The sequence below is a fragment of the Mauremys reevesii genome, unplaced genomic scaffold (genome assembly GCF_016161935.1).
Source record: "Mauremys reevesii isolate NIE-2019 unplaced genomic scaffold, ASM1616193v1 Contig7, whole genome shotgun sequence".
NCBI classification, from domain to species: domain Eukaryota; kingdom Metazoa; phylum Chordata; order Testudines; family Geoemydidae; genus Mauremys; species Mauremys reevesii.
The window spans coordinates 538,519-610,607 of NW_024100884.1; positions in this window are offsets into that span (position 1 = coordinate 538,519).

Consider the following 72,089-nt stretch of genomic DNA (forward strand, 5'->3'; position numbering starts at 1 on the left):
GATGCAGATGGCTGTCAACCCTCTAGGGCTCTCTCTGAACCTGCTCAGTGTAATCCGTTTGGTGCAGCAGCCACAGGAATCTGAGAGCTGATCTTGTTAAGAGAAACAAACTGTGATGATAATAGTTCTGTGATGTTTGCTCCCAGAAAGGGGCAGTGGGTCGCAGGCACTCTCTGTGGGTAACTGAGTGAGTGAGTGAGATGTTGGTGCACAATGCTCAGCCCTGGTCCTTTCACCATCAGTATGAAAACACTGATAAAAGTCATCCTCTTTCAGAAAAAGCTGTTTTATTCAGGGGGATGTATTCGGGGCACCCCTGGTCAAATGTTCTCCAATTCTGACCACTAAGCCTATCCTACTTCTCCACAGGGCACTCCAAATGTAACTGCAATCTGAGGAACCATGAAGATTTTAGAGCACTTAAAATAGTCAAGTTTTAATCAGAAAGCTGGTCTCAAACATAACTCTAGTAGCTCTGGTTGTCCACTGTAAGATGATGGTGAGGTAACAGCACTAGCATCACCACCACTACACAGCTCCTTCTCCGTTCATTTTGCATGCAGCCAAGCAGGTGCCTAACTCTGTGGAGGTGGGGGCACCTCGCACATATCTCTCTCATTGGCAAGCTTAGGTGGCTTCCCAACTAGTGTGCTGTATTTTATGGTTGGCAGTTCTGTGTGTTTAAGAAGCAGAGAGCACTGATCATCCTGGGAAGAAACTGAGAGACAGTTTTCCTCAGGCACATGATTTACTAGAAAAGCAGACTTGGATGTCTCAGAAAGGAAACTGCCTGCTATTGTTCATTTCTACTGTATTCAGGACACAGGACTTCGTGGACATTCTTTGTAAATAAAATAGATTGCGCCAAAGAAATACTTGACTCCTAAAATCTATTTCTCCTCCCAGTGGAAACAAAGAAAGCCCCAAATACTAGCTAACAGCTCAGGTCAAAGGAACAACAGTATAATGCAAGTCAGAATCAAGACAAACGACAGTAGATGTGTTGGTGGGAAATGTTTGCAGGGAGCAGTATTGACAAAGAGCTTTTGCAGGACAGTAGACTGTTGCAAATTGTGGACTTCAGCATATCCAGCTTTCTGTGCTGAACACTCCCCTTCTCTCTTCTCTCCAACCTGACACTCCTCTCCCTAGAGCCAGAGAAATCCTAGCCCAGGATCCACAAGTCATATTTTCCTCCAGCAAAACCAGCCCATACAGTAATCATGAGCTCAGTATTGGACCAAGGAGAAAAAATGACTGGAAGAGACTGGGCAGCTTGGGCCATGGGGTGGGGGTGGCTAAGATTATTACTTTCCCTTCTGTATATGGAGTTTTACAAAGTTTTAAACTAAAATCTTCTTTCTAGATCTTATCTGGAGTGTTGAATGGGCTGGGCTGTAACCTTTAGATTGTAAAGTAGTAAAGATTAGACAAGTCACCATAAAATCACCCTTCAGTTCAAGGGTTGCTCCTGATTAATGAGTTGCTGACATTTCCTTGCCTTATCGCTAGCACAAACCAGCTGCCACTGACCTTAACCCAGGGAGCCCCTGTAGCCCGGCTGGTCACAGGCAGGTGGCTAGATGTTCAGCAAGACAAAAACTTTCACTAAAATAATTCAGTGAGGTTTAGTTCCCACCTACTGTTATTTCAGTTCAAGTGTGTGTGTGGCTGTGAGCGTCCTCATTGTGAATAAAGAATGTCCTAGTTCGATTGAGGGTAAGTCTATACAGCACCTGGGCGGTGTGATTCCCAGCTCAGGTAGACATATGTGTACTCATTCCTCTTGAGCTAGCACACTAACAGCAATGCACCCGTGGCAGCAAGGGTAGAGGCTTGGACTAGCCAGCCAAGTACAATCCCTCCAGATGCCCTGGATGTGTACTGTATAGACACACCCTTAGTTTAAGTTTTTGTCTTTTTATTTGCTTGTTTCCATCCTCCCTTTTGCTTTCATTCCCTTTCTGTTTCTTCTCATCCTGCTGCTCCAGTTCTTTGCCTATGTAGTTCCTGCTTACTTCTTTTCTTATCTTTTTCCTCCTCTTCCCACCTCTCCTTTCTCTTCATCTCATTCTTCTCCTGTACAGCTGACAGGAGGTGGGACAGGGAGCTCCTATTGTCCTATTGTGTGACATGACCGCTGCCACTCCATAAGGGGAGGCATCGCAGGCCAATTGTAGGGGTAAGGATGGATCAAAGTGCGTTGGAACTTCAGAATTTAGCAATGCATCCTTAGCTTTGTTAAATGCAACATCACAGGCTTCAGTCCACTTCCAGGCCTTGTTCTGCCCAAGGAGCTCATTAAGTGATTTTAGCAGTGTGGCTAACTGTGAAATGAACTTTCCATAATAGTTCGGTAGCCCTAGAAACGAGCACAGCTGGCTTACATTTCAGCAGATCAAAGCAAGTGCGCAGCTGTTGTCCCATCATTAGAATGGCCGGGGATGCCTGGGTTGTAGCATGAAGTGTGTTTCTGTAGGAAAGTAAGAAGGTATCCAGATGCTTTTGAATGGAGTATTGTCCCCTTGCTGATTTCAAAGCGTGTTTCATTGTCTGCACAAATCTTTCAGCTAATCCGTTGGTGGATGGATGATATGGTGCTGACCTGATGAGGTGTATCCCATTTGCCTTCATAAAATTTTGAAACTCCTGAGAGATGAACTGCAGTCCGTTGTCGCTCACAAGTTGTTCTGGCAGACCAAAACGACTAAAGAGTCCTCTTAGTTTTTGGATAGTACTCTCTGCAGTAGTGGACTGCATTATAGAGACTTCTGGCCATTTAGAATGGGCATCTACTGCCACTAAGAACATGCTTCCTTCAAGTGGGCCAGTGAAGTCAATGTGAATACGTTGCCACGGGGTTTCAGGCCAGTCCCATGGGTGTAGGGTGCCCATTGGGGTGCATTCCTCACACCCTGACATGACATACAAGCTTTTGCCTTTTCTTCAATAGTACTGTCCAATCCAGGCCACCAAATTGCTTCGTGCAATTTCCTTCATGCACACTATTCCACAGTGACCGGAATGTAGCTGTTCTAACATCTGTGATCTCAGTGGTGATGGAATAATGACACGTCTCCCCCACAACAAACAACCAGATTGGACCAATAACTCCGTCCTCCTGGACATGTAGCTAACAAGGTCGGGTGAGACCGGAGAGATTTGTCGAGATTTTCCATGCATCACCAGGTCCATAACTTGGGACAATACTGGGTCAACGCGAGTTGTCTTCTTTATCTGAGTAGCAGTGATGGGTGTATTCTCTACCTGTTCAAAGTAGAAGATTTCCTTTTGGGCGCTATCTTGATGTTTGACTAGCAAAGGCAACCTTGAGAGGCCATCTGCATTGCCGTGCAGAGTGGATTTCCGATATTGGATTTCATATGTGTGTGCTGAAAGTAACAATGCCCAACGTTGCATACGACTAGCAGCTAATGGGGGGAATACCTGTGTAGGGTCCAAAAATTGACATCAGAGGTCGATGGTCTGTGAGAAGAGTAAACTTTCGCCCAAACAGGTACTGATGAAACTTCCGAATTCCAAAAACAATTCCTAATGCCTCATGTTCGATTTGGGCGTAGTTAGTTTCTGCTTTGCTTAGAGTGCGTGAAGCAAAAACAATAGGTCTCTCTTCTCCCGAAGGCATAATGTGTGACACGACTGCTCCCACTCCATAAGGGGAAGCATCGCAGGCCAATTGTAGGGGTAAGGATGGATCAAAGTGCGGTAGAACTTCAGAATTTAGCAATGCATCCTTAGCGTTGTTAAATGCAACATCACAGCTTCAGTCCACTTCCAGTCCTTGTTCTGCCCAAGGAGCTCATGAAGTAGTTTTAGCAGTGTGGCTAACTGTGAGATGAACTTTCCATAATAGTTCAGTAGTCCTAGAAACGAGCGCAGCTGGATTAAATTTCGAGGTGGGGGAGCCTCCACAATAGCTTTAACTTTTTCAGGGGCCTTATGAAGACCTGCAGAATCAATGATGTGTCCCAAATATTCAACAGAGGGCTTGAAGAATTCACACTTGTCTTTGCGAACTCGTAGGCCATACTCTTCCCGTCTTTGTAGGGTAGCCTCTAAATTCTTTAAGTGATCCTCTTCATTTCTTCCAGTGACCAGGATATCATCCAGATAGCACTGAACTCCTGACAAGCCACACAAGATCTGGTCCATAGCCCTCTGGAACAGGGTGGGAGCAGATGTTATTCCGAAGGGTAGGCGATAAAGCCCCTTATGAATCACAATAGTCAACAGCTCTTGGGACTTTTCATCGATGTGCACAATGCCCAACGTTGCATACGACTAGCAGCTAATGGGGGGAATACCTGTGTAGGGTCCAAAAATTGACATCAGAGGTCGATGGTCTGTGAGAAGAGTAAACTTTCGCCCAAACAGGTACTGATGAAACTTCCGAATTCCAAAAACAATTCCTAATGCCTCATGTTCGATTTGGGCGTAGTTAGTTTCTGCTTTGCTTAGAGTGCGTGAAGCAAAAACAATAGGTCTCTCTTCTCCCGAAGGCATAATGTGTGACACGACTGCTCCCACTCCATAAGGGGAAGCATCGCAGGCCAATTGTAGGGGTAAGGATGGATCAAAGTGCGGTAGAACTTCAGAATTTAGCAATGCATCCTTAGCGTTGTTAAATGCAACATCACAGCTTCAGTCCACTTCCAGTCCTTGTTCTGCCCAAGGAGCTCATGAAGTAGTTTTAGCAGTGTGGCTAACTGTGAGATGAACTTTCCATAATAGTTCAGTAGTCCTAGAAACGAGCGCAGCTGGATTAAATTTCGAGGTGGGGGAGCCTCCACAATAGCTTTAACTTTTTCAGGGGCCTTATGAAGACCTGCAGAATCAATGATGTGTCCCAAATATTCAACAGAGGGCTTGAAGAATTCACACTTGTCTTTGTGAACTCGTAGGCCATACTCTTCCCGTCTTTGTAGGGTAGCCTCTAAATTCTTTAAGTGATCCTCTTCATTTCTTCCAGTGACCAGGATATCATCCAGATAGCACTGAACTCCTGACAAGCCACACAAGATCTGGTCCATAGCCCTCTGGAACAGGGTGGGAGCAGATGTTATTCCGAAGGGTAGGCGATAAAGCCCCTTATGAATCACAATAGTCAACAGCTCTTGGGACTTTTCATCGATGTGCATCTGTAAATATGCTTGACTCAGATTAATCTTACTGAAGCGGGTATTGCTCTGCACACAACACTGGGTTGACAGTGACTTTAAAATCACCACAAATCCAGAGAGAGCCATCTTTCTTCACGATTGGAACGATAGGAGTGGCCCATGAGCTATGGGTAACTGGTATTAGGACTCCATTGGTGACCAGGCGCTCCAGGGCTGCTTCAACTTTTGGCCTGATGGCATATGGTACAGTTCGGGCTTTCAGATATTTTGGTGGTTTAATGTTCAATGTCACAGTGATTCCCTTCATACTTCCCAAATCATCTCCAAAAACAGCAGCATGTTTCCTTAATATAAGGGTTAGACTGGTTTCTTCTTTAGTCATCCGGTTCACTTCTGCCCAGTTTAGCTGAATCTTCCCAAGCCAAGACCTACCCATTAAGGCTGGGTAGTTACCTCTCACCACAAACAGTGGCAATTTAGCAGCCTGTCCATTGAGCTCCACCTTAACATCAATAGAGCCCAACATGGGCACAGCTTCTCCCGTATACGTCTTCCGAACAGTTTGTGTTGCCTTAAGCAGAAGATGCTGTAGCTTTTCTTTATACACAGTCTCAGAGACCAGCGAGACGGCTGCACTGGTGTCCAGTTCCATGCGTATAGGTTTGCCATCCAACAATGGGGTAACCCAGTATTCATGTGAGCCCACTGCCAAAGACAAAACATGCAGTGGCACTTCCTCTTGCGATGAGGTGTCAGCTTGATCATCCTGGGTCTGCTCTAGGATATGCAGGGTTCCTCTTTTTGTCGGCCAGACCACAGGCCTCTTTTTCTTTTGTTTACAGGTACACCAATGTGTCCCTTTTTGCCACAGTGTCGACACACCAGGTCCTTACACCAGCATTCTGATGCCTGGTGACCAGGGCCAGCTCTAGACCCCAGCGCGCCAAGTGCGCGCATGGGGCGGCATTTTGCTGGAAGGGCAGGAGGCGGCTCCGGCGGACCTTCCGCAGTCATACCTGTGGGAGGTCCACCGGAGCCGCGGGACAGCGGACCTCCCGCAGGCATGACTGCATAGGGTCCGTTGGACCTGCGGCTTGGGTGGACCTCCCGCAGGCCTGCCTGCAGATGCTCCACTGGAGCCGCGGGACCAGCGGCCCCTCCGCAGGTACTTCTGCAAGAGGTCCTGCGGAGCCGCGGGACCGGCACCTGGCAGCGTGCCCCCTGCGGCATGCCGCCCTGCTTGGGGCAGCCAAATTCTTCGAGCCACCCTGCTGGTGACCCAGCTTACCACAGAGGTAACATTCTTGACTCTGCACCGTTTTGTGGGTCGGTTCTTGTGACACTTTTTGCACCCTGCATTGCGCCTCCCTTGTAGACAGTTCCATGGAGACTGCAATATCAACAGCCTTCTGTAATGTAAGCTGAGCCTCTGTCAGTAGGCGCTTCCGTATAGCTTCACTGTAGAGCCACACACTAACCTGTCACGCAGGGCATCATTTAACATCTCTTTAAATTCACAGTGTTCTGCTAGCTTTTTTAAAATTGCTACAAATTGTACAATTGTTTCATCTTCCTTTTGGTCTCTTTTGTGGAACCTATATCTTTCAGCAATTACCAGTGGTTTTGGGGAAAAATGGGACCCCAGGATTTCCACAATGTCACTGTAAGATTTAGTCTCAGACTTAACAGGGTGTAGTAAGCTGTGTTGCAGGAAGTTGGTTTTAGCCCCTACAACACTTAAGAATATTGGCACCTTCTTTGCTTCTGTAATGTCATTTGCAATAACAAAAAGCTCAAAACACTTAGTATACACATGCCACTGCTCTGTATTCTCATCAAAAGGCTCCAGTGGCCTGGTCAGAGTAGCCATGATTTTTAGTTTCGCTTTCACAGTCAGTGCAAACAAGCAGTTTTGTTTTGTTTGTTTGTTCTTTACCTTGACTTCTACTTCCTTCTGTTACTGGAGCAGCACCAGGATCCCATCCATCGTCACCACTTGTTGTATCCTTGGGGGCAGCCGGTTTAGGAAGAAATCACTTGAGGTCAGAAAGCAGACAGCTAACAAAACTGCCATTTTATTTACAGACACAGAGCTCACCCAACAGGCCAAAGCTGGCTGGGCTATCCCCTAATAATCTAACTCAGTTGCCATAGGAACAAAAACCGTGACAACGAAATACACAACATAAAGCTCCGAGGTGGGGAACTGCCCTAGGCATTTCAATGGGGATGTTCATTGCCAGAACTACTGTTCTGGGGTCCACCTCTCCCTAGCCAGTGTGTGTAAGGAAGGAAAGAAATCAGTGGGCTCAGCTCACTGTCCCCCCAAAAATATACATGATACACAAATCTGTGCTGGCAGTTACAAATGCAGAGGTCCCTGCCCCAAAAAGCTTGTAATCTATTAAACTGAGTAGACACAAAGAGAAGGTGGGAGATGTCTCATCTGCGTTCCCTGTCTGAAACATTCTCTGTGGGTTCACATGGTACATTAAATAGACCAGAGTCATTTACTCTCCATCCTGGCAGAGCTGAGCACAGCACAGGATCAGAGAGGGAGGACAGAGATAGTAGAACCTGCTCTTCCAGGGGCCTGCTGGATCACTGGCATCAGGGGCGCTCTAATTCCCACTATGCTTCCATGAAAGAGCTAACAGTCTATCCAGATAAACACACATCAAGGGGAGGTAGAAAGCCAGCTGGGCACAGCACGACTCATAGGCTCATAGACTTTAAGGTCAGAAGGGACCATTATGATCATCTAGTCTGACCTCCTGCACAATGCAGGCCACAGAATCTCACCCACCCACTGCTGGAACAAACCCCTAACCTATGTCTGAGTTATTGAAGTCCTCAAATCATGGTTTAAAGACCTCAAGGTGCAGAGAATCCTCCAGGAAGTGACCCATGCACCACGCTGTAGAGGAAGGCGAAAACCCCCCAGGGCCTCTGCCAATCTTCCCTGAATGAAAATTCCTTCCCGACCCCAAATATGGCGATCAGTTAAACCCTGAGCATGTGGGCAAGACTCACCAGCCAGCACCCAGGAAAGAATTCTCTGTAGTAACTCAGATCCCACCCCATCTAACATCCCATCACAGACTATTGGGCATATTTACCTGCTAATAATCAAAGATCAATTGCCAAATTAATTGCCAAAATTAGGCTATCCCATCTAACCATCCCTTCCATAAACTTGTCAAGCTTAGTCTTGAAGCCAGATATATCTTTTGCCCCCCACTACTCCCCTTGGAAGGCTGTTCCAGAACTTCACTCCTCTAATGGTTAGAAACCTTCGTCTAATTTCAAGTCTAAACTTCCTAGTGTCCAGTTTATATCCATTTGTTCTTGTGTCCACATTGGTACTAAGCTTAAATAATTCCTCTTCCTCCCTGATATTTATCCCTCTGATATATTTATAAAGAGCAATCATATTCCCCCTCAACCTTCTTTTGGTTAGGCCAAACAAGCCAAGCTCTTTGAGTCTCCTTTCATAAGACAGGTTTTCCATTCCTCAGATCTCAAAAAGTGAAACTAGAGTCTTAGACTTTAAGGTCAGAAGTGACCATCATGATTACCACAGGCCACAGAACGTCACCCACCCACTCCTGTAATAGACCCTAACCTCTGGCTGAGTTACTGAAGTCCTCAAATCATGATTTAAAGACTTCAAATTACAGAGACTCCACCATCTGCACTAGTTTAAATCTGCAAGTGACCCATGCCCATGCTGCAGAGGAAGGTAAATACCACCAAGGGCCTCTGCCAATCTGACCTCAGGGAAAATTCCTTCCTGACTCCAGATATGGCTGTCAGCTAGACACTGAGCATATGAGTGAGACCCACCAGCCAGACACCTGAGAAAGAATTCTCTGTAGTTACTCAGAGCCCTTCCCATCTAGTGTCCCATCACCAGCCAGTGGGAATATTTGCTACTAGCAGATGCAGATCAGCTACATGTCATTGTAGGCAGTATCATCATACCATCCCCTCCATAAACTTCAGTCTTGAAGTCGTTTAGGTATTTTTTTTTCCCCCTGCTCCTCTTCGAAAGCTGTTCCAGAACTTCACTCCTCTATGGCTGGAAACCTTCGTCTACTTTCAAACCTAAATTTGTTGGCGTCCAGTGTATATCCATTTGTCCTTGTGTCCAAATTGGTGCTAAACTTAAATTACTCCTCTCCCTCCCTGGTATTTATCCCTCTGATGTATTTATAGAGAACAATAATATCTCCCTTCAGCCTTTGTTTGCTTAGGTTTAACAAGTCAAGCTCTTTGAGTCTCCTCTCATAAGGCAGGTTTTCCATTCCTCTGATTTTCCTAGTAGCCCTTCTGTGAACCTGCTCCACTTTGAATTCATTGTTCTTAAACATGGGAGTCCAGAATTGAACATAGTATTCCAGATGAGGTCTCACCAGTTGCGTATCTCTACTGGAGATACCTTGCATGATGCATCCTAGGATCACATTGGCCTTTTTCATGGTCGTATCATATTGGTGGCTCATAGTCATCCTGCGATCAATCAGTATACACGGGTCTTTATCCTCCTCTGTCACTTACAACTGATGAGTCCCTACCTTATAGCAAAAGTTCTTATTTTACCTAAGTGCCTGTACTTTGCACTATTAAATTTCATCCCATTTCTATTACTCCAATTTTCAAAGTCATCCAGACATTCTTGTATGATATTCCAGTCCTTCTCTGTATTGGCAATACCTCCCACTTTTGTGTCATCTGCAAATTTTATTAGCACACACCCACTTTTTGTGCCAAAGTCATTAATAAAAATATTAAATAAGATTTGTCCAAAGATTGATGCCTGAGGAATTGCACTTGTAACCTCTCTGTAGACTGACACTTCACCTTTCAGTATGACCTGTTGTACTCTCCCCTTTAACCAGTTCCTTATATACCCCTCAATTCTCATATTAACTCTCATCTTCTCCATTTTAACTAATGATTTCCCATGTGGAACTGTATCAAATGCCTTTATCTAAAAAATCACTTATCTTCTCAAAGAAAGAGATCAGGTTGGTCTGGCACAATCTACCTTTTGTAAAACCATGTTGTATTTTATCCCAATTCCCATTTACTTCTATGTCCTTAACTACTTTCAAATTTTTGTTCTAAGACCTTGGATACACTTGAGGTGAACCTAACAGGCCTGTAGATCCCTGGATCACTTCCCCCCGCTTTCTTAAAAATAGGAATATTAGCAATCCTACATTCATAGGGTATGACCCCTGAGTTTACAGATTAATTAAAAATCCTTTCTATTGGGCTTGCAATTTCATGTTCCAGTTCCTTTAATATTCTTGAATGGAGATTATCAGGCCCCCTTGATTTAGTTCCATTAAACTGTTTGAGTTTGACTTCCACCTCAGATGTGGTATTTTCCATTTCCATATAATCATTTCCATCCTGCCACTATCCAATAGCTTCTCATTGCCCTTATTAAAATGCAGGCGAAGTATTTGTTTAGGTGTTGGACCATACCTAGATGATCTCCACCCTATCCTCAGTGCTTAGCAGTTCCACTTCTTTCCCTGTTTTCTTTTTCTTTATATGACTATAGAATCTCTTACTATTGGTTTTGATTTCCTTTGCAAGGTCCAACTCTGACTGGCTTTTGGCAGTGCTCTCTCTACCTCTACACTTTGTGACCTCCAAGAGGGAGTGTTCCTTATTGATCCATCCCATCTTCATTTCCTGGCAGGCTTTCTGCTTTTTCTTAATAAACTTTTTGAGATGCTTGCTTATCCAGCTTTGTCTGCAACGCTTTCTTAATTTTTTCCCCACTTACTAGGAATGCAGGCTTCAGATAGCTTCTGCAACTTTGACCTGAAGTAATTCCAGGCCTCCACCATGTTCAGATCCTGGAGTTCTTCAGTCTAGTCCACTTCCTTAACTAATCCCATTATTTTTTTTAAAGTTTTCCCTTTTGAAGTCAAGAACCTAGTGCAGATCTATTTTTGCTTATCCTTCCATTTAGTTTAAACTGAATTAGCTCATGATCAGTCAACAACAGCAGTTGTTCCCCTGTATGGAACCAGTTCTACAACCAGTTCTACAACCAGTTCTTCCCCTGTATGGAAGGACTCAGCTTAGGGAATTGTCCAGCACTCTGGTGCACACACCCCCTGGAGTGTAAATCCAAAATTATATTGTTTTGCACTGTATAGAGATCTATATAGTGCAAGTTCATTAAATCGCCCCCTCCCTTGGTTTGGAGGAATATATGCACAGCTCTTTGTCCTGCCCCCCAGTTATGAATAGTATGAACTGGGTTTAGAAAACAAAACAAGTTTATTAACTACAAAGGATAAATTTTAAGTGGTTATAAGGGATAGCAAACACAACAAAGCAGATTACTGAGCACAATAAACAAACATGCAACCTAAGCTTAATTCACTAAAGAAACTGGTTACAAGTAATAATTTCTCACCGTAAATGTTATTTTAGGCAGGTTGCAGAGTTTCTGCAGCTTAGAGTTCAATGTGTTTCTCTTCACAGGCTAGACCTCTGTCTCAGCTTCGTTCCTAGTCCTTTCTCCTCAGATCAGTCTTAGGTGTTTACATCAGTCATCCTGGGCAGGGTTCCAGTGAAGAAACGGCTACCAGGATTAACTCACTCTCCAGTCTTAAATAGAATTTACATATGGTGGGAATCTTTTGTTTCCCTGTTTGATCCCCACCCAGTGAAAAAGTACCAGCAGTATCCAAGATGACATCATACCAGGTTACATTATAACATGACCCTGCAGTGTTAAAGCAAACATGAGACAAGGTTTATTTGTAACGTCCATAGGAAGGAACTCCAGGAAGATGGGAGATCAACATCTTCAAAGACCCATTGTCTATCTTAATGGCCCTTCCAGGCTGATTGCATACTGTCTGGTGGGCGTTCCCCAAGTACGCGCACAGTTGTAATTTCTACATAGTCAATATGCCTGACTTCAAATACAGAAATGCTACGTGCATACAAAGTGGATAATTACATTCAGTAAATCATAACCTTTCCAATGATATCTCACATGACCCATCTTGCATAAAACATATATTAGTTATGCCATATTCATATCCTAACAATATTTCTATGAAGAATATGGGGATGTAACATCACACCTGTACTGTCTGGTTTCACTTCCTGTACCAGTAGTTCCAGTTTCTCCATTTTGTAACCCAGGCTTCTTGCATTGCTGTAAAACATCTTAGTTGTTTCTATTTGTTTTCACCTGGACTCCTCCCCCCAATTAAGTATTCCAGTATTGCCTACCTGACTGTTAGCTTGATTGGTGTTGGCATTATCTTTCCTCAAAGTGTCCGTTCTCCTACTCACTACTGTTCCTTTCTCCATTGCTGTATTCTCTCTTTGAGGAGGCTGCCCAGGAGTACAAGGTGGAGAATCACTTTCCAGTCCAAATTATTCTAACTGAATTTAAGAACAGATTAATTTCACTACAACTTGCTGGTTACACTTGATTTCTCCCTCCTCCTTCTGCATCATTCAGCTCTGTAAAGCCTTCAATGTATGAAAATGTTATGAAAAGAAACGTGTAGGGAAAGGTGGATAACAAAGCAAAAATGAAGGAGTTAAAGATGATGGATGTGGGCAACATTTCTCTGGGAAGCTGAAGTCATTTCAAAACCAGTTCCCACTGATGAGATAAGGGAACTCTCAACTCAACAGAAGCTGTTAAATGATCAGTGAGGTTTAAATCACAAGAGCTGCAGGCTGAGAGTGTTGCCTGCAGATGGGAGAAGGGGAATTTACAAGCTCCTGTTTTATTAATGTTTTGTATCACAGTGTTTATTATTTATAGAAAAGTAGTCCTTGCATTCTTCAAACATGATCTGATCTCTATTGTTCTGGACCCTGCACAAAACACAGTGATGGACAATCCCTGCCCTGAGCAGTTTACAGCATAAATAGACAAGACAGAAAAAGACAGGGAGGGGAAACAGAGGCACAGAGAGACAAAGTTAATTGCCCAGAGTCACCCAGTAGGTGATTGGCAGAGCTGGGAATAAAATCTACATCTCCCTACAGTGCTGTAGGCCTGAGACCTGATCAAACCACACACAAAAGGTTCCAGACAGCACAGGTCCATGCCAAATACCTCTGAGATTAGACTGGTTTGCAGCAAAATTAACCACTGGGTGGTGCTGTCCTGTGTCAGTCTGTTTTATTGTGTATGTGGGCAAGGACCAGCCAGCGTGGTTCCATTAATCCCACAATGCAGCCTTTTGAAATCTCCCAGAATCCACTGTATGAGAATCATACCGATCAGGTAAGATTTCAGGTGGAGGTTAACTTTCAATTAAGGGAAAAGCCCATGAAAACATTTTCATGAACATGTAGCTAAAGGTACAAACCAAACCAATACCAGCAGTGACACAGACCCTTCACAAATAAAACAGAAACATGAAATATGAAGGAGCTCTGAAGCTGAAGTCACACAAACAAAGCTGCCACTGAACTTCGTGCTGAGTTCATGAACCCACCATTAAACAGAGCCTTTCTCACTGACCAACACACAAACATCCTTAATTCTGACCCTGGCATTTCCATGCATATCCATATGGCTTTGAAATATTAAAGTCAGAGGGTTGTAACATTCCTCTCTCTCCCCTTGCTCTTCACCAGCATCCTTCCTTTCTGTTCAGCTGGGCTGGGCTGAGCTCTCCCATTTGAGCTGTTCACTTCTTCCTCTCTTAGAGATATGGTCTCCCTCTGATGCTGCCACCAGCTCCCTTCTCTCTGGGCTGGGGAAGGGGCTACTCCTCCCAATGCCACCTCCTGGTTACCACTCTCTGGTCTTCAGGGGTTCTTCCCCAATGCCCCACTCCCTTCTCTTCTCCCAGGCCAGGGAGAATGGGCTCCGTGTACAGCTAGCCCTGGGTTTATCTCTGTTGCCTCCCTCCTCTCACTCCCCTCCCTGCAACCTCAGGTTCAGACCTTCCTCTCTAACCCTCAGGGAAGCAGCTCCAGCAGGGAGATGCAGTTGGGAAAGGGGGAGAGAGGAAGTTTCTGCAGCCCCACAGCAGCTCCCAGCAGCCAGGGGGAGGAAATGCCAGGACATCTCTGCTTGGGCTCAGGCACTCAGGGCAGAGAAGCAGCTACCTGGGCTGGTGTTGTAAATCAGAGACCATGTGATCTAATCTCTGTGATTCTTTTCCCCTCTGTGAACTCATTGTCATCTGAGCTAGAGCAGGCAAAGGGGGAATCTCTGGGATCACACACCAAGGGGGAGCTCTGGGGAAGATTTTCCTTCAATTAACAGAAAATTCCCCTGAAAACAACTCTCCCCCACACCAGTAACCAGACACACTCTCACTGACCAGCCCCCAGAACACCTTCATTCTGACCTGGTCATTTGTACTGACATTGACAGGCCTTTCTAATATTACGTTCAGGGCAGCCAGTGGAGGGATCTCTCTCCTCACGGCTGTCACATCCTTCCCTTTTCCCCTGGGAGGGAGACTCTCCCACCCCTGGCTCTTTTCCAACATCCCACCTTTCCTTTGGAGAGGGCTGGGCTCTGCCATTGCAGCTGCTTTGTGGGTTGGGGACATGGTGGCTCTCTAGTGCTGCTACCTCCAGCTACCCCAACCAATGTCACCTCCTACTTCCGGCTCACTGGCCTAGAATCATTGGTTCTTCCCCATTGCTGCATCTTCATCTCTGCTTCCTGGCCTGGAGGATGCCCTTAGGGAAGGAAGCTTCCCTTTGGGTTCAAATCTGGTACCTGCCTTCTCTGGACCATCCTAATTAAAAGTTTTTGGTGCCTTCCTTGTTGAATCTCTCCTGCTGAGAATGAAGCAGCCCCAGCTAGGGAACAGGGAGCTGCAGCCTCTGTGACAAAGTCAGATTGGACAGCTACCAGAGGGTGGTCCTGTCGGGTTCTGGGAAGTGGGTGGGCACAAGTCCGCCCACAGCTAAAGACTCCTTCCCCAGTGGAAGGCAGGTATATCAGCCCTAGAATGGCTCTTTTACCCATGAGCTGAAAAGAGGTTATCTCAGGTCAACTAGGGACACCAATACGGGCTGCCTGTGATCTTTAGAAATCCCTCCTCTGGTGAGAGGGAGGGAGGAAAGATGAGAGACAAGCTGCAGCAGGGCAGGGGCAGCAGGGACAAAAAAGGCTGCTCCTGGGGGGGAGGCTGGTCTCCTCCCTATAGAGGAAGCAACAAAACTAATAGACTGTCTGGGAAGGGCTGGCAACCCACGGCCAGACCCAGCAAAAGAACACCCCAGAGAGGGGGCAGGGCCAGCTATCCCTTTTTTGTGTTAGGAACGTGTTTATTTTTGTTGTTTGGCTGGAGAGTGCTGCTTGGACCTACCCTGAGGCCACCTTGTAACTATTCCAAAATGAAACCCAACGAATGCTGGTTTGGTAAATCTAAGTATTGGAATAACCACCAGCGTTTGGGGTTTGTCTGCCCCATTTGGTTTGCATTTCACCCTGATTGAGTGACCTCAGCTGGCTCCCACGGGCAGCACCGTCACAGCTGGGCTGTGAGGGGTTCACCTTGGGGAGACATTGCTGGGAGGGGGAGGAGGGGGGTGGGGGATGCTGGGCTGTAGGGCTGGCCAGAGAGTCTGTGAGGAGGAAGGGACAGATCAGCTTTGACCCTAAGGAGGGGATCTGGACTGTCCAGTGGATGGGTCAGTTCCAGGCTCTCACCTCCCATGTGACCCCTCTGCCCCTGAGCCAGGTCCCCAGGAGGATCCGAGTTTCTGTGGACTATGAACGGGGGCAAGTGACATTTTTCAATGCTGGTGAAAAGTCCCAATCTTCACTTTCTCATCGGCATCTTTTGCTGGGGATAGAATCTGCTCCTGGCTCTGGGTAGGAGGATCACGGCTCAGAATGTGTCCCTGAAACACAGGGTGAAACCTCCACTAAGGACCATGAAATGAGCATCTCTGCTTCACATATCCCAGTTTCTATGACCCTGGAGGACTCTCTAGAATGATGCTGATATTCTGCCATACAGTCTGTATGTCTCTAGTGGCTCCATGGAGTCTCTGGACTCTCAAACCATAGAGGGCAGGGAGTGATGAAGATGGAGAAGACAATCTCTTTCTTCCATGGACTGTACTGCCTGTTTATCACTGTCCTGTATTATCTGCGAGGACTCGGGAACTTCCAGCTCAGAGCATGTGACTGGGACCATGAGTCCATTGGACATGAGAAAAATAAAAAAGTGAGCTTCTTAGCCTCAGTCATCCCAGTCTGTATAACCCTGGAGGACTCGCATCCACACACTCTCTGGCTTCATCTCTGACCTTTCAGGAATCTCATTTATCCAGCCCCCCTGGCTTCTCTTCTATGAGTCATGAGCCCTGGAATCTCCTTCCTCCCTGCAGCCCCAGGCATGGGGAGGGATGGTAATTAAGAATGCCTGGTGCTTCAGGAGGAGCAGAGAGGGCCCCGAGGGACAGGAGCTGATGTGGGGTGGCAGTTTCAGAACAGACACAGGATCTGTGGGCAGAATTGATATAAGAGCTGTTCAGATGTTGGGGCTGGAGCTGGCATAATTAAGAGTCAGGCTGAGGGCCAGGCAGAAGTGAGGGTGGCAGAGATACAAAATTAATTAATTAGTTAGGATTTGAGGATTGGGGAGAAGCTGGAAGCTCAACACCTCCAGAGAGTATTATGCATAAATCTGTGTTACTCTTCTCTATATATATGCATAAGTTGGCTCTGATGCCAGCAGACCATGTGCCAGTTCATGCCAGGGTCTCACTGAACACTGACAAATGCATGGCTGGAATCTAGTCTGGCTCACCTGTGGGTATAGTTAAAATACACATTAGTGTTATAAGAACATGTTTAGTGTTTAAACTTCATAGAATGCTTGTAGGATGCTATATGTATTAATCCTACTTGTAATATCTGCATCCTATGGTATAATGTTATATTGAGCATTTGCATTGTAAACCTTTGCAACTGTAACTCACCAAACAGGAAAGAAGCATTTATTAAGGTAAATTGCTTGTCCTGAACATAGTATGGTCCATTGAAGGCAAATGAGGAATTGTGTATCATCAACGGACAGAGACCTTAGAATCATAGACTATCAGGGTTGGAAGAGACCTCAGGAGGTCATCTAGTCCAATCCCCTGCTCAAAGCAGGACTGTAGAGGGATGGTCACCCCGCTCCAGCCCTGGAGGGGTTAAAGCAGCCCTGGAGAGGGTTGTGGCTGGTAAATCTGTGCTGATTGGGAAAGCTGCCACTGCTGCAGCCAGTGCAATCAGGGCCCAGCTGGCCCTTATAAGAGGGTGGTGGGCCAGAAGGACAAAAAGACTTTCTAGCTTCAAGAGAGAGAAGGACCTGGCTGCCGGGGAACTGAGCAAGGTGGCTGAGTGGAGCAGCACTAGGGAATAGGGCAAGGGAGCTGGGAAATCCCCAGACTATGACCTTGCTAAAGGCTAAAAAAGGTACTGGGGCTGCAGAGGTGCAGCCCACAGATATACACAGGCAGCTGGTCCAACCCCCCATTGCTGATGATGAGTGGTTTACAGACTGAAGTCTGCCCCAGGGAGCGGGGGCTAGACAGTGACTTATAGTAACCATTGAGGCAAGAGAGGGATAGGGGTTGGGGGTTCCCCTGGGAGAGGAGACCCAGACTGAGGGGGTACTACCAGGGTGCAAATCTTAATCTAGGAGGGCACCAGGTCTGGGAGGGACATGGGGGCCAGCGGCAGGTGGGATACTTGCCTGAAGAGGGTGCTCTGGTGGTGGAAAGTGCATTCCCCAGACAACCAGCAGGAGGCGCCGTGCCAGTGAGCAGTCACCCTGCCACAAGGATCAACACCAACTAAATCATCCCAGCCAGGGCTTTGTCAAGCCGGGCCTTAAAACCCTCTAAGGATTGAGATTCCACCACCTCTCTAGGTAACCTATTCCAGTGCTTCACCACCCTCCTAGTAAAAATGTTTTTCCTAATATACAACCTAGACCTTCCCCTCTGCAACTTGAAACCACTGTCATCTGCCACCACCGAGAACAGCCGAGTTCCATCCTCTTTGGAACCCTCTTTAGGTAGTTGAAAGCAGCTACCAAATGCCCCTCTCACTCTTCTCTCTGCAGACTAAACAAGCCCAGTTCCCTCAGCCTCTCCTCATAAATCATGTGCCCCAGTTCCCTGATCATCTTCGTTGCCCTCTGCTGGACTCTCTCCAATTTGTCCACATCCTTTATGTAGTGGGGGGACCCAAAACTGAATGCAATACTCCAGATGTGGCCTCACCGGTGCCGAATAGAGGGAAATAATCACTTCTCTCGATTTGTTGGCAATGCTCCTACTAATACAGCCCAATATGCCGTTGGTCTTCTTGGCAACATGGGCACACTGCTGACTCATATCCAGCTTCTCATCCACTGTAATTCCCAGGTCCTTGTCTGCAGAACTGCCGCTTAGCCAGTCGGTCCCCAGCCTGTAGCGGTGCATGGGATTCTTCCTTCCTAAGTACAGGACTCTGCACTTGTCCTTGTTGAACCTCATCAGATTTCTTTTGGCCCAGTCCTCCAATTTGTTTAGGTCACTCTAGACCCTATCCCTACCCTCCATGATACCTACCTCTCCCCCCAGCTTATTGTTATCTGCAAACTTGCTGAAGGTGCAATCCATCCCATTGTCCAGGTCATTAATAAAGATGTTGAACAAAACCAGCCCCAGGTTCGACCCCTTGGGCACTCCGCTTGATACCCCAGAAATTTGGATTCGGGGGTGAGGAGCAAATAAAAATCCCTGACAAGGAGAAACGGGGGTCTCTTTATGCTGTTTGGAGTCTAAGGGGCAAAGATTCCTAACCATAAGCACAACCCTGAAGGAGCCACTTATCACAGAACCGTATATTACCTTTGTAACTCTAACAGCTAGTCTACACTGGCAATGCTAAAGCACTGCTGCAGCAGTGCTTTAACGTGGCTTGTGTGGTCACTGCAGAGCCTGGGAGAGAGCTCTCCCAGTGCTCTAAAAAACCACCTCCATGAGGGACACAGCTACCGGCACTGGGAGTGTGGTTGCCAGTGCTGGTGCACTGTCTACACTGGCGGTTTACAGCACTGAAATTTGCTGCACTCAGGGGTTGTTTTTTCACATCCCTGAGTGAGAAAGTTGCAGCGCTGTAAATTGCCAGTGAAAACAAGCCTTAGACTGTAAATCATGTGTGTGTGTATGTTTCCTGATTTAACCTTGTAAATAACTCATTTATTTTCTTAGTTAATAAAACTTCAGTTAGTTTATTACAGGATTGGCCGATGTGTTGTCTTTGGTTTGAGATCTGAGCACAATTCGCCCTGGGTAAGTGACTGATCATTTGGGACTAGGAGTAACCTGAATATTGTTATAATTTTTTTGGTGTAAAGTAACAGGGGCTGCTAACAGGGAGTTTTGCAAGGGAGTTCTCCAGGTGAAGGAGGAGCAAATACAGCATCTGTGGGGTAAGTGACTGTCTGTAGTGTGTGTTTGTTTGTGTTTGGGGGTTACTTGCTGTGTGCTGAGCTTGTGTTTGTCACTCTGGTTGTTTGTTTGTTTGTTTGAAGGACCGTGTTCTGTGGCTGGCAGTTGGAGGCTGTGAGCTTCAAAGGAAGATTTGAAAGCTCGAAGCCTCTGGTAATTGGCTGAGCCTTAATCAGTGGGCGGGGCATTCACTCAGGCCAGGGCTTTATAAAGCCGTGTACAAGCAACCAGGGAGCTTTGCGAACAGGGGCTGCTAACAGGGAGTTTGGCAAGGGAGTGGGAAGGAAGCGGGGGTCCCTTGTCGGTCCTATCTGTTCCCCTGTAGTCCCCTTAAAACCTATAATCCAAACCACATTTCAAAACCTCTTTCTTTAAATCACCCTTCCATTAACTAGGAGACAATGCAGGCAGAAGCCCAGCAGCAGAGTGGGGGCTATCCAGTTTATTGCACTGAGTGTAGCATGTATGATTACCTGCCCTGTGGCAGGGTGGCGTATGTGTGCAGTTGGTGCAAGGAGCTCCTGGCCCTCAGAGACCATGTATGGACTTTGGAGGCCAGGGTGGTGGAACTGGAGGAGCTAAGAGAGGCAGAGAGGTATGTTGATGAGGCTTTCCGGGACACTGTAGAATTGTCCCACCTCCGCTCAGACAGCCCCTGCGCTGTTGAGGAGGAAGAAAGGCCCAGGGAAGCAGAGCAGTCAATGGGAGCAGAGGGAAACCTTCCCATAGTTGGGACCCTCCTTCCAGATGGTGCTGGGGTTGCCTCTCACACTGAGGTTACCTCTACGGGGGAAGGAACTCCTGTTTCTAGGAAAAGGCAGGTGTTAGTAATGGGAGATTCGATCATTAGAAACGTAGATAGCTGGGTTTGTGATGACCGGGAGAACCGTATGGTGACTTGCCTGCCTGGTGCGAAGGTTGCGGATCTCTCGAGGCATCTAGACAGACTTATGTGTAGTGCTGGGGAGGAGCCGGTGGTCGTGGTACATGTAGGTACCAATGACATAGGGAAGGGTAGGAGAGATGTCCTGGAAGCCAAATTTAGGCTGCTAGGGAAGAGACTGAAATCCAGGACCTCTATGGTGGCATTCTCAGAAATGCTCCCAGTTCCACGCGCAGGGCTGGGTAGGCAGGCAGAGCTTCAGAGTCTCAATGCGTGATGAGACAATGGTGTAGAGAAGAGGGGTTTACGTTCATTAGGAACTGGGGAAACTTCTGGGATGGGAGGAGCCTATACAGGAGAAATGGGCTCCACCTAAACCAAAGTGGAACCAGACTGCTGGCACTAAACATTAAAAAGGTTGTAGAGCAGTTTTTAAACTAGAAGATGGGGAAAAGCAGACTGCTGCAGAGGAGCATGTGGATCAGACACAGACTTCTCTTAAGGGAGAGTCTAATGATAGAGAATCTCCAGGTTATAGTCAGGAGCAGAGGATGGAAGAGGATAATGTAAGGCCCGGATCAGATGATAAACAGTCACATAAAAAAGAATCTGGCACATCAGAAAAGGGCAGACAAATAAACAGGGACAAGTTTTTAAAGTGCTTGTACACAAATGCTAGAAGTCTAAATAATAAGATGAGTGAACTAGAGTGCCTTGTGATAAAGGAGGATATTGATATAATAGGCATCACAGAAACCTGGTGGACTGAGAGCAATCAATGTGACACAATCATTCCGGGGTACAAAATATATCGGAAGGACAGAACAGGTTGTGCAGGGGGAGGAGTGGCACTATATGTGAAAGAAAATGTAGATTCAAATGAAGTAAAAATCTTAAGTGAATCCACATGTTCCATAGAATCTCTATGGATTGAAATTTCATGCTCTAATAAAAATCTAACATTAGGGATCTATTATCGACCACCTGACCAGGACAGTAATAGTGATGATGAAATGCTAAGGGAAATTAGAGAGGCTATCAAAATTAAGAACCCAATAATAGCGGGGGATTTCAATTATCCCAATATTGACTGGGAACATTTCACTCCAGGACGAAATGCAGAGATAAAATTTCTCAATACTTTAAATGACTGCTTCATGGAGCAGCTGGTATGGGAACCCACAAGGGGAGAGGCAACTCTAGATTTAATCCTGAGTGGAGCGCAGGAGCTGGTCCAAGAGGTAAGTATAGCAGGACCGCTTGGAAATAGTGACCATAATACAATAGCATTCAACATCCCTGTGGAGGGAAGAACACCTCAACAGCCCAACACTGTGGCATTTAATTTCAAAAGGGGGAACTATACAAAAATGAGGGGGTTAGTTAAACAAAAGTTAAAAGGTATAGTGACTAAAGTGAAATCCCTGCAAGTTGCATGGGCCCTTTTTAAAGACACCATAATAGAGGCCCAACTTCAATGTATACCGCAAATTAAGAAACACAGTAAAAGAAATAAAAAAGAGCCACCGTGGCTTAACAACCATGTAAAAGAAGCAGTCAGAGATAAAAAGATTTCTTTTAAAAAGTGGAAGTCAAATCCTAGTGAGGCAAATAGAAAGGAGCACAAACACTGCCAACTTAAGTGCAAGAGTATAATAAGAAAAGCCAAAGAGAAGTTTGAAGAACAGCTAGCCAAAAACTCCAAAGGTAATAACAAAATGTTTTTAAGTACATCAGAAGCAGGAAGCCTGCTAAACAACCAGTGGGGCCCCTTGATGATCGAAATACAAAAGGAGCGCTTAAAGACGATAAAGTCATTGCGGAGAAACTAAATGGATTCTTTGCTTCAGTCTTCACGGCTGAGGATGTTAGGGAGATTCCCAAACCTGAGCCGGCTTTTGTAGGTGACAAATCTGAGGAACTGTCACAGATTGAAGTGTCACTAGAGGAGGTTTTGGAATTAATTGATAAACTCAACATTAACAAGTCGCCGGGATCAGATGGCATTCACCCAAGAGTTCTGAAAGAACTCAAATGTGAAGTTGCGGAACTATTAACTAAGGTTTGTAACCTGTCCTTTAAATCAGCTTCGGTACCGAATGACTGGAAGTTAGCTAATGTAACACCAATATTTAAGAAGGGCTCTAGAGGTGATCCCGGCAATTACAGACCGGTAAGTCTAACGTCGGTACTGGGCAAATTAGTCTAAAAAATAGTTTAAAATAAAATTGTCAGACACAGAAAAACCCAAACTGTTGAGCAATAGTCAACATGGTTTCTGTAAAGGGAAATCGTGTCTTACTAATCTATTAGAGTTCTTTGAAGGGGTCAACAAACATGTGGACAAGGGGGATCCGGTGGACATAGCGTACTTAGATTTCCAGAAAGCCTTTGACAAGGTCCCTCAGCAAAGGCTCTTACGTAAATTAAGCTCTCATAGGATAAAATGGAAGGTCCTTTCATGGATTGAGAACTAGTTAAAAGACAGGGAACAAAGGGTAGGATTTAATGGTAAATTCTCAGAATGGAGAGGGGTAACTAGTGGTGTTCCCCAAGGGTCAGTCCTAGGACCAATCCTATTCAATTTATTCATAAATGATCTGGAGAAAGGGGTAAACAGTGAGGTGGCAAAGTTTGCAGATGATACTAAACTGCTCAAGATAGTTAAGACCAAAACAGACTGCGAAGAACTTCAAAAAGATCTCACAAAACTAAGTGATTGGGCAACAAAATGGCAAATGAAATTTAATGTGGATAAATGTAAAGTAATGCACATTGGAAAAAATAACCCCAACTATACATACAATATGATGGGGGCTAATTTAGCTACAACAAGTAAGGAAAAAGATCCTGGAGTCATCGTGGATAGTTCTCTGAAGATGTCCACACAGTGTGCAGAAGCGGTCAAAAAAGCAAACAGGATGTTAGGAATCATTAAAAAGGGGATAGAGAATAAGACTGAGAATATATTATTGCCCTTATATGGTACTCCCACATCTCGAATACTGTGTACAGATGTGGTCTCCTCACCTCAAAAAAGATATTCTAGCACTAGAAAGGGTTCAGAAAAGGGCAACTAAAATGATTAGGGGTTTGGAGAGGGTCCCATATGAGAAAACATTAAAGAGGCTAGGACTCTTCAGCTTGGAAAAGAGAAGACTAAGAGGGGATATGATAGAGATATATAAAATCATGAGTGATGTTGAGAAAGTGGATAAGGAAAAGTTACTTACTTATTCCCATAATACACGAACCAGGGGTCACCAAAAGAAATTAATAGGCAGCAGGTTTAAAACAAATAAAAGGAAGTTCTTCTTCACGCAGCGCACAGTCAACTTGTGGAACTCCTTACCTGAGGATGTTGTGAAGGCTAGGACTATAACAATGTTTAAAAGGGAACTGGATAAATTCATGGTGGCTAAGTCCATAAATGGCTATTAGCCAGGATGGGTAAAGAATGGTGTCCCTAGCTTCTATTCGTCATAGGATGGAGATGGATGGCAGGAGAGAGATCACGTGATCATTGCCTGTTAGGTTCACTCCCTCTGGGGCACCTGGCATTGGCCACTGTCAGTAGACAGATACTGGGCTAGATGGACCTTTTGTGTGGCCCGGTACGGCCGTTCTTATGTTCTTATGTTCTTAACAATCCTACTTGCTGGGGTGGTAAGATAGACTGGGATGCTCAAGGGGACTTTCTGTGACTTCATGGTAAGACTGTTATAATGATCTAGTTCATACTTGTCACTGGGTTGATGAAATCTAAGTATAGAACGTACAGCCAGTTTGGGGTTTGTGCCCTGCTTTTTGACAGTCTGCCTGGAGGATGGCACTCATGGTCATGAGCTACTCCAGACAGCATGACATTGGCAACACTGTTTCACACACACAGGGGGATGGGCAGGGGGAATTCAAAAATCTAAAATTGACCAAAAATCATGAGATATTTTTAAGATTTATGTAGTGGATTTTGGTCTGTCATGAGATTTTGGGTCTTGACTCATGATTTTTTACCTTTTTTAACTTTTGGGATTGGCAATACTGGGAGAGGCATGGATAGGGTGGGTTTAACCAGGGGGAAAACAAGAATCAAGAAGAAAAGTTGAATCAAAGTAAAACAAGAATAAATGGAGAGTCCTGGGAAAAGGGTGTAAAATAAAAAGAGTGAAAGGAAAACAATCCTGAGAGAGGAAACAGCCAGGGGGCACCAAGAGAGGAAGGGATAAAGTCAGAGGAATAAAACAAAACATTTGAGGGGGAATTATCTGTAGTAAATGATTACGGGCGAATGGGAGAGACAAAAACATTAACCAGGATGGCAAATACATAAATAAAATAAAAAACTGGATAGCATGAAAAAAGGAAGAAGAAAAGGGAAAGCAAGAGCTACAGAGAGATTTATAAAATGCTACTGAACGTGAGACTAACTCATTAATTCTGTATGTTAGTTCCTGGTTATTGGTTTTATTTTAGTGTCATTAAAAACACTGTTCTAAAAATCTGTGGATCTCTTTTCCATATTTTATGGTTACCAAAGTTCCTTTTCAGCTCCTATTCATTCCACCATGTACTTGAAATAAAGCATTAGTTAATATATATATTTGTATGTTCCGCATTAATTTTCCAGCTGCAATTGTTGAGGGCCAGGAGAGCTGGAAGCTCCCTAGAACTGGGGATGGGGGGAGGGCATCAGTGCCCAAACTGTGGCCCTGCACTGTCCTGCTCTGCCTCTAGGCCCCAGCTTTCCTCTTCTCTCAAGATCCCTCCCTGCCTCTTCCCATCGAGGGCCTGTTCCCCTCTTGCTTCTCTCCACCCCATCCTCCCATCGCTTGCCCTTAAGGCAGATAAAAAGTGGGAGAACATAGCCCTTCTACTTTAAAAGTGATGGGGTCATGGTCCCCTCACCAATCCTGTTCTGGTGCCCCTGCTAAGGGCAGAATCATGAGATCTGCTTCCTCGCTAGGTTGTGTCCCCTCAGCACCAATGGGGAATCTGTTGTAAAAGAGCCCAAACCTTCTACTGGATGAGTGGCCGAATCCAGAAATCTGTGACATCATGGGAGATGGAACATTGTCTTGTCTCTGTATAGTTCCATGCAGAGTTGGGATGCTATGAAGTTATTTGATGACGGTGGAGAAATTCCAGTGCAAATACCCATAGTATAGCTCCAGATTCATGTTAGTATACAAATCCACTTTATAAAACAAGGTAAGTAAATAGTACCATTTCATCTGGATTATGTACTAAGTCTGTAACTCCCATTTGGAGAGTGACATAAGATTTGACGGTGACTAAAGAAACTCTTAATATCAACTGTAAAGCACATAAAAAACATTCTGATTCACCACAAAATGTTGTGGGAGATCTCAAAGGAAAGCCTGTGTCACACAGTTTATTAATATCATTGTGACTTGTATGTACAGATACTACTTAGGGAGTTATGTGTATACATACTGGAAATCTGTTCTTAGAGTCTGTATCAAGGTTCAAGTCTCCAGCTGAGGTGAAGAATATATTTTCTGTCAGACAAGAGAGGTTTATTCACCTTTCTGTCAGGCTGTAAAATAAGCCCAATAAGCTAACACAATGTATGACAATTTACATATGAAATCAGATGTTAATGAAGAGCTGTGAAATCAGCAGGAAGGGAACACACAGGAAAAAAACCAACAGTCCTCAGGAGGTCATCCTGTCTAATAGTATCAACTTTGAGGGTGCTTCTAAAAGACAAAGATGACACCCTGTCCAAGGAACTAAATGGACAGCACTATCACAGTAGGGAAACTAGAGTCTCAGTTGCCATTGGTTGAAAATGCTGCAGAGGAGTTTGGGTTAGACAATCTCATTCTTTAGACAGGAGGTTGAACTTAGTTAAATTGAGTCTCTAGAAAGCATGTTATGATTTTCTTATCTATGTAACCATTTGTTTCCAGTATTCTTACTCACTGTCTTCTGAATCTCTCGTCTTTGATAATAAAATGTAAGTGCTGTGGCATTCAACAAAGTGCTGGTCCTGAGATGAATCTAACAAGCTGGTGTGTTCTGTTCCTCATAGGCGCTGACTTCTCCTCTAGACAGGGAGTGCTCAATCCCCAACTCTGCCCCAGGCCCTGGCCCCTCTCCACAACTTCCCCCAAACTCCTACCCTGCCCTGCCTCTTCCCCACATCTTTCCATCCCCCTGCCCCAAGCGTGCTCCATCCCCATTCCTTCCCCTCCCTCCAGGAGCATCATCTTACATTCTATGAAAAAGCTGTTTGCAGTGGGCAGGAGATGCTGGGAGGGAGGGTCAGGAGTTGATCAGCGGGGCCGCAGGCAGGCAAGAGGCTCTGGGTGGAGTGGGGGGAAAGGGGAGAGCTTTGCTGCTGGTGGGTTCTGAGTACTCACTAATTTTTCTCTGTGGGTGCTCCAGACTTGAAGTACTCATGAAGTCGGCCACCTTTGTTGTTCCTTTCAGAACAACAGATGTGGTATTTCTGTGTGTAGTCATTGGACAAGGAGCTGGGCACAGCAGGGAAAGCTCAGAGAAGGCTTGGAAGCTAGCATGTGCCATTTACCAACCTGCCCAGCGGGAGTGATGGCTGTGGGGGCCTGACAGGCCATGCTTGTGTAGCCAGAGGCTAATGAATTGAAGGAGCTGATTCACAGTGGGTACAAACAAGGTGCCGTTTGCTTAAAGGGCATGTGGTAGACGTAACCACAGCACTCAGGGCATGAAATTTTCACCTCTCTGAGTGATGTAGCTAGGTCAACCTAATTTTTAAGTCTAGACCTGGACTTAGAGAGGTGCAAAGGCTCCATATCCAACTGAATGTCCCTTGTTAACCAGCTGTATAGGCTACAGAGCTGGCTCTAGACCCCAGCGTGCCAAGCACGTGCGTGGGGCGGCATTTTCCGGGCAGGGCGGCAGGCACGTCCGGTGGACCTCCCGCAGGCATGCCTGCGGAAGCTCCACCGGAGCTGCGGACCAGCTACAAGAGGTCCCGCGGCGCCGCAGGACCGGCGCCCGGCAGCGCGCCCCCTGCGGCATGCCGCCCTACTTGGGGCGGCCGGATTCTTAGAGCCGCCCCTGATAGGCTACAGTCTACAGTCAGAGGAGATACATTACAGGATACACTATTTACTCCCTCTTTAACATTATAGCTAGACACCTGAATCTACTCTGTTCTAATTGGAGATGGTGAGAAGGATCCAGGCATGTGAGATGACAGCAGGTAAATGTGTTTGAATGATGACTACAATCTCAAGCAAAATAGCATCAGTGATGTCCTGCCCCTTCAAGAAAACCCCTTCAGCCAAGGTCATCCAGCTTCCAGAGAACAGCAGGGCTTTGGGAAGCTAAGTTATATTAATGTATCTGCTTTATTAAGCTCAGTTGAAACAATTCATAATGTATTACGTTGCTGCAATGTTGTATCCAGGGAAATATTTATACTCCCAGCAGCATCTCTAGCCATCACAGCTTCCCCAGCACAATTGAATTTTCTGCTTCTTATCCCCCAAGAAACCACTCCCCAGACTCTCCCAGACCCTCTCACTCTGTCCCCAGGTCCCTTTCCTGCAGCCAGAGTAGACAAATACCCTTGGAAACTTGAGTTCTGTGTTTCTCCCATATCCCGTACAATGCAGGATCCCCAATGCATTCTCTCAGAAAAAACACATTGCTTGTACAGAGATTCTGGGGAAATTCAAAGTTACTGAGAAGGTACCATGACCATAGGAGGTGATGAGCTTTGGCCAACTTCTTCATAATTAGATGCATTTCTTCTTCTTATAGTCTTGGTCCCTTGCATATGGGGTTGGCTTTTTGCATCCTTCTTCTCCATGCCAGTCTATCTTGAAACAGTTCCTTATAAATTCTGCAGCTAATCAGAGTCTTTTGTATGACATCCATCCAACCCTTCTCTTACTCTCACATCTAAGTTTAACACCCTGTTTCTTATATATTCTTTCCACATGCCCAAATCATCTGAGCCTGGATTTCCTCAGCTTTTCTATCATTGGTAACACCTTCACAAATACCAGGTTCATCATAATACACAATATAAGTAAAGAGGGTGAGGATAGAGGGAGAGGAGTGGAGGAGAAGTGACACTTTCAGACTCTACATTACTATAGACCCCTAAAAAGTCAGCCCAAATTGCTCTGCATTTTTCAGACATTCCCCTTGTGTAGAATTTCAGTAATTCATTAGATGGGAGATAGCCATATCATTGAGCCAGGCATAAATGTTTGATGTGGACTGAACTTTCAATTTTTGAAGGACTGATTTTTTAGTAACCAAAGTTGTGTACTAGAAACATGCCCCCTTCTTACCAGGTAACTTCCAGGTATCAGGAATATATCCAAGAATGAAACTTAAAGGTGGAGGCTCTAAATTAGCATCTAATATCAAATTGGCCCTTTGACCCACCTCATACTAGAAATTCTTGGTACAGGGGCACTACCAAAATGTATGAACTAATGTAGCACCAATGGAGTTACATTTCTAACAGTGGTCAGCATTTATGAGGCCCATTACTATTAGCCTCAGGGAGGAGCAGTATATTTCAAAAAGTGTCTGTGACACAGGATCAGAAATGGTTACACAAACAGCAGGCTAGTTGACACAGATTCAACCTTTAGAGAGATATTAAAGGATATGTAAATGGTAATCAGGGTCATTTCATGTTAGATACACTAGAGCTTGAAATGTAGATCTGTATTATTAGAAAATTAGAGTTAATACTAATTGTATGTATTTATTTATATCTTGTGTGATAAACTCAGGACAGACAGTTGCCGGGGGGGGGGGGGGGAGGAGTCAGTCCCAGAGGGTTAAAAGGCCCTCCTTCTTATCAACTGAGAGGCAACTACAGGTCAAGCAGGTTCAGCTGAGAAAGCGTTACCAAGGTAGCAAATTAGAATCAGCTGAGGGGAGCTTCCTGAGGGTAATTAGGATCAGCTGGTTCCAACTTGGAGCTGCCTGAGACCTTTTTAAACCCCTTCCTGGGAGGAAGGAAGGGGGGGAAAGCAGAGAGAGAAGGAGCCTGGCTACCAGGAGTGTTGAAGCAGCAAGCCTTCCCAGGCAGAGCGGCAGGACGCTCTCCTACAAGGCAGGGTAAAAATACTTTAATTAAGACTGGTGAGAAGACAGGGAACAGACTTCCCCTGAGTCCTAAGGGGGACTGCATTACCCTAGCCGGTCTCGCCAGAGCTAAAAACAGCAGAGGCTGGGGAGACTGAGATGGGACTTTGCCACACGTGGTGTCAGGAGTGGGATCTGAGTGAGACTTTGCGGCAAACCGTCTCGGGGCAGGGTAAAAGCACCCCCAAAAAATAAATAAATAATAATAAAAAAATGGAAGATGTAGTGAAGGCATTGGTGCAGGCCACTGCGGCCCAGCAAGAAGCTACCAGGGTGCAGATGGCTGCCCAGCAGGAGGCGGTACGAATGCAGCAGGAGACAAATCAACTCCTGATGAGCCAGGCGGCTCAGGATCGAGCCACCTTGCATGAGGTTGTGAACCAGCTAAAGGCCCTGACCACCCTAACGCATGGGCCCCATGGGACTCGGCCCCTGCACGCCAGCCGATACTTACAGAGGATGACAGTGGATGATGACGTGGAGGTGTATCTCCTTGAGTTTGAGAGGACGGCCCGGCGGGAGGCCTGGCCCCAAGACCAGTGGGCCAGTATCCTGGCACCTTTTCTGTCTGGGGAGACACAGAAAGCATATTTTGATATGGCAACAGAAGCAGCTTCCGATTACTCCCAGCTAAAGGCGGAGATCCTGGCAAGGTCGGGCGTGACGACAGCTATAAGGGCGCAGAGGTTCCATGAGTGGAAATACCGAGCCAACAAAGCCCCGAGGTCCCAGCTGTTTGACCTGATCCATCTGGCCCGGAGGTGGCTGTGCCCCGAGACCCGCCGGCCGGAGGAAGTCGTGGAAACCATAGTTGTGGACAGGTACATGAGAGGGCTACCGCCGGACATACGAGGATGGGTCAGTCAAAATGATCCCTCCTCCTATGATGAGCTAGTTGCCCTTGTAGAGAGACGTCTAGCAGCACAGGAACTCTCTCGGACCACTGGGGAAGGGAGGTGCCAGGATAGGAGGCAAGGCTACGTACCAGGGGCCCGAGTTGCCATAGCTCCAGGCCGAACTATGGCAGGGAAGAAGGAGGACGAAGAGTGGCCAAAGTACTTGGAGGGACCTGGGGACTGGGAGAGAGAGACTCGGGGGGTAAAGCCCCACAGCCCAAAAATTAAGGGGCTGCCCCGAGGAGGGTACCGATGCTATGCATGTGGAGAGATAGGGCATATAGCTGCCCAATGCCCAAACCTAGAGGAGCCCATGCAATGCGACCTGGGAAATCTAGAAGAGTCATGTGACCTGATAAGCCTAGTAGGAGTAGCGATGGTCCCTCATAGATATACTAGGCAAGTTAAAATGAATGGTATAAAGACCACCGCGTTAGTAGACTCGGGAAGTGCAGTCACGCTGGTCTCGGGAAAGCTGGTCGGGTATGATCAACTATCCCGGGCCAAGCGCACAGGGATATCCTGTGTCCATGGGGATGTAAATTACTATCCGACCATCCGAGTGAAAATAGAGGTCCAAGGAAACCCCACTAAGGTGATGGCGGGGGTGGTCCCGAAACTCCCCTACCCAGTCCTCATAGGACGAGACTTCCCAGGGTTTGGCAGTCTACTTCCTGGAGAGGAGTCAGAAGAAGATAACACCCCAGAGAGCAATGGGGTGGCCTCAATAGTTAGCAACCCCCCCAGCCTTCCAAGAATTTGCCCAGGACTTATTCTCGCCCCCTGGGAAAACCAGGAAGACTCAGCGAGAAAGGAGGGCAGATAAGAGGAGGGGAACGAGCATTTTGGCCCAGAATCAGAAGCCTATACTCGTAGGGGAGAGAGTTGGCCCAACGGACGAGGGGACTAGGCAGGAGGTTGGGGAGCCAGTAGCCGGGCCCAGTTCCCCAGGGACCTCCCTTGAAGGGGAGGGGGAGATAGAACCCTCTGAGTTTGGGCAACTTGTTACTTCACTAGAGAATTTTGGACCGGATCAGGCCAATGATCCAGTATACCAGAACATTCGCAAAGAAGTAGTGGAGGTGAATGGGGTCCCTGTGGAAGGGAGAGCCAAGGGCCCAAGGCTGTATTATATGATCAAGAAGGATCTGCTGTACCGAGTTGTCCGTATCCAAGAGCAAGTCGTGGAACAGCTCCTAGTACCACAGAAACATCAGAGGGGCGTGATGGAGCTAGCTCACAGCCATTTGTTCGGGGGACATCTAGGGGTAGATAAAACCCTGGACCGAATTCTACAGAGGTTTTTTTGGCCTGGAATATATGCAGCGGTCCGATGATATTGTGCCTCCTGTCCAGAATGCCAGTTACACGGGCCCCGACCCCGCTTAAGGGCACCTTTGGTACCTCTCCCGATTATTGAAGTCCCCTTTGAGCGGATAGCTATGGACCTAGTAGGGCCGTTAGAAAAATCAGCCCGGGGCCATCAGCACATACTGGTGGTGCTAGATTACGCCACCCGATACCCCGAGGCCATTCCCCTACGGAACACTACGTCCAAGACCATAGCTAAAGAATTAATCCAAATTTTCGCTAGAGTGGGAATACCCAAAGAGATCCTGACAGATCAAGGAACTCCCTTTGTGTCTAAATTAATGAAGGATCTATGTGCAATGCTCCACATAAGGACCCGAAGGACATCAGTCTATCATCCGCAGACTGATGGCCTCGTCGAGCGTTTTAATAGGACGTTGAAGAACATGATACGAAAGGTGGTGAGCCGGGATGGGAGGAACTGGGACACCCTGCTACCGTACCTAATGTTTGCGATCAGGGAGGTGCCTCAGACTTCGACTGGGTTTTCCCCGTTCGAACTGTTATATGGTCGCCACCCCCGCAGCATACTGGACATTGCCAAAGAAAGTTGGGAAGAACAGCCGAACCCAGGGAGAAACATCATCGAGCATGTGTTGCAGATGAAAGACAGGATAGCCCAAGTCACTCCCATAGTGCGGGAACACATGGAGAGAGCACAAGGGGCCCAACAAACATATTACAATCGCCAGGCGACGACCCGAAAATTCCAGGTGGGAGATCGGGTGATGGTACTCGTACCCACAGCAGAGAGCAAGCTCCTGGCCAGATGGCAGGGGCCATACGAGGTAATAGAAGCCGTTGGAGAGGTCGATTACAAAGTCCGACAGCCCGGACGCCAGAAGCTGGAACAAATCTATCATGTGAACCTGTTGAAACCTTGGCAAGACAGAGAAGCGCATGTGGTCACTATAGGGTCACCTCCCGAGCAACCTGCCTGGCCAAGTGGGAATATCCCCAGAATTGACCTCTGACCAACAAGCGGAGGTGATCCACATGATTGAACGCAACCAGGACGTGTTCTCGGAAAAGCCAGGCAGGACTACTGAGGTTCACCATCACATCCTCACAGAGCCTGGAGTGAAGGTGAATGTAAAGCCATACCGGATCCCGGAGGCGAAAAAAGAAGAGATCAAGTCAGAAGTCATGAAAATGTTGAAGTTAGGGGTCATTGAAGAGTCTCATAGCCAATGGTCAAGCCCAGTGGTCCTAGTACCTAAGCCGGATGGCAGTATGAGGTTTTGCTATGACTTCCGGAAACTGAATGAGGTGTCCCAATTTGATGCGTACCCTATACCCCGGATAGATGAGCTAATTGACCGACTGGGGAAAGCACGATTTTTGTCCACCCTTGACCTGACTAAGGGTTATTGGCAAATTCCCTTGGCCAGGGCCGACAAAGAGAAGACGGCCTTTTCAACTCCAGAGGGACTGTATCAATACACTGTCCTCCCGTTCGGTTTACATGGGGCTCCTGCCACCTTCCAACGACTCATGGACAAACTGTTACACCCACATGGCAGGTATGCGGCCGCCTATCTTGATGACGTCATTATACATAGTCCGGATTGGGAGACGCACTTGGGGAAGGTGGAAGCAGTCCTGGACACCTTGAGGAAGGCAGGGCTGACTGCAAATTGCGCAATTGGGCTAGCAGAAGCCAAATACCTTGGATATATAGTGGGGAGAGGTGTGGTAAAGCCCCAACTCAACAAGTTAGAGGAAATACAGAATTGGCCCCGACCTGTCCGGAAGAAACAGGTCAGAGCATTCCTGGGGCTGGTGGGGTACTACAGGCGGTTCATCCCCCACTTCGCCACCAGGGCATGCCCGCTAACTGACCTAACGAAAGCCCGTGGCCCAGATATAGTGAAATGGTCTAGCGCGGCTGAAGAGGCATTTGCAGATCTGCGGACCGCGCTCTGCACTGACCCAGTGCTGGTAGCTCCAGACTGGGAGAAGGAGTTTATCTTGCAAACGGATGCCTCAGAAGTTGGGTTGGGAGCGGTGCTTTCACAACTGGTTGGAGCGGAAGAACACCCCGTCCTGTTCCTCAGTAGGAAACTCCTGCCCAGGGAACGGAAATATGCCGTAGTTGAAAAGGAATGCCTGGCCGTAAAGTGGGCCATTGAAAGTCTTCGCTATTACCTACTCGGCCGGAAGTTTACCCTTGTCACGGACCATGCTCCCCTGAAGTGGATGCACCAAAACAAAGAGAAAAATGCGAGAGTGACCAGGTGGTTCCTGTCGCTACAACCCTTCCACTTCAGAGTGCAACATAGGTCTGGAATCAAGCATGGCAACGCGGATGGCCTTTCAAGGGTACACTGTTTTGCCAACCCAAGTAGCCCAACCCTGTAGTGTTGAGCAGGGGGGGGGGATGTGTGATAAACTCAGGACAGACAGTTGCCGGGGGGGGGGAGGAGTCAGTCCCAGAGGGTTAAAAGGCCCTCCTCCTTATCAACTGAGAGGCAACTACAGGTCAAGCAGGTTCAGCTGAGAAAGGGTTACCAAGGTAGCAAATTAGAATCAGCTGAGGGGAGCTACCTGAGGGTAATTAGGATCAGCTGGTTCCAACTTGGAGCTGCCTGAGACCTTTTTAAACCCCTTCCTGGGAGGAAGGAAGGGGGGGAAAGCAGAGAGAGAAGGAGCCTGGCTACCAGGAGTGTTGAAGCAGCAAGCCTTCCCAGACAGAGCGGCAGGACGCTCTCCTACAAGGCAGGGTAAAAATACTTTAATTAAGACTGGTGAGAAGACAGGGAACAGACTTCCCCTGAGTCCTAAGGGGGACTGCATTACCCTAGCCGGTCTCTCCAGAGCTAAAAACAGCAGAGGCTGGGGAGACTGAGACGGGACTTTGCCACACTTGTTATAAACAGTTCCTGTCTACCATTGTATTCTGTTAATTCAGCAATCAAAAGGAGACATTAAATGAATGGTGAATATAGTGATATCACTGTCTTAATTTCGCTTTCAAATATGTAGCAAATTACCTGTGTGGAAGCAGGGAAAGCTTCAATAAGGATTTGAAGCGGATTTTAATGCGTGTCAGTCAGTTAGCAAGAGTCAGGCCATACTGTAACCCTAATGACGTGAGACTTGTAGGAGCAAAGATAGTGCGAGGCGACAGGACAGGAACTGTGTACAAAGTTATTACGACCTTGCAATCACTAACCAAAATGCAGGCTTGCTTTTCTTAGGAGTGAGACAATAAGATAAGCCTTTCTGCTATGTATAAACAAAATGTATTTGTTGCTTTTTACTGTCTCCATGATTGCTAGAAATTGTCTGTAACAAAGGTATAAAGGCTTGATGTAATTGTTTACCAGTTGAGAGACCTGTCCAGGACTGGGGCGACCCTGTGTCCTATGGCACTCTCTCCCTCCATTGTAATTACTGGAGAAATAATAAGTATTTGATTTTGCTGCACCCAAACAAAAAGCGAGAACTGAGTTTTTCTTCGACAATTTGGGGGCTCGTCCGGGATGGAAACGCCCACGGACCCACAGACGGCTACTACGGATCATTCCCCTTCGAACCCCATGTCACCACATGAGAGGTATGAGACCTTTTGAAATCTCTATTGGGGTATCGGAGGAGGACTTTCCGTGAGGACGTCTGTCTCTGTTGGGCTCACGCCATCTGAACTTATTGACTGTGCAGCAGGATCAGATGCAAAGTGGTATTGGGGAGAGGCCCCAATAAGGTTAGTTTATAGCAGTACTGGGAACTGCTGAGTTGGCCAAGGAAATGCATAAGGTAATGCATAATGTAATGCATAGGTAAATGCATTAGAATGCACCGGTGCTGAGGGGTTTTTACCGCCTCAAGAGGGGTTGTCATACCGCCTCATGGTGTTGGTCCGGACCAGGTAAAGATGCATCGTGGTTAAAAAAAAAAAAATTAAAAAGAGATAAAAAGGTTAAAAAAGGGTTAACAAAAAAGGAAGAAAAGAGGCCTTGGTGTGTGTGTGTGTGTACACCAGTGTGAGTGATCGTTATCGGAAGCGGAAGCTAATGATCAGGACTGCTCTAACGCAAGCCCAGTAACTAGTGGATCTTTAGGAGATCCAACCCACGGTGGGCTGACTCAGCCTGGCATAGTCCGGCGAGGAAGCTGCCTGGGTCTAGGAGTGTGTGAACCCATCTTCCCTCCCTTTTCCCTTCTGTGTGGGCTACTGACAATCTGTTCGTCTCACTGGATGCAATTAGAGTGAGCGGCGCCATCTCCCAGAGACTAGCCGACGCTCTTTGCTGAAGGGAGGTGTAGGAGAGTCATAGTCTTCCTTGTGAGTCTCTCCTGTGTGAGTGCCCTGTAGGGAAAGATCCTTAGTTTCTGAGCTGCTAGCGCGGACAGGGCACCCTCTCTGTGTGTGTAAGTGGAAAATGGGTAAGGGACAGTCTAAATATTCCACCTTACCCCCTAAGGGTACCCCAGCATATTACATGTACGTACATTATGGTCCTAAAACCTGCAGGTATTTAAATGATTGGAATCTGTACACGCGTGAAAATCCATCTAAATAATGCCCATTAGAAGGTACCTTCAATCTAGATAAGATCATATATCTCAGAGGAGCTTTTAATCACCAGAGAAAAGCCTCTGACACAGTGTGAGCAATTTGTCTAGGAACGGGTTAATTTGAAATTCGGCTTCGCCCAGAGATAGGAGAAGTTGTTTTGTGTTCAAGGTCAAGAATCAGTGTGGACTATGCTAAGTGCAAAGAAAAACTGCTTTCAGCCCCAGTTGCTTGTGGAAAAATAGAGACACAGGCAAACCAAAGGCAGTACAGAATTGGAATTATATTTGCAAAGCTTAACTTTCCAGTGGGACATGTGTGAGTATTAAAGTGGCTTAAGGCTTGGAGCATTCATATTTTTCCCGAGTGATGTGGGAGCATTCCCAACACTCTCCATTGTTGTTTTATTATTTTTAATGAAGCTTTACAATTTGATTATATGCAGTGTCAGTCTGATCACCTGACATGAGGGATAAATTAGTAACAGGAATTTGTCACAGTTTGGTGAGCAATTATGTATGGGGGAGCCCTGCAGAATTTACACCATCTATCTCTTTTAGCCTTGTTGTTTTATGTTTGTTTTGTTTGGTGCTGTTGGTGTTATATGTTAAGAATAGCATGATTAAAGGTCAGCCCTAATAGAATAAGGAAACACTATCTGGTTTTGTTCTGTTTTGTTTAACCGGTTACTGTTGTTTTTCTGCTCTGTTCATTTGGGCGTTAGGTGTGTGGGCGGAACTGAACTTCTCGTTCGTAATTCCTCAGGGTGGAAGCCATGTGTGCGATGAAGCTCTGAGGTTGTATTGAGACATACTGTCCCGCCCCCTGTAACGGACAATGTAATAGAAGTAGAAAAATCTGGCTTAGACTGTAATTCTCTCTGCTTTCTGTGTAATTTTCTTTTCTGTTTAAGTGTCAGCAGACAAATGGGTGGGTCTCTGGGTAGACCCCTTAAAGGGGTTTGGATTGTGTGTTAAGTAAATGGCCTTTACCCAATGGCCATGTATTTTTGCCCAGGTGGCAAGCCTTACTAGGGAGGACTCGGGTAGTCTTGTAAGTAAAAATGTTTTGGGGAAAAGACCAGTAGGGTGGGGCTAGTTGAGAAGCTCACCATCCTAGCTAAACTGGTAGTGGAGCAAATTGGTGCCAAATGGAAGGGACGGCTCAGCGAGAAAAAAAGGATCGGGCCCAGGCGGGCAGGCAACAGACAAAGAGATTGGAAAACAGGTTGGAAACTTTTGAGGGTGTAGTGGAAAGAAGGAGTAAGTGAATATAAGCATGAGGATTTCAAATACTCAGAAGGATATTTGGAATGGTGATTTGCATTGGTAAAGTGGCTGTTGGAAGGGAAAGAAAGCAAGTGATTTTTAAGGGAAAGTGAAAAATTGACTCTGTGGTTGCTGGAGGGAACAGCAGTTGAACTTTGTAAAAATGCTAAAGAGAACAGTTTTTGGTGTCTTTGAAATGTTTGTAAATAAATTCAGGCAAAGAAATTATTAGATTGCAATCATTTGGCTATGAACAATTTTGTTAAATCAGTTGAAGAATGTATACAGTGCTATGTAATGAAAATTTTATTAGGCTCTACAGGCACTATAGGCGGTGATGTTTTCTTTCAGTGTTTAAAAGCAGGAGTTAAAAGTAAAAAAGCAAGCCAGAAAGCATCTGTGTTAATGCAAGTTAACTAACTGATAAGGTAGAGGCCGCTGAACCAGGGCTGTCTAAGACACACATACGAGAAAATATGGGGTAATTCCTCTGTTTTGCCTAGAATCAACAAGAGTATTTGTATATTTTAAGTATTTAACTGCCCAGAAGGGGTGGACCTCTGTTTTTGTCTTTCAGATAATCAAAGAAAACTAATGCCAGCTGCACAGCATTCAACGTACCATGATTTACTGGCACAGTCAAAATTATGTTGTGTGTTCTATGTTCTGTCTTGTGGTGTTTGTCTCATGGCCAGAATTGTTGTGTTTAATATTTTCATGAGATGATCTGATTTGAAAGAAAGGAACTACATTGGCCAAATCTTTTAATTAAGAATTGTTGTTAAAATTTGCGTACCAACAGTCTTTGGAAGCAAGGACATGAAAAGTTAACCCACTCCCCATATTGTACAAGGGATCCTTCTGGCTACCTCAGACTTTTAGCCAGAGGGCTGGGGATGGTGGATAGCTATTGGACTAGAGGTTATATTAAGTGAACTTCTCACAGTGGGTGTGCTTGTCCTGGCTTGTTGTTCCAAAGTTCTGTAATAAGGTTATTTTAGTGAAAGGGTATATGTGGCATACATTGAATAATAAGACTAATGTACTGTATAACAGTAATGTTTATGTGTTCATGGTATAAAAGAAGGTGTATAAGTAAAAAGTAGAAGTTTCCTTTGTATGTTAACAAAAAAAAAAAGCCAAGAAGGGAGAAAAAAAAAGAGAATAGCTAACATGCTCAGTCTAGGAAAAGGGGGGATGGTTGCTGCAGTTAAACAAGGTTGGTGTGCAGTGGGCAGCCCACCCTCCTCCTTGGGGACCTTTTGTAAATATTCAGATTGATTTTATTTCAATGTCTAAATGTTGTGGTTATGAATATGTATTGGTTTTAGTTGATGTATTTACCGGTTGGGTTGAAGCTTTTCCTTGCAGGAAAGCAGATGCCAGGACTGTTGTGAAATTTCTGCTTAAAGGTTTTTATACACGTTTTGGCATCCCTGTGAGTATCAACAGTGATCGTGGAACTCATTTTACTGGACAGATTGTAAAGGAGTTATGTGCAACTCACTGCCCTCACCACCCACAGTCTGCTGGGACAGTGGAACGCCAGAACGGGATTAAAAAAAAAAAAAACTGGCCAAGATTTGTGTTGAGACAAACTTGAAGTGGCCAGATGCCCTTCCTTTGGCACTGATGAGTATGAGAGCCATTCCCAATCAAACGACTGGACTCAGCCCTCATGAAATTTTGACAGGACACCCAATGCGACTACCAACTGCACCCCCTAATAACCCCAGCTCAGATGGACATTCATTTGATGGATAACATAATGCTTAAGTATTGTCAGGCACTAATGAAATGTGTTAAGTCTTTTTATACACAGGTGATGGAAGCACTACCGAAGGATCCTGTGCATCCTTGCCACTCGTTGGAACCAGGAGACTGGGTCTACATAAAGATCCATCAACGGAAGACTGCCTTGGCTCCACGCTGGAAAGGCCCTTTCCAAGTCCTGTTGGCTACCAACACCGCTGTTAAGTGCCACAGACTGACTGCTTGGACCCAGGATTCTCACTGCAAAAAGATCCCTCCACATCAGGAGAATTTTCCTACTGATGATTAGACTATTCTTTCTTCTAGTTCCACTGTGCTTCTGGACAGCAGGAAAAAGGACAAGGTGACGTGCTGGCAACCTATCCCTTGTACACTGACAAACTACTGTGCCTTTGAACTTTTGTAGAAAAAGCAAATCATTACAGGATGATGTCCTGGTACTCTCCCCTGTAGGATGCTGAACCACAACTGCTTCAGGAAAGATGAGGAAACACTCACTCCACTGACATTGCCAAAGTCCAGGAATTCCTGACTGAAAAGGACATTGATAACTGACCCTGGTGAAGAAACAAAGAATTACATACTGGCAGGAAGAAATTTGTGGGACCCATGCTTGGGACTGTGGTATTGATTGGATTTTGGGGTTTATTCTACAGGCTGCGCCCTGTGTTCTGGATAAATCCTTCAGTATGTATTGCCCTCCCTAATTGGATTTTAAATGACATTGCCCTTATCCAGTTTTCAAATCACTTCTACATACCCAGATTGCTCACAAGGGGCTGCCATTAGATTAGCACAACAAAAAGGCATGGGTTATTTCCTCTGGACAAAAAGGGAATTGACCAGATCCCTGTGGGCTGGGGCCAATAGTGTAGTAGCCATTTGGACTATTCTTAAAGGCCAAGAACATGATAAGAAATTGGGCCAACTAGAAAAGGCCACTAGCCTTATTTTTGAAGCTCAGCTATCTTAAGTACAGGCTGGAGTTGGTGAGTTACATGTCATTTCCACCCTTAGTTCTATGACCCAGAAGTTACTGATAGAGATGGTATTGCAATATCACTGAGGCTGGGAAGGCATTGCAGTGGGATCTAGACCAGACTTGGCCCACTGCCCTTACAGACACGTCAGGAGTACCATCTGATCTGTGGTCATGGACACATACTTGGACACTTTCTGAATGGAAGTGTGGACATTCACAGTGCTCCTTCCAAGCATATGGACCGGTTAGGGTGGGTGTGGGCTCCCACATACCGAATCCTGCTGGGTCCATGGGGAGGATGCCTGTGGGACTGTAATTGTTTACCGAGACATCTGGGAAATTAGACCACCTGGTATATCTAACTGATTTCTAGACAGTACCCCTAGAATAACACCTGACATTTTGGATAAGAATAGAGAGTCAATGGACATTTTGGCCGTTAGAACCACCACAGCTCAGTGTATCTATAAACTGAAGCCAGGGGAAGTTGTCACTGTTTATGACAATATTTGACGAGAGGGTGGAGGTCAAGGAACTACCCTGACGGGACACCCACTTTTTCAAGCTAATGATAGCTGTGTGTACGTTAATGCCACCACTTTACAAGATATACATATTAATCTTACCACTGCTGCAGGCAATCATATCATTTCCTGGCCTGCAGATAGAATGTTGCAAGTAGCTCTTAGATTTCAGGTATATTTTAATTGGACTAGAGCAGTGCCTGATCGGTTTCAAAATTTGCTTTCATTATTACCAGAGGTTCCAAGAATCTCTGAATTGCAAGGGCAAATTCATATACTTTGGAATATATATATCATGCTGAACAGAATACCTTTCATACAGCTTATAGAGTGTCTACTTTATGTATTAAGTATGATGTATTGTGCTTTGTGACCAAAACTCTACAACAACCCCATTATTTTATTCCTATGGGAATGTTATTGTTTGTAGTGTTGTTAGTTAGGGATTATGTTGTTGTTGTAAAAGACGTAATTATAGTAATAATACCTTTCATGTTCATGCTAATCATGCATTGTCATTACATCCCATGAAAACCCCTAAGGTTGACATATCTGCTGTAGAATCTGAAATCCATGGATTAATGCAAATGGAGATTTGAAAATATTTGTTGTACTAGAAGTACAAAAGGGGGGAGTGTGGAAGCAGGGAAAGCTTCAATAAGGATTTGAAGCGGATTTTAATGCGTGTCAGTCAGTTAGCAAGAGTCAGGCCATACTGTAACCCTAATGACGTGAGACTTGTAGGAGCAAAGATAGTGCGAGGCGACAGGACAGGAACTGTGTACAAAGTTATTACGACCTTGCAATCACTAACCAAAATGCAGGCTTGCCTTTCTTAGGAGTGAGACAATAAGATAAGCCTTTCTGCTATGTATAAACAAAATGTATTTGTTGCTTTTTACTGTCTCCATGATTGCTAGAAATTGTCTGTAACAAAGGTATAAAGGCTTGATGTAATTGTTTGCCAGTTGAGAGACCTGTCCAGGACTGGGGCGACCCTGTGTCCTATGGCACTCTCTCCCTCCATTGTAATTACTAGAGAAATAATAAGTATTTGGTTTTGCTGCACCCAAACAAAAAGCGAGAACTGAGTTTTTCTTCGACACCTGTAAATGGAGGGAGAGAGGCAATTCCCTTATGTTATTCCATGTAGCTAATTACTGATGATGCTCAGGAAATAGGAAGTCTACTTCAAAGTTAGGACAATTGCCTATTGTTCACCCAAGAACTGATTGCTGTCAAGAGGCCGCCCAGGAACTGTATAAAGGGCTCTTGGGACCTGACCTTAGCATCTCAGCTCTGCTGAAGCTTCATGCAGAGAAAGTGTAAGTAGCAAGTCTGAGGTCTCTAGTCCCATCTAGATTGTCCTAATATTGGATATTTAGATGTTGGACTATAAACTGATTAACTAATTCTGGAAAGGACTCTTTGCAGCTCTAAAGCTCACCATTTCTACTATGAAACTGACCTAAGAACTCTATTCATACCTTTATGTATAATGATCTTTTAACCAATACTCTCTCTCTTTTTTTTAAATAAATTTTAGTTTAATTAGTAAGAATTGGCTGAGATGTATATTTCAGTAAGATCTGAAATATTAATTAACATGGTGGGTAATGTGTGTGATCCTTTGAGATTGGTAGAACTTTTTATATGATGAACAAGATTTTCAGTAATCCTCACCATATTTGACTTGGCTGTCTGGGTAGAAGCCCAAGGCTGGGTTGCTTTAAGGGAACTGTATTTTTGGCTTCTAGGTAACCAGTAAGGCATTGTAGAAGTTGTTTTGTGGCTGGCTTGGTGAATCTAAGTATTAGAATAACCGCCAGTTGTGGGGATTGTCAGCCCCATTCTTTGCAGTTTGTCCTAATTGAGCAATCTCAGCACGGCCTCCTTTGGGTCCCAGGGTCTTCTGGTAAATGAGCTATTTTATCACCAACAGACCCTGGTCAGTGGCAGGAGGATTTGAACCTGGGGTTTCTGGAGCTTAGTGTATAAACCACAAGCCTGTTAAACAGACTCATTAATCTCTCTCTAAGTGGTCTCAGTGCCACTAGATTGGACAGAACACCACACCCAGAAGGTTTATGGGTAACATACTTCCACTAGTTGAGGAAGTGCATCCCGAGCTTCAGAGATTTCCCAGCTGAAATCCCAGATGAGCCCCCACTTGTAACACTGACAAACCCTGGTCGTTGGCAGGAGGAATTGAATCTGGGGCCTCTGGAGCCTAATGCATAGGCCACAAGCCATATGGCTGTTAGCTAAGGCTGTAGAGCAGACTCATCAATCTCTCTCTTTCTCTAAGTGGTCTCAGTGCCACTAGATGGGACAGAACACCACACCCAGGAGGTTGTGAGTTACACTATAATCCCAGGTCTGTAGCTGCTTTGTTAACACTAGATACAATCGTCCTTTGGGTCAGAGATAGCTGTGTATCCAGATCTCTATTCCAACAACTCGAATTATCAATCATTGGCTAAGTTTTTTAGATTAGAAAACCATAAAAGGATGCCACTGGCTAAGTAAATTCAGGAAGTTTCCTACAAAATAATAAAAGTTCTGAAGCTCCCTATGCATCTAGTCCAAATACATTGGTAAGTCAGTGCTTTAACTGGAGTTATTTAAATGCTCCAGAGCAGGGTAAGTCAAATTGTTGCTGAAGATCTACAAATGGTTTAAATTTATTAACAAATTATGTCAAACCAACCTAATAGCTTTCTTTGAAGGGTAAAAAGTCTTGTGGATAGGGGGAAGTGGAAGATGTGGTATATCTTGACTTTAGTAAGGTTCTTTATACTGTCTCACATGACCTTCTCATAAACAAACTATGGAAATACAACCTAGATGTGCTAAATATAATCTGGGTGCATAACTAATTGGAAAACCATTCCCGGAGAGTAGTTATCAGTGGTTCATAGTCAAGCTGGAGGAGGATATTGAGTGGGGTCCTGCAGGGATCAGTTCTCAGTCCGGTTCTGTTCAATATCTTCATCAATGATTTAGGGTATGTCTACACTATGGGATTATTCCGATTTTACAGAAACCGTTTTTGTAAAACAGATTGTATAAAGTCAAGTACACGAGGCCACACTAAGCACATTAATTCGGCGGTGTGCGTCCATGTACAGAGGCTAGCGTCGATTTCTGGAGCATTGCACTGTGAGTAGCTATCCTGTAGCTATCCCATAGTTCCTGCAGTCTCCCCCACCCATTGGAATTCTGGGTTGAGATCCCAATGTATGATGGGGCAAAAACAGTGTCGCGGGTGCTTCTGGGTACAGCCTCACCCCTCCCTCCGTGAAAGCAGCAGCAGCCAACCGTTTCGCGCCTTTTTTCCTGGGTGAACTGTGTAGATGCCATTCCACGGCAAGCATGGACCCTGCTGAGCTCAAGACAGCAATCATGGACGTTTTAAACACCTCGTGCATTATCGTGCAGTCTGTGCTGAACCAGGACCTGGAAAGCCAGGCGAGGAGGCTGCGGCTACGGCAGTGCGGCGACAAGAGTGATGAGGACATGGACGCAGAATTCTGTCAAACTGCGGGCCCCGGCGTGTTGGAGATGCTGCTGGTAATGGGGCAGGTTCTAGCCATTGAACGCCGATTTTGTGCCCGGGAAACAAGCACAGACTGGTGGGACCACATAGTGTTGTGGGTGTTGGACGATTCTCAGTGGCTGCGAAATTTTCGCATACGGAAGGGCACTTTCATGGAACTTTATGACTTGCTTTCCTCTGCCCTGAAGCGCCAGAATACAAAGATGAGAGCAGCCCTCACAGTTGAGAAGTGAGTGGCGATAGCCCTGTGGAAGCTTGCAATGCCAGACAGCTACCGGTCAGTCGGGAATCAATTTGGAGTGGGCAAATCTATCGTGGGGGCTGCTGTGATGCAAGTAGCCAAAGCAATCATTAAGCTGCTGCTACGAAAGGTTGTGACTCTGGGAAATGTGCAGGTCATAGTGGATGGCTTTGCTGCAATGGGATTCCCTAACTGTGGTGGGGTGATAGATGGTACCCATATCCCTATCTTGGCACTGGAGCACGAGGGCACCCACTACATAAACTGCAAGGGGTACTTTTCCATGGTGCTGCAAGCACTGGTGGATCACAAGGGACGTTTCACCAACATCCACGTGGGATGGCCGGGAAGGGTTCATGACACTCGCGTCTTCAGGAACACTACTCTGTTTAAACGGCTGCAACAAGGGAATTACTTCCCAGACCAGAAAATAACAGTTGGGGATGTTGAAATGCCTGTCGTTATCCTGGGGGACCCAACCTACCCCTTGATGTCATGGCTCATGAAGCCATACACAGGCAGCCTGGACAGTAGTCAGGAGCTGTTCAACTACAAGCAGAGCAAGTGCAGAATGGTGGTAGAATGTGCATTTGGACGTTTAAAGGCGCGCCGGCGCACATTACTGACTCGCTCAGACCTCAGCCAAACCAATGTCCCCGTTGTTATTGCTGCTTGTGTGTGCTTCACAATCTCTGTTAGAGTAAGGGGGAGACCTTTATGGTGGGGTGGGAGACTGAGGCAAATCATCTGGCCGCTGATTATGCACAGCCAGACACCAGGGCGATTAGAAGAGCACACCAGGAAGCAATGCGCATCAGAAAAGCTTTGAAAACCAGTTTAATCACTGGCCGGGGTATAGTGTGACTGTTGTGTTTCTTTCTCCTTGATGAACCCCCCACCCCAATTGACTCATTCCCTGTAAGCCACCCCCACCCGCTTCGATCACAGCTTGCTTTCTATGGAAATAAAGTCACTCTCGTTTAAAAATCATGTATTCTTTATTACTTAATTATAAAAAGAGGGAGAGAACTGACAAGGTAGCCTGGGTGGGGTTTGGGAGGAGAATAGTAGGGAAGGAAAAGGCCACTAAAACAATTTCATAATAATGAGAGTCTTTTGATTGGGCTGTCCACTGGGGTGGAGCGGGCAGGTGCACAGAGCCTACCCCCACGAGTTCTTACTCGTCTGGTGGGTGAGGAGGCTAAGGAACATGGTGAGGGGGGAGGGTGGTTATACAGGGGCTGCAGCAGCATTCTGTGATCCTGCTGTCATTCCTGAAGCTCCACCATACACCGGAGCATGTCAGTTTGATCATGCAGCAGCCCCAGAGTTGCATCCAGCCACCGCGGATCTTCCTGCCGCCACCTCTCATCTCGAGCATTAATCCTCTCATCTCGAGCATCTCTCCTGTCCTCACGTTTGTCCTTCCTGTCCTCACGTTGGTCCCTCATGGTCACTGGCATCTTTCCTGTACCACGTCCCTCCACTCGTTCAGATGAGCTCTTTCATTGCGGGTCACTTCCATGATTTCCGAAAACATTTCTTCTCGTGTCTTTTTTTTCCATTGCCTTATCTGAGATAGCCTTCAGGATGGAGTAGGGAGGCTTGAAAAATTTGCACCTGCGTGAGGGAGGGAAAAAAGGGAAAGAAGTATTTTAAAAGATACATTTTAGAGAACAATGCTCATACTCTTTCACGGTGAACAACACTATTCACCTTACATAGCACATGTGTCTTCACTACAAGGTTGCATTTTGCATCTTAATATTGAGTGCCTGCAGCTTTGGTGTTACCGTTGAGTGCTGCTTCTTTCCTATTAACGTGCAGCAGCAGAAACCACCCCGTGGCTGGTATCATGGAAGATCACTGCTAAACACCCCCCTTTGCCTCCCCCAACTGAATGGCTGGTAGCAGGAAAGATCCCTGCTAGCCAAACACAGAAAAGCTCAGCACCAATCGTGCCCCCCCTTTCCCCCTCTTGGCTACCTGCAGGGAAGGATTCTTTTAAGCCACAGGCAAACAGCCCAGTAGGAATGGCCATCTCTGTCCCCTTACTTAAATTCCTGAATTTCAACCAGGTTACCATGAACGATATCACTCTCCTGAGGATAATACAGCGAGATAAAGAACAGATGTTGCTTGAATGCCAGCAATCACCAGGACCATACGCAGCTAGGCTTTGTCATGCAATGATACCAGATTACTTGCTACATGCATGGCATGGTCAAGTGTCCTACCATGGAGGACAGAATAAGGCTGCCCTGCCCAGAAATCTTCTGCGAAGGCTTTTGGAGTACCTCCAGGGGAGCTTCATGGATATGTCCCTGGAGGATTTCTGCTCCATCCCCAGGCATGTTAACAGACTTTTCCAGTAACTGTACTGGCCGCGAATGCATCCCAAGTCCTCAGGGCAAATTAATCATTAAACAACGCTTGCTTTTAAACCATGTCTTATATTTACAAGGTACACTCACCAGAGGTCCCTTCCATGGCTTCATTGTCTGGGATAGTGGCTTGGGAGGGTAATTCTGTCAGGGTGAGAAAAAGCTCCTCGCTGTTCGGGAGAACGGAGTGCTGTGTGCTCTCTACAAACTCATCCTCCTCTTCCTCCTCATCTTCCCCGTCCGCAGAATCCTCAGGCATGGCTGCGATTACCACTCCCACCTCGGAATCCACGGACAGGGGTGGGGTAGTGGTGGCGGACTCCCCTAGAATTGCTTGCAGCTCAGCAAGAAGCGGCATGTTTTTGGCCCTGCCCCGGACTTTCCATTTGCTTCTTTGGTTTTCTGGTAGGCTTGTCTGAGCTCCTTAACTTTCACACGACACTGTACTGAGTCCCTGCTGTGGCCTCTCTGCATCATGGCCTTGGAAACTTTTTCAAATGTTTTTTCATTTCGTCTTTTGGAACAGAGTTCTGTTAGCATGGAATCCTCTTCCCATACAGCGATCAGATCCAGTACCTCCCATGCCGTCCATGCTGGAGCTCTTTTTCGATTCTCAGGAGACTGCATTGTTACCTGTGCTGATGAGCTCTGCGTGGTCACCTGTGCTGATGAGCTCTCCATGCTGGCCAAACAGGAAATGAAATTCAAAAGTTCGTGGGGCTTTTCCTGTCTACCTGGCCAGTGCATCTGAGTTCAGATGGCTTTCCAGAGCGGTCACAATGGTGCACTGTGGGATAGCTCCCGGAGGCCAATACCATCAAATTGTGGCCACACTAACCCTAATCTGACATGGCAATACTGATTTGAGTGATACTCTCCTTGTCGGGGAAGAGTACAGATATCGGTTTTAAGAGTCCTTTATATCAATATAAAGGGCTTTGTTGTGTGGACGAGTGCAGCGTAAAATCGGTTTAACGCTGCTAAATTTGGTATAAACGCGTAGTGTAGACCAGGCCTTAGATAATGGCATTGAGAGTACACTTATAAAGTTTGCGGATGATACCAAGCTGGGAGGGTTTCCAAGTGCTTTGGAGGATAGGATAAAAATTCAAAATGATCTGGACAAACTGGAGAAATGCTCTGAACTAAATAGGATGAAATTCAATGGGGGCAAAAGCAAAGAATGCAATGTAGAAAGGAACAATCAACTGCACACATACAAAATGGGAAATGACTGCCTAGGAAAGATTACTATAGAAAGGGATCTGGGGGTTATAGTGGATCACAAGCTAAATATGAATCAACACTGCTTAAAAAAAAGCAGGAGTGTTGTAAGCAAGACATAAGAAATAATTCTTTCACACTACTCTGCACTGATTAGGTCTCAGCTGGAGTATTGTGTCCAGTTCCGGGTGCAATATTTCAGGAAAGATGTGGACAAACTGGAGAAAGTCCAGAGAAGAGCAAAAAAAAAGATCAATGGTCTAGAAAATGTGATCTGTAAGGAAAGACTGAAAACATTGGTTTGTTTAGTCTGAAGAAGAGAAAACTAAGAGGGGGAATGATAAGTACATAAAAGGTTGTTACAAGGGAAAGGGTGAAAATTGTTCTCCTTAATCTCCGAGGATAGAACAAGAAGCACTGAGATTAAATTGCTGAAAAGGAGGTTTAGGTTGGACATTAGGAAAAACATTAGGGTGGTTAAGCACTGAAGCAAATTGCCCACGGAAACTGTGGAATCTCTGTCACTGGAAATCTTTAAAAGCAGGTTAGACAAAAACCTGTAAGGGATGGTTTAGATAATACTTAGTCCTGACAATGAGTGCAGGGGACTGGACTAGATAACCTCTTGAGGTACCTTCCAGTCCTACAATTCTTTGATTATTCACAAATTCAGTACATTTACTTGTAAATAGCTCCCAGTGAGCTTCCTTAAATTTGTAGGCAGGTAGTTTTACAACGGTCAATTAGCTATGACATGGTGATAATTCCTCTGTCCATCCAACCCCTCCACATCAAATTTTGCCACTGATTTTAAATATTGGATTGCCCCTTACAACTTCCTCTACATGGAAGAATGGATGGAAGCAGAACTTTCTAACTAAGTGTGACCAAGCTTGCTCCACAGCAACCATTGTGGGAGCTTGGGAGTCACTAATGAGGAGAGCGAGAACTAATTCTCATTCAGTGTGATCCCATGGTAGGATTGGTGCAGCCATATCTAACAGCCACAAAGATGACTCAACAAAAAGGAGATAGGATAATTAGTCAAGCTGGGAAATTGAAATCCTGCCAGAGAAAGGGGGAGCTGTAATTTATTCAGAGCCAGGCTAGGTTTCTTGCCTGTGCCCGTAAAGAAATGTTCTAAAAATATTATTGAATTTCTTAAAATAAATAAGGAATGGAAATAGGGAGACCCCTCAGGACAAGGATGGTCATTGTCAGAGCAGCCTTAGGGTGAACGAGAATCAGGATTTTGAAAAATGATTCCAGTTTAACCAACTTTATAACCTGTGAATTTCACTTCTCACACACATTCCCAGCAGAGCCATAACTAGCTATTTTTGTGCCCCAGACAAGAATATAAAATTGCACCCTCCTCCCTCCATATAACTTCATAGTAGTTACTTTGTAAGAAAAAGAAAAATACATAAATAACAAGAATGATAATAGAACATTTATTTATTTTAATCATAAGTTCTGCATACAAAATCAACTAATACATATAAGGTGTGCATCATAGTGCATGTGTAACCCTTCTGCCCCTCTGAGTTGGCAGCAACAAGGGCCGGGTTCAGTATCCAGGGGTTCTGTTTCAATAACACAATGCAAAACTGGCTCGAGCCCCCACCCAGTGACCTGGGACAATTACATACCACACCCCCCGGGCGCCTCTAGGAGGCAATACTTCCCCACTCGCAAGCACAGAGTCCGAGTGTAGCAAAATCCTTTTAATAAAGGAGGGGAACAATGCGGCATCACGTTGGAGAGACACCACAAACAGGACTATACACAAACCATAAGCAAAAAAAAAAAGCACCTCCAAGTACATTTGGCACTGTCCTTTCCCCCTTAGGGTCTTAAGTCCAATCACCCCAAAGTCCAACAACCCAAAAGTCTCTGTCTCTGGTCAGTGTCACCCCAGAGTTCAAAAGTTTATCTGCAGAGTGTTACCCACCCCCAGCCTGGGTGGCAAGGGGGGTGCACACACAGGGTGTTAAGGGACACCTTACATGGGCCAGGTGCCAAATGCTCTGCCTCTCCATGGAGTTCTGCTGCAGCCTTCACCATGACTGGCTCCACTCCACCAGCTGTGCCACTCCTCCAGCTGACCTGTGAACCACGTCAGCCATCCCCGCAAACCACTCTACACTGCTCCAGGGGCTGCTCCAATGTGCTGCAGACTGCTCTGCTCTGCCAGCTGCTTAGCAATAAAGCTTCAGGCTCCCCAACTAGTTAACACAGCACTCTGTGATCTTAGCTCTTTTAGTGATTTCAGCTTGTAGTAGGGGAGCCCCAATGCAACATTGGCCCAATGTGAATTCAGGTCAGCAGCCTCTAGATGGACTCCTAAAGGATTCAAAATTAGCTCTGCTCTTTAACAGTGAAGAATGTGCAATTACTGTTCCAGGCCCTCAAAAGGCACCCATACTATCAGGTACACACACTAATCCCCAACCTCTTTTTATTTACTGGGTTTTTGGAACCCATGTCCCTTGTCTAGCAAGTGCTATTTAATTTAGGTTGAGTCATTTCTGTCATAAAGCAGTCTCATAGTTCCTCATTTACTTAATCAGGGTGACAACATTTTACTTCTCCTGCCCTAATAACAAAGAAATTGGGGATCCCACAGCTGTGAAAATAAGCATCCCAGGCTGCTGTGTGCTATGCTAAGTGGGGTGGGAGTGTCAATGCAAATAACTGAAATTCTTTCCACACTCCCCACAATTTACCATCAGATGTCAGGGTAGAGCTCATCCTGACTCTGCTTACACATGTAACATACTATTTAAATAGTCACAAATAAAATTTAGCTGTAGAACCATATCAGATATGACTAATGATTATTTTTCAAAATTGTGTGGGAAGAGGTGGGGGTGCACACTCTGGGCTGCGGCAGTGCCTGGGGGTGCAGGAGGGAGTGAAGGGTGCAAGCTCTGGCATGGAGTTTGGGTGCTGATTGCAGGCTCTGGGCTAGGGCAGGGCCTCTGGGTGCAGGCTCTGGGATGGAATTTGGGTGCAGAAGGGGTGTGTGCCGGGGGTGAAGGGTGCAGGCTCTGGGACAGAGTTTGGGTGCTGGGTGCAGGCTCTGGGCTGGGGCAGGGCCTCTGGGTGCAGGAGGGGGTGAGGGGTGCAGGCTCTGGGACAGAGTTTGGGTGCAGGAGGGGGTGTGTGGGAAGGGGATGGGGGTACAAACGACACTCAGCAGGGTTACCAGATCACAGAAGTAAAATAGGATCCGCCCCCTCCCCATTCGGCCCCACCGTCACACTCCTCTTCACCCCCTAGCCCCCCGCTCTCTTGCTGCATCTCTCCTAGTCAGTCCCCCACTCACCACTCACCTCCTTTCACCTTCTTCCTCTCCTAACAGAAACTCCCATGCCTGCCCCTAGAACCCCTGCTGGCTCACTGCTCGCCTCTTTGCCCACCCACCACTTGCCCACCTGCTCGCCCCCAACTTGCCACTTGCCCCCTCACCCTCTCCAAGTATAAAGCCTCATTCAAAGACCCAGGGGTCACTATATTACTGCACACAGCAGTCAATTAATGCAGTTGTAGATAAATCTCTGCATTATGCATTTTTGTATAACTTTGATATGACTTTGTATTGAACCTTGGTAATATGTTATAGCGGGCCCCTAAGGTAGTATAATTAAGGTAAAAGAAAAATGTCAATGCCTGGCTTCAGGGTTATTCTTACCGGCTATGTCTGGAGAGTTCCCAAGTCTGCCTTTGAAGTGCCCCATAGGGAGGTTTTTAGCTCCTGTCTGAGCCGCTCAGGTAGGATGGGGCCCGCAGGCAGGATCGAGTCTTCTGAAGCCTGGGTCAAAATAGCACATAGCTGGGGGAATTGGTTTTGAGGCAGCGAAGGATGATTTTGTCATCTGAAAAGAAAATCTGAGCATGCAGTTTACACAACAGATCTCTACCCAAGAGGTTAACTGGAGAGTCAGGAGCTAATAGGAAAGCATGGGAGCCAGAAACACCAGAGATTTCTACAGCAGCCTCTTGTAATACAGGACAGTCAAATGGCTTTCCGCCTACACCCATTACCGGAATGCTCTTATCTGTGAGGTTTCCTTTCTTTGGCTTGGCAGTAACAGTAGAAAGGGCAGCCCCTGAGTCCAGAAGACAAGAATAAGCGGTTCCTCCCAAAGTTAAATGGACCTGGGGGTCTATGGAGGAACAACCATAAGTGGTAAAGTCATTTGAATAGGTAACAAGTGGACCACCTGGTTGCCGTCATTCCTCACTATCAACAGTGTCAGTTCTTTCCACAGCCGCCTTAAGCTGGTTAAAGGCCTTCTGACACTCATCAGTTCACTGAACTGCATTTGGCTGTGTCTTTCTGGTCAGGTCTGTCAGTGGGGCAGCGATTTGGCTGTAGTGTGGTACAAATCGCCTGTAATATCCCGCCAAGCCTAAGAAGGCTTGGACCTGTTTCTTTGACTTTGGGACAAGCCACTTTTGGAAAGCATCCACTTTGGCCTGCAGGGGGTTTATAGTTCCTTGACCCACCTGGTGTCCAAGGTAAGTCACTCTGTTTTGGCCTATTTGACACTTTTTAGCCTTAACAGTTAGTCCTGCCTGCCTGATGCGCTCAAAGACTTTTTCCAGATGCTCCAGGTGTTCTGCCCATGATTCAGAAAAAATGGCCACATCATCGAGGTAGGCAATCTGCCAATCCCGCTAGGAGACCACCTATAAGTCTTTGGAAGGTGGCGGGTGCATTTCGCAGTCCAAAAGGGAGCACATTAAATTCATACACCCCTGCATGGGTGACGAAGGCTGACCTTTCCTTGGCGGGTTCATCTAGTGGTACTTGCCAGTACCCCTTGGTTAAGTCTAAGGTAGAGATGAATTGGGCATGTCCCAATTTCTCCAATAGCTCATCAGTGCATGGCATTGGATAGTTGTCAGGACGAGTTACAGCATTTAGCTTACAGTAGTCCACGCAAAAGCGTATTTCCCCATCTGGTTTGGGTACTAGAACCATTGGAGATGCCCATGCACTGTTAGAGGGGCGGATTATACCCATCTGTAGCATGTCCTGAATCTCCCATTTTATAACAGTTTGGGCATGTGGTGACACCCGGTAGGGTTGGGTTCTAATTGGGTGAGCATTACCTGTGCAATGGAGTGGTATGCCACTTCGGTCCGTTCTGGGGTGGCTGAGAACATTGGCGCGAAGCTACTGCACAGCTCCTTGATCTGCTGTCACTTCAGATGTCCCAGGGTCGCGGAGAGGTTCACCTCTTCCACGCCACCATCACTTTTTCTGTCACAGTAGACACCTTCAGGCCACTCCGCGTCATCTGTTCCCTAGGCTGTAAACTGGGAAACCTTTAATTCTCTGGAATAAAAGGGCTTAAGAGAATTAACATGGTATACCTTAGGCTTTATGTTGGAGGTGGGGGATGTTATGAGATAGTTAACAGCTCCTAGGCGCTCCTGGACTGTTAATGGTCCTTTCCATTATGCTTACATTTTATGGGCCTGGAGCGCCTTTAAGACCATGACTTGGTCCCCTACTTTGAAGGAACGCTCTCTGGTATGTTTATCATACCAGGCCTTTTGCTCTTCCCGAGCGTCCTTTAGGTTTTCTTTAGCAAGGTCTAAAGAGTATCGGAGGGTGCTTTGTAGGTTGCTTACAAAGTCTAGAATGTTAGTTCCTGGAGAAGGCATAAACCCCTCCCATTGCTACTTCACCAACTGTAATGGCCACTTAACCTCGGGGCCATACACAAGTTCAAATGGTGAAAACCCTAAACTGGGATGTGGTACAGCTCTGTAGGCAAAAATCAGCTGCTGCAACACTAGGTCCCAATCATTATGAATTTACGTATCCTGGCTTCCAAAGTTCCATTACACCTCTCCACCAGGCCATTGGTTGGATGGTGGTAAGGGGTGGCAACCAAGTGATTCACCCCATGAGCTTCCCACAAGTTTTTCATGGTCCCTGCCAGGAAATTAGTTCCCAAATTGGTAAGAATGTCGGAGGGCCAACCTACCCTGGCAAAAATGTCTGTTAATGCCTGGCACACACTTTTAGCTCTGGTGTTGCTTAAGGGTACTGTTTCTGGCCATTGGGTGGCAAAATCTATGAAAGTTAATATGTACTGCTTTCCTCTGGGCATCTTTTTTGGAAAAGGATCCAGAATATCCACAGCTACTCGCTGAAATGGGTCCTCAATTATGGGGAGTGGCTGGAGAGGGGCTTTGACCTGGTCTTGGGGCCTTCCCACTTGTTGGCACACCTCACAAGACCGGACATAATTAGTAATGTCCTTGCCCCTTCCCTCCCAGTTGAAGGACTTCACTAAACTGTCTTTATTTCTGTTCACCCCAGAATGGCCACTGGGATGATCATGAGCTAAGCTCAAGAGCTTTACCCGGTACTTAGTTGGAACTACCAACTGTCTTTGAGGATGCCAGTCTTCCTGGTGTCCACCAGAAAGAGTTTCCTCCTATAAAAGTCCTTGTTCTACAACAAACCGGGAATGGTTAGAAGAGCTGAGAGGCGGTGAGGCGCTCCATGCTACCACCCAAGCTTTCTGAAGGCTGTCATCTGCTTCCTGTTCAGCCTGGAACTGTTCTCTTGATGCTGGAGACATCAGTTCCTCCTTGGACTGTAGACTTGGTCTTGGTCCCTCTGGAAGCTATGTAGGTGATGGGGTTGTTTCCGTTGATTGTGAACTGCTCTCCGCTGGTGCACTATGTGATATTTCAAGCTCTGGCTGAGCCTCTTGGGTAGGGTTATCTGCTGCTTCTGCCAGTTCAGGCCCGCTGGTGCCCTCTGGCGTTGGAGTTATAGATGGGTTTGCAAGCACTGGAGTCAGTGCTGGCAACAGTTCTGGTGCTAATTGCTTTGCCAGTTCCACCTCAGGGACTGGATTCACTATGGCTGTAGCATTTATGGGTAGAAGATCTGGTTTCACCACTTCTGTCTGGGTCTCTGGTAACACAGAGGGGGCCCTGGTGGACGGCTCAGGAACAGGGATGGGTGTGAAAGCTTGCTTAGCCTGGCTGCAGGTGACCATTCCCACCCTCTTGGCTAGCTTCACATGGTTGGCCAAGTCTTCCCCCAGTGGCATGGGGATGGGATAATTGTCATAGACTGCAAAAGTCCACATTCCTGACCAGCCCTTGTACTGGACAGGCAACTCAGCTGTAGGCAAGTTTAAAGATTTTGACATGAATGGGTGGATTGTCACTTGGGCCTCTGGGTTGATGAATTTGGGGTCCACTAAGGATTGGTGGATAGCTGACACTTGTGCCCCAGTGTCCCTCCATGCGATAACCTTCTTTCCGCCCATTCTCAAGGTTTCCCTTCGCTCAGAGGGTATTTGAGAGGCATCTAGGCCTGGGGATCTTTAGTGTGATTTTGGTGTAATGAACTGTAATCGGTTGGGATTCTTTGGGCAGTAGGCCTTTATATGTCCCAGTTCATTACATTTAAAAACATCGCCCAGCTGACTGGTCACTGGGTCGAGGTGGGTTGCTGGAGACTGGTGGGGTGGGACAATAGGGTGTCTGGAGCTTTCCTTGGGTTGTAGGTGGGGTCTTGGATTGCCCCCAGTGATAGGGTTTATTTTCGGTTTGCCCCCTCTGATATTCGCTCCAACTGCTAGTAGTTTTTTTCTTTTCTGCCACTTCCACCCATTTGGCTCCAATCTCCCCTGCCTCAGTTACAGTTTTGGGCTTCCCATCTAGGGTGTACCTTTCTATTTCCTCAGGAACACCCTCTAAGAACTGCTCCATTTGCATTAGGAAGGACAGTTCTTCCAGAGGTTTAACACTTGCTCCTGATATCCAGGCATCCCAATTCTTTCCAATGTGGTAGGCATGTCAGGTAAATGACACATCTGGTTTCCACCTTAGGGCTCTGAACCGCCGACAGGCATGCTCGGGTGTTAGCCCCATTCTGATTCTGGCCTTGTTTTTAAAAAGTTCATAATCGTTCATGTGTTCCCTAGGCATTTCAGCCGCCACCTCTGCTAAGGGTCCACTAGCTGTGTCCTCAGCTCTATCATGTACTGGTCTGTAGAGATGCTGTACCCAAGGTAGGCCCTTTCAAAATTTTCTAAGAAGGCCTCAGTATCATCACCTGCCTTGTAGGTGGGGAATTTTCTAGGATGGGAAGCAGTACTAGAGAGGAGTTGTTAGGGTTGGCTGGTAAACCCTGCTTAGCCCTTGCTAACTCAGGTGCATGCTTCTGGGACTCCCTCTGGATCTCCATAGCCCTCTGGTGGGCAGCCTCATCTCTGGCCATCTGTCTGTCGTGTTCCTTTTGGCTCTCCTCAGCCTGGAATTTGGCTAATTCTAGGTCCTGTTGCATAGTTTTTTTTTCTTTGCTTGACATTTTTCCCTGCTCTGCCTGAGCTATCTTTGTTTGAGAGGTAAAAAAAACAAAAACAAAAAAAACCACAGCTTGTAACTTTCTTTGTTAGTGTAACTGGACTCCTCAGAATGAGAAAGAAAACCAGAAAAACTGGTTTGTGACTTGTTTCAGAGTAGCAGCCGTGTTAGTCTGTATCCGCAAAAAGAACAGGAGTACTTGTGGCACCTTAAAGACTAACAAATTTATTTTAGCATGAGCTTTCGTGAGCTGCAGCTCACTTCTTCGGATGCATGGAATGGAACACACAGACAGGGGATATTTATACATACAGAGAACATGAAAAGGTGGAAGTATGCATACCAACAGGCAGAGTCTAATCAATTGAGATGAGCTATCATCAGCAGGAGGAAAAAAAACTTTTTGAAGTGATAATTAAGATGGCCCATAGAAGGTGTGAGGAGAACTTAACATAGGGAAATAGATTCAATTGGTGTAATGACCCAACCATTCCCAGTTTTTGTTTAGGCCACAGTTAATAGTATCTAGTTTGCATATTAATTCAAGTTCAGCAGTTTCTCTTTGGAGTCTGTTTTTGAAGTTTTTTTGTTGCAAAATTGCCACCTTCAAGTCTGTCACTGAGTGGTTAGAGAGGTTGAAGTGTTCTCCCACTGGTTTTTGAATGTTATGATTCCATCATAGGACCTAATCACATCAGACACACCATCAGGGGCTCGTGCACCTGCACATCTACCAACGTGATATATGCCATCATGTGCCAGCAATGCCCCTCTGCCATGTACATTGGCCAAACCGGACAGTCTCTACGCAAAAGAATAAATGGACACAAATCTGACATCAGGAATCATAACATTCAAAAACCAGTGGGAGAACACTTCAACCTCTCTAACCACTCAGTGACAGACTTGAAGGTGGCAATTTTGCAACAAAAAAACTTCAAAAACAGACTCCAAAGAGAAACTGCTGAACTTGAATTAATATGCAAACTAGATACTATTAACTGTGGCCTAAACAAAGACTGGGAATGGTTGGGTCATTACACCAATTGAATCTATTTCCCTATATTAAGTTCTCCTCACACCTTCTATGGGCCATCTTAATTATCACTTCAAAAAGTTTTTTTCCCTCCTGCTAACGATAGCTCATCTCAATTGATTAGACTCTGCCTGTTGGTATGCATACTTCCACCTTTTCATGTTCTCTGTCTGTATAAATATCGCCTGTCTGTGTGTTCCATTCTATGCATCCGAAGAAGTGAGCTGCAGCTCACGAAAGCTCATGCTAAAATAAATTTGTTAGTCTTTAAGGTGCCACAAGTACTCCTGTTCTTTTTGGTTTGTGACTTGTCTTTTGCAAACTGTTAATTACCCTCCAGCTAAGCCCAGCTGGAAATCCTTTCTAACAAAGCCTTGTTAGAAAAACTTTATCTGTTTGCCTTCAGAGTATCTCTCCTTCACCGCTTCTCCAGCATCTCAAAGGAGGGGGAAAAAATCTGCCTTGGTTCCTTTAAAATCCCTCCGCTGCTCACCATGTCATAGGTTTCACCCCCCCTCTGAACTTTAGGGTACAGATGTGGGGACCTGCATGGACACTTCTAAGCTTAATTACCAGCTTAGATCTGGTCTCGCTGCCACCATCCAGATTTCTGAGTTATCTGGAAAACTCGGTCTTCCCCCACAAAACCTTCCCCTCTCTGGGTAGCCTTGAGAGACTTCTCCATCAATTCCCTGGTGAGTCCAGATCCAATTCTTTTGGATCTAAAAAACAAGGAAGAATTACTCCTTCCTCCTCTCTTTTTACCCCCACCAATCCCTGGTGAGTCCAGATCCAATTCCCTTGGATCTAAAAAACAGGGAAAAAATCAATCAGGTTCTTAAAAAGAAGGCTATTAAATAAAGAAAAGAAAGGTAAAAGAAATAAACTTCTGGGAGACAGCATACAAGCTGATCTCACAGACAACAGATTTAAAACACAGGATGTTCCCCTGGGCAAAATCTTAATACACACAAGAATATCCAATTTGATAATTCCCCTAATTGCACAAAGACAAGTTACAAAAGAAAATAAACATAAACCTATTTATTCCTTGCTAAAACTTACTACTCTGATAAGAGGCTGGTTCCTTGATCTTTTCCGCTGAAACTGAAACTGACCCTAAACAAAGAAAACTTCCCTCCTTCCTTTTGAAATATCTTGTTCCCCCATTGGTTCCTCTGGTCAGGTGTCAGCTAGGCTAGGTGAACTTCTTAACCCTTTGCAGGTAAAAGAGGCATTAACCCTTAATTATCTGTTTATTACACCCACAGCGTGTTGGACATTGTCTTTTGGCTCAGTTTCCCACATTTCAGTGGGACAGTCTGACAAATGAATGTCTCTTGAGCACCCCACTCACAGTTGCTTTCTTGGTCAGCAAAGACGTAGAATTCAGAAGTGTTTTCACATGGATTCATGTCTCACTTGTGGGTTTGGGGGGAGAAAGGAAGACATTGAGCATTGCCTCAGCTACTGCTACCACCCTTCACTCTGATGCTGCTTCTCTGCTGCCACCATCTGAGGTCTCATCACTTAACCCAAATCTCAGTGATTTTAGCAGGTAGCAAGGAACCTCACTGCAAGCACAGGCTGGCCAGTCTCTTTCACTATAACATCATCTCACACCAGATCTAAGACTTAGACTGGGTTATCTGCAACTTCAGCTCTAACAATTGCTGAACAAAACAAGATTTTTCAACTTTTCACCTCAATCTTTAAAACATGGAGAGTAAAAGATCAAATGGCACCTAGGACTCTTAGAGGCTCCCAGAGCCCACATCAGCACATAGGAACACCTATTCCCAGTCCCTCTCCTTTTCATGTGGATTTTGCATTCCTACTCCCTGATTAGTGAGTGAAGTTCAGTTGAGACTGATGCCCTCCAACAAGGTAGGCTATGCACAGTTCTGCTGCTCTTTACTTATACAATAACAATAATGATATTCCATTACACTTTATTCAATTGTGGAGTGCTGTGTAACCCAACACCAGCCAAAAGTGATCATTTTGGCCAAGCAGCTCCCTCTGCTGCAACCCTAGGCAGAGTAGTATGTTTATGCAAACACTGTCTGCTGCTGAAATCTTTCCCTCAGCTCATCGCTAGATTTCATGGGAGAGCTCATTCAGACACTGCTTACAGAATCTAGTGTACACCACTCAGCACTGTGTTCTTGGTGCATGTTCCCAGCCTGTCTGTTCTCAGCCCCCCATCCAGAGGGGCAGGGATTCCACAGATGCTGGCTCACATGGGGTGCAGGGAGAGGCACTCTGATCTCCAAAGAAGGACAAAACACTCCAGATCCCAGCTCACATGGGAGGGGGCATGGTGAGAAGTTCAGTCATCCACAGTAGGGGCAGCTTCCCCCCCACCCCCCTCCATCTTTTGACTTTAGGTGTAGCACAGACAGTGACTCAGATAACACCTAGAATGGCAGGGCCCCCCACATCCCAGTAAACATGTGGGAGGCAGAGAGAAGGGCTCAGAGACAACAGAGATATAGAGGCCCACAGATCCTGACACATTCATAGGGGCAGAAACCCCCAGAGGAACAGGACCCGTGCATATCCTGGCATATGTATAGGGGCCAGGGATAGGGGGCTCAGACTCCCCACGAAGGGCAAGCACCCCAGCCCAAACAAAATGTGTATTAATAGAGCCAAATGGAAAGTTCCATCTGTAGGAACAAAGAATGCAGGAGATACCAACATAATGGAAAAGGACTGTATCCTGGAAAGCAGTGACTCTGAAAAGGATTTAGAGGTCATAGTGCAGACAACTCAGCTAGGGACAATAATGTGGCAAAAAGGGCCAATATCATCCTTGGCTATATAAACAGGGGAGTAGTGAACAGGAGCAGGGAGGTGATTTTACCTCTGAATACTCTGTGGATGAGACTGATACTGAAATATTGCATGTGGTTCTGGTGTTGCCATTTCAAAAAGGATGTTGAAAACTTGGAGCTAGTGAAGACAAGAATAACAGAAATGATTAAGGGCTGGAGAAAATTCCTTATAGTGGGAGACTGAAAGAGCTCAACCTTTTTAATTTACTGAAAAGAAGATGGAGATGTGACTTAATCCTAGTATACAAGTACCTTCATGGGATGAAAATACTGGGTGCTAGAGGGTTCTTAATCTAGCAGAAAAAAACATCAAAAGAATCAATGGTTGGAAGCTGCTTCAGAGCTCCAGGTGGGCATGGGCCCCATAGGGGAGGGAGCTCTCTGCTAGTATCTGTTGGTGACCTGGGGAAATGATTAAATGGGACAGACCTCATTTGCATTTCAGTCCTGTGGCAGTTTGGGACATTTTGATCAACATTCAGTAAAGTTTTAATTGTAAGGGTAATAAAATGTCATTATCTCTGTTGAGCAATGAAAGGATAAGAGACCTGCACCATCTGTGCCTAAACTGAGGGATCACCCTGACTGATACCATATTCTAACATGGCTGGACCAAGTGTAGCAAGAGTGTTCTGTATCTTATTGATCCATCTGTCAGGGTTTTCATAAGAGATAGTACATGATACAGAAGTAAGCAATAATGCAGATAGAACTTTTACTGAAACTACAAAAGGTAGTACCAAAACTGCAGAATTTTTGTTAAGGCTCTGCACCCCAGTAATTGATAAAAGCTATAATTGCTACATCTGACATAGATAGTAATGTCCCCAGAGCAGACCAGGTAATACTTCCCTTCAGGGCTAGAAAGGAGTCTGCCCCAACTTTAGACTCCACCAACTGCAGACAACAGTGGGAGGAAGTACAGGAGAGGAGGGAAGTGGCTATTGCAGAAACTCATTGTCTTATTGGACATGAGAGGAGGACTGAGTTTGACTCTTACCCTCAGCTCCTTCCTCACCCGGAGCCTCAGTGCATCGCTGAACAGCTACAGCGTGTCTCTGCGCGGCCTGAGCTCCGCCCCGCTCAGGGCCGCGTGGTGAGGGGGGCAGGGCTGTAAGCTCCATGCCGAGCGGAGGGAGCTGAGCTCAGCCCAGAGCTCGCAGCCCCGCCCCCTCACCATGAGGCTCGGAGCGGGGCGCGGCTCAGGGGCCCGGCCGGAGCCAGGCTGTAGCAATGTCTGGGGATGCTGTTTGATGTGCTGAAGCTCTGGGAGAGGGGTGGAGGCGGGGGTAAGGGGCTGGGGCGGGAGCCTTCGCTGTTCTCTTGGGAGCTCCTGCGGAGCCCGTGGCAAATTGCCCCACTTACCCCCCGGGTGGCCCTGAACTTGACATTCCACTATGAAGGAAGCAGAACGAGTAACAGAATATCGTTGTGCCACTTTGGCTGACCGTAGGAGGGAACGTAGTCACCAAAGTGCCCTGGCACATCTCCTGAACCCTATATTTGGAAACTGATTTCTAGTCGTCATACTTGAATACAAGCAATGTATGGAATAAATTAGGCCAAAGATTCAAAGGTGTTAATGTGACCCTGTCACTAACATTACACAGTGTTAAACAAGGTTTGGGGTTTGGTTTTCAGAGACCTCAGCCAGCTTTGTCCCATGGCAAACACACCATTAAAAAATCCCTTTAACCTTTAATTAAAGATACAGAAAAGAAGGACAAATAGTTAAAATATTTGCAAAAAGAGAGCGATAGGACAGAGACAAAATAAGGTAGGGAAGGCAAAGGACACATAGGTGTGTGTGAGAGACAAAGTCTCATATCCCAGGTGATGTCTGGGGTTTAGCAAAAGTCAGTAGAGGTGATGATGTCCATGGGAGGTGGGTATAATAAGCCAGGAGAGGCTAAGCCTACCCTGGCACAGCTGCCACTGCCCCCGCCACCAGACACCTGGGCTATGATGGTTGGGAACGGGCTTCCACCAGGAAAGTTTTCGCTTATTTATTATGAGCCATGCAGGTTCCTGGGCGGCTGAGCAGGTGGTATCTGTTACTCAGCATTCTGGGTCCCTTGGACTCCCGAGGGAGATTACTGATCAACCCGGGATGCTGAGTAGCAGATACTGCCTCCACAGCTGCTCAGGAACCTGCATGGAGTATATAAAAGCTCAGTGTTCTCTTGGGCTACTCCCCTCCAGCACTCTCCACCGGATCCCACACTGAGAGGTGTGCTGCTTGCCAGGGGCTAGGATTCACGATGTGACGGAGAGACTGCTGAGACTCATCAAGCCCTCGGATCGCTACCCCTTCCTGCTTCTCCACGTGGGCACAAATGATACTGCCAAGAATGACCTTGAGCGTATCACTGCAGACTACGTGGCTCTTGGAAGAAGGATAAAGGAGTTTGAGGCGCAAGTGGTGTTCTCGTCTATCCTCCCTGTGGCAGGAAAAGGCCAGGGTAGAGACCGTCGAATCGTGGAAATCAACGAATGGCTACGCAGATGGTGTCGGAGAGAAGGGTTTGGATTCTTTGACAATGGGATGGTCTTCCAAGAAGAAGAATTGCTAGGCAGAGACGGGCTCCACCTCACGAAGAGAGGGAAGAGCATCTTTGCAAGCAGGCTGGCTAACCTAGTGAGGAGGGCTTTAAACTAGGTTCACCGGGGGAAGGAGTCCAAAGCCCCGAGGTAAGTGGGGATGTGGGATACCGGGAGGAAGCACAAGCAGGAGATTACAAGAGGGGAGGACTCCTATCTCAGACCGAGAAAGCGGGACAATCAGCGGGTTATCTTAAGTGCTTATACACTAATGCAAGAAGCCTGGGGAACAAGCAGGGAGAACTAGAAGTCCTGGCACAGTCAGGGAATTATGATGTAATTGGAATAACAGAGACTTGGAGGGATAAGTCACATGATTGGAGTACTGTCATGGATGGATATAAACTGTTCAGGAAGGACAGGCAGGGCAGAAAAGGTGGGGGAGTTGCGTTGTACGTAAGAGAGCAGTATGACTGCTCAGAGCTCCAGTATGAAACTGCAGAAAAACCTGAGTGTCTCTGGATTAAATTTAGAAGTATGAACAACAAGGGTAATGTCATGGTGGGAGTCTGCTACAGACCACCGGACCAGGGGGATGAGGTGGACAAGGCTTTCTTCCAGCAACTAAGACAAGTTGCTAGATCACAGGCCCTGGTTCTCATGGGTGACTTTAATCATCCCGATATCTGCTGGGAGAGCAATACAGCAGTGCACAGACAATCTAGGAAGTTTCTGGAAAGTGTAGGGGACAATTTCCTGGTGCAAGTGCTGGAGGAACCAACTAGGGGAAAATCTCTTCTTGACCTGCTGCTCACAAACAGGGAAGAAATAGTAGAGGAAGCAATAGTGGATGGGAACCTGGGAGGCAGTGACCATGAGATGGTCGAGTTCAGGATCCTGACACAAGGAAAAAGGGAAAACAGTAGAGCAGAGACCCTGGACTTCAGAAAAGCAGACTTCGACTCCCTCAGGGAACTGATGGGCAAGGTCCCCTGGGAGAATAACATGACGGGGAAAGGAGTCGAGGAAAGCTGGCTGTATTTCAAAGAAACCTTATTGAGGTTGCAGGAACAAACCATCCTGATGTGTAGGAAGAAAAGTAAATATGGCAGGCGACCAGCTTGGCTTAACAGTGAAATCCTTGCTCGTCTTAAACACAAAAGAACAGCTTACAAGAAGTGGAAGATTGGACAAATAACCAGGGAGGAGTATAAAAGTATTGTTCAGGCATGCAGGTGTGAAATCAGGAAGGCCAAATCACACTTGGAGTTGCAGCTAGCCGGAGATGTTAGGAGTAACAAGAAGGGTTTCTTTAGGTATGTTAGCAACAGGAAGAAAGTCAAGGAAAGTGTGGGCCTCTTGCTGAATGAGGGAGGGAACCTAGTGACAGAGGATGTGGAGAAAGCTAGTGTACTCAATGCTTTTTTTGCCTCTGTCTTCACAGACAAGGTCAGCTCCCAGAGAGCTGCACTCTGCAGCACGGTATGGGGAGGAGGTGACCAGCTCTCTGTGGAGAAAGCAGTAGTTCGGGGCTATTTAGGAAAGCTGGACGAGCACAAGTCCATGGGGCCGGATGCGCTGCATCCGAGGGTGCTAAAGGAGTTGGCCGATGAGATTGCAGAGCCATTGGCCATTATCTTTGAAAAATCATGGCGATCGGGGGAGGTCCCGGATGACTGGAAAAAAGCTAATGTAGTGCCCATCTGTAAAAAAGGGAAGAAGGAAGATCCAAGGAACTACAGGCCAGTCAGTCTCACCTCAGTCCCTGGAAAAATCATGGAACAGGTCCTCAAGGAATCAATCCTGAACCACTTAAAGGAGGGGAAAGTGATCAGGAACAGTCAGCATGGATTCACCAAGGGCAAGTCATGCCTGACTAACCTAATTGCCTTCTATGACGAGATAACCAGCTCTGTGGATGAGGGGAAAGCAGTGGATGTACTATTTCTGGATTTTAGCAAAGCTTTTGATACAGTCTCCCACAGTATTCTTGCCAGCAAGTTAAAGAAGTCTGGGCTGGATGAATGGACGGTAAGGTGGATAGAAAACTGGCTAGATGGTCGGGCTCAACGGGTAGTGATCAATGGTTCCATGTCTAGTTGGCAGCCGGTATCAAGTGGAGTGCCCCAAGGGTCGGTGCTGGGGCCGATTTTGTTCAATATCTTCATTAACGATCTGGAGGATGGTGTGGACTGCACCCTTAGCAAGTTTGCAGATGACACTAAACTGGGAGGAGTGGTTGATACGCTGGAGTGTAGGGATAGGATACAGAGGGACCTAGACAAATTAGAGGATTGGGCCAAAAGAAATATGATGAGATTCAACAAGGACAAGTGCAGAGTCCTGCACTTAGGACGGAAGAATCCCATGCACTGCTACAGACTAGGGACCGAATGGCTGGGTAGCAGTTCTGCAGAAAAGGACCTAGGAGTTACGGTGGATGAAAAGCTGAATATGAGTCAACAGTGTGCCCTTGTTGCCAAGAAGGCTAATGGCATTTTGGGTTGTATAAGTAGGGGCATTTCCAGCAGATCAAGGGATGTGATCATTCCCCTCTACTCAGCACTGGTGAGGCCTCATTTGGAGTACTGTGTCCAGTTTTGGGCCCCACACTACAAGAAGGATATGGATAAATTGGAGAGAGTCCAGCGGAGGGCAACAAAAATGAGTAGGGGGCTGGAGCACATGACTTATGAGGAGAGGCTGAGGGAACTGGGATTGTTTAGTCTGCAGAAGAGAAGAATGAGGGGGGATTTGATAGCTGCTTTCAACTACCTGAAAGGGGGTTCCAAAGAGGATGGATCTAGACTGTTCTCAGTGGTAGAAGATGACAGAACAAAGAGTAATGGTCTCAAGTTGCAGAGGGGGAGGTTTAGGTTGGATATTATGAAAAACTTTTTCACTAGTAGGGTGGTGAAGAACTGGAATGGGTTACCTAGGGAGGTAGTGGAATCTCCTTCCTTAGAGGTTTTTAAGGTCAGGCTTGACAAAGCCCTGGCTGGGATGATTTAGTTGGGTGTGGTCCTGCTTTGAGCAGGGGGTTGGACTAGATGAGCTCCTGAGGTCCCTTCCAACCCTGAGATTCTATGATTCTATGATACTCATCAATCCCCGACCCCAGCTAACTCCATCTGCTGCTCAGCTGAGGTGAGGGGCAGAGAGGGTGAGGGCTTGATGGGAAGGGAGTTTGGAGGCGAGGGGGATGAGTGGGGAGTGGGGGAGAGAAGAGGAGGGATGAGCATGGTGAGCAGGGAGGGGGCTGAGCAGGGGGTGAGGAGGGACTGGTGAGCGGTGGCGGGGGGGCTGAGTGGGGAGGAGGGGGAAGTAGAGGAGGGACACCTATGGCGATCAGGGTTGGGGCTGAGCTGGGGAGTGGGTGGGGCCTGGAGTGGAGGTGGGGTGTGGGCATGGCCACAGGCAGAAGAGGTGGGATGAGGAGCTAGCCTTCCCAAGTGGAAGTTTCACTTGCTGCCCAAGGTGATGTCATCTGTTCCCTCCCTGACTCAGTTTGATCAGTGCATCTCTGGATCAGGCGTATGAAGGCCCAACAGTGTAATGGTGGATTCTGAGCATAGGTGCTGGAAGTAGGTGTGCTGGGGGTGTTGCTTCACCCCCTGGCTTGAAGTGGTTTCCATCCTGTAGAGGGTTTACAGTTTGGTTCAATGGGTTTCAGCTCCTTGACTGTACAAATTGTTCCAGCACCCCTAATTTTGAGGTCCCAAGAGACAGTGGGGGTGGCAGCCATGATGGTGAAGCTCACTTTTTCCTGCCCTCCTATCTCCCAGTCAGCCAGCATCTGCTAATTTTCCCCAAAAATTATCTTCTAGAGAACCTCAAGGGGGAGTGGTGGGTGGAATAGCCCATTCTTTCATTATTTTGTTCACCAGCTAGGCCTAAATTAAGAGACACCCATTGTGGTCCATTGATTTCACTTTCCACACTTCTCATGATTACCAGGCATGATCTGAACATAGTCCTTGAGTTATATCAGGAGCCTTTCTATTTGGATTGATTCAGTCTGCCTGTCTCCCCTCAGAGCCTGCACTAGACATAAGCAGACTAAACGATTGCTTAGGGCCCTGAGCAGCTCAGGGCCTCCCAATTTGTGGAAATAATACAATTAGAATTCTCAGGGGGTGGATAAGGGACACCCCCACCAGTCCTGTTTAGGGCACCCTTAGGTTAGCATTGGCTCTGTTTGCAATTTTTCCTGTCAGCTTTTATTGTTATTGGTTATTGTGATATTTTATTAACTTTCCCTCACTTCTCACAGCTCAGATCACAATTTGGGTAAATTTGTAGCCTGACTATCACAACATTGTATGATGATGGAATTTAGCATTTTTCCAAGATCCCACAGAATTCAGCTGCATGCAGCCAAGCACCATCTTGCTTTTTTGTCTCCCTGGAACCTGTTTCTTGGAAAACAGCATAGCAGTTGGGGCCCAGGAAAGGAGTACCTGAACCAGGCATCTGAACAACATTGCAGGACCTGAGGCTCAAGGTGTAGGGATGGGCCACCTGAAGAGCTTAGCAACAACTCTATCCCTCAAATAATCACTGGTTAATTTTGCTTCAGTGAATATTTTCAGCCATGAATCCTGCATGTGTTTGTAGGGTGGGAATGAAGACTATTTTAGGGTACTAGAATAAATTAACATGGTCATAGAGTCTAGCAGCTGCTGAGGCAGACTTTACACAGGGCTGAGGTAATTACAGTGACTCATGGAGCACAAGAAAAACAGTTTGCCGAACTGACTATGTCATCAGTTGAACTTAAGAGCTTAAGCTGCTGCACCAAAGCTGCCCTCTCACTAGCACTGTGGGTGTGTCAGAGGAATTTGATCCCTGTGCCATAACTATTCTGTGAGGAGGATCCAGGCTCTATTCTTCTTTTGGTTTTGAAGCTGGTGACTGTGCCAAGAGAGGACGGTGCCTCCATTTAATATAAAACATAATGAAAAGCTCAGGGGCAGGCTGGAGTTAAACCCTGCGGCTCCCTGACCCGTCCAGCAGAATGGATGTTACGGCCTGGGAAAGGGAAGAGGTCACTGGGAGCAGGAGCTCTGCCTAGAGGGAATGGCTCTGGGTGCTAGCGAAGCTGAGAGCCCCCTGGAGAGACTGGAACGGCTCAGAAATGACTCCACAGGATTCTGCAGGTAGGGGGTTCATTGGTGCCAATTCCATGGGTGCTGCGGGGCTGCAGCACCCACAGGGAAAAATTAATGGGTGCTCAGAAGCCAAGCTCCCCCCACTTCTCCAGCGCTGCTGCCGCCTCCTCCCCTGAGCGTGCCGTGTCTCCTGCCCACAGCCTAACTGCGGTGGGGACTTGGTGGAAGTGGGTGCAATTGGGGCTGGGCAGGGGTAGGGCCAGGAGGGGGGAATCAGCATCTATGACAGGGTTCACTCACTGCAACCAGGGCCATCCTTACCCATATGCAAAGCATGCAGCTGCGGAGGGCACCAAATTTCTTGGTGCCCTCCGCAGCTTCATGCTGCTCTGGCTCTTCCCCATTGCCCCCACCCCTGCTCCTTCCCTCCCTGCTCCTTTCCCATCTCAGTCCTGCCCTGCCCTGCCCCCACTCCACTGAAGATTGAAGCCAGACCCAACCCTGCACTCACGGCATGGTAAGTGGAGGGATCCAGCCCCAGCCTGCTCTGCTCCCCTGGCTCCCAGGCTTGGGGTGGGGGGACCACCCCCCCAGCACTTGCCAGTTGGGAAACAGGGGAGCGGAGCATGCTGGGGCCTGGTCACTCCACTTCCCGCAGGAAGTGGCCAGCTCCTGTACCCCAACGGAGGCCTGGGACCAACCCCCCCTCCTGTGGAGGCCTGGGGTGGGGGGCTTCGTAGGACACCCAAATAGCTAGGGATGGTCCTCACTGCAACCCCAGCTGAATTGCTCCTCTTGATCATTCCTGGCTCATGGTGCTGATTAGTTAGAGGAGCTGCTGCTATCAATGGGCCTTGCTCCTGGGATTTGAGGGATAAAAAGTAATTTTCCTACTGGGAAATCAGTTGTGGCTGTAGCGATGCCCACACTGATTCAGAGATCTATCCAGTCACTTCTCCACTGCCAGGTTCACATTTGTTTGCTGTTCTGCTTTATTTACTGATAGCTGTAGGAAATGATCACCATTTGTAATTTTCCCTTGGGCATCATTGCAAGTGTGCGGGTGTTTTCATCATCAACTTGCTATGGTGAAGCTCCACAGTGAGAGGGTGAAAGATGTAACTGGAAGTGAAACACTGTGACTAGAGTGGGTGTAACTGATGCAGGGAGGGGGAGATTTTCTAAAGTTCCTAAGGGATTTAGGAGCACAAGCCCCATTGATCCTAATTTCCCCATGTGTTTTTGAAAATCTCCCCCTGCAAGTGTAAATTGCACTTGTCTGTGCCCACAGGGTCCTTTGCATCCTTGGGAAAGGGCTCACTGCAAGGGAGGTCAGGTGAGGTTGCTGCTGCTGTCAGGGGGTTTCTGGCAGGTGGGGGTATCTTTACCTCTCCCTGGGATGCTATCAGTGGCTACCATTGAATTCAGGTGCTCAATGAGTGACTCACCCACCAGCCTTGTTCTCACCTACTTCCTCCCAAGTATGGCTGCTCCTTGGGCCATGCTACCCTCTGCAGCTGTCCTGGCCCAAGAGAGGTTACAGCCACTTTAGCTTCCATTAGTGTAACGTGGTGTGAACCCCGAGTGAAGTCAGCCCTTGTCAGAAGATAACTGCCCTTTACAGCAATGCAGCCTGTTAAAGTTAGAATCAAGACTCACAATTTGTCAGACCACTCTGTTTTTAGTAGCGCAGCGCTCCGCCAATAACATTCAGATAATGTGAGTGGCCATGCAAGACCCACACAGTCTTATTTATACAGATAAAAGAGCGGGAATTAAACAAAGGGACAAAGAGAGAAAAACAGCAAAATTCACCTGGGGCATAGCATGCATATCCTACTTCCTTACTAACTCCTATCGATCTAAGGCTAATGCTTTACCAATTGCCCTTAAACGGTGCAATTGTTCTATGTTAATGTCTGTATTCCTGACACCTGGACTCCAGCATTCCAGTGATTTTCCTTAAAGGTACAGACAGCATTTCTTTAATCCTATCTATTTTTGTAATATAATTCATTCTACTTTCACAATCCCTCCTTTTGGTCACGCTTCGCCATGACCAACGATGGACTGGGTTTCACATATTAACCGTTCTTTATTTTTTTGTTTATCAGCGATATTTAAAATCATCATATTAGCACTCTGTTTTGGGGCAGTCACCTGGGTGGCATATTTTACACAATAATGGATACAACAGGAGATTAACTGAAAACATACATAAATTACTAGGATTCCAAACAGGATAGTTAGGGCTCCCTGAAACAACCAGTTTCCTAGGCCAGAGAAATTGAACAGGTTGCTTAGCCACTTCCATAAAGAACTCGGCTCTTCATGGGGATTTATGCGATTTGTTCTAAGTGGCTAGCGCGATCTGTTACCTCATTGGTATTGTCAGGTATATACACACAACATTTTTTTCCAATGAGTGCACAGGTCCCTCCTTTGGCCGCCAGCACTATGTCCAGTGCCTGACGGTTTTGAAGGGCCACCTGTCGGATCGCCTCTGTTTCTTTGGCCAGAGTTTTTAAACTCTCTCCGGTTTTATTTGCCATTATTTCAACTACTGCTTGTAACCTCAGGAGCCTTTTTGCATGGTGTATTACTCCCCCAAGTGGGATAAGGGAACCGCCAATGGCATTTTCCCAGGTTAAGGGGCTTATGTTATTTATATACCATTGGGCATCTGGTAAGTCCCTTCTTTTTCGCCTGAAATTACGGAGGCGTTCTCGTGGGAAGGAACCTAGCACTCGGAATTGTGGGAAGAGTTGGGCGGGATAACAGATACCTGACCAGTTAGCTGGTAATGCAGTATAAGCTTTGGTTTCACAAACCCAATGATGGCCTATTAAGGCCGGGAAGGGTCGATTGCATTCATTTATTACATAGGTGTCTGTAAATGAGGAGTAATATCCTCCAAAGGGAACAGGGTAATTTTTCTTACGAGGAGTGGTAGTGTTTGTATGGCATTGAAAGATTGTATTATTTTTACTAAGATTACTGTAAGGGGAACATGAGATTGATTTTTCTGTTTGATCCCAGGTTGAGAAAAAATTCATATCCCCATACCTGGCCCGCCACTCTTTAGTTTTGTTTGAATAATTCCATACACCATTGGCCACGATATGCTGAAGGCAACGGCTTTTTTCCAGATCCAGCCCTGTCCCATTACACACCCAAAACCAGTGACCCTTTTCCTTCACCACACTTATCCAGTTAGATACACTTATTCCCACTGCTTCCCAAGTGTCATTGCTGTTCCATGTTTTGTTAAACGGACGAGGTTCTTCAGTGAGATCTGGGGAATTGAGTGGGATAGCCAGGAGGAATACCAGCTTGAGAGTGGGCTGGGATATAGCTGCAGACCCAGCATTTAGAAATATTAAGGGTCTGAGCTATCCACACTTGCTGCTGGATAAAAGAATTGTCATTGTGGGCTCCCCAGACCTTAAGACACCAGCAGCCGAGGAACAGGTGCCACCAGAGGCACATGTTGGAGGCAAGGCCCTTCTGGTTCTGACAACCTTAACTGAGGGAACCGCAGTCACGGTTTTACATCCACCAGGCAGCAGGAGCTAGGCTCACTACTGCTTCTTTTGGTGGGCCTTGCTTTAGGTTGTCGTTTGCTTCTGGCAACCCTTACGAGAGCGTAGATTGTAAGGTATTGCAGGCTGTTCCTCTACGTCTTCTTTTGGAGTCAAAATTGACTCTGCGCGGTCCTGAGGTGACGATTGGTTCGCCGGGGAGGGTGTCTTCTTACACTGTGAAGCATGTATCCACGCTGCGATGCCAGATAGTTTAACAGCTGTCTGGGTAGTAAGCAGTACCTGATGAGGACCCTTC